General features: G+C 39.6%; 3 protein-coding genes across 3 annotated transcripts in view; all 3 read right to left on the bottom strand.

Annotated features, from left to right (window-relative positions):
- Positions 1 to 4,732: 4,732 nt before the first annotated feature.
- On the bottom strand, positions 4,733 to 24,959 carry HADH (hydroxyacyl-CoA dehydrogenase). Its single transcript, XM_086747187.1, has 8 exons — positions 24,777 to 24,959; positions 21,397 to 21,525; positions 20,401 to 20,558; positions 15,498 to 15,624; positions 10,992 to 11,081; positions 9,396 to 9,468; positions 6,250 to 6,366; positions 4,733 to 5,209 (listed from the first exon to the last, which is right to left on the bottom strand). Exons 1-8 carry the CDS (start codon positions 24,903 to 24,905, stop codon positions 5,091 to 5,093), a joined length of 942 nt encoding a protein of 313 aa, XP_086603313.1. The 5' UTR covers positions 24,906 to 24,959; the 3' UTR covers positions 4,733 to 5,090.
- Positions 24,960 to 26,007: 1,048 nt separating this feature from the next.
- On the bottom strand, positions 26,008 to 40,189 carry CYP2U1 (cytochrome P450 family 2 subfamily U member 1). The gene is made up of 5 exons (XM_086747290.1): positions 39,751 to 40,189; positions 34,703 to 35,335; positions 30,494 to 30,655; positions 29,509 to 29,676; positions 26,008 to 29,084 (listed from the first exon to the last, which is right to left on the bottom strand). Exons 1-5 carry the CDS (start codon positions 40,187 to 40,189, stop codon positions 28,906 to 28,908), a joined length of 1,581 nt encoding a protein of 526 aa, XP_086603416.1. The 3' UTR covers positions 26,008 to 28,905.
- A 9,027-nt stretch (positions 40,190 to 49,216) lies between these two features.
- The window catches only part of SGMS2 (sphingomyelin synthase 2), a 34,588-nt gene continuing 11,715 nt past the window's right edge, over positions 49,217 to 72,089 (bottom strand). Inside the window, exons 2-6 of the mRNA XM_086747506.1 lie at positions 59,128 to 59,789; positions 58,218 to 58,335; positions 56,227 to 56,380; positions 53,436 to 53,602; positions 49,217 to 52,301 (exon numbers count right to left, since the gene is read on the bottom strand). Coding sequence (XP_086603632.1) covers positions 52,098 to 52,301; positions 53,436 to 53,602; positions 56,227 to 56,380; positions 58,218 to 58,335; positions 59,128 to 59,582 — 1,098 coding nt within the window. The 5' untranslated portion in view covers positions 59,583 to 59,789 and the 3' untranslated portion in view covers positions 49,217 to 52,097. The remainder of the gene's footprint in view (positions 52,302 to 53,435; positions 53,603 to 56,226; positions 56,381 to 58,217; positions 58,336 to 59,127; positions 59,790 to 72,089) is intronic.

Below are 72,089 nucleotides of genomic sequence, written 5' to 3' on the forward strand. Positions count from 1 at the left end.
CTTCCCTCTGGCTATGAACAACAGAAAAAGCTACTAAAGGAACATACAATGTGAAGAGACCTAGCTCTCAGAAGAGTCATAGCATCTGCTTTTGCTCCTGGTCTCAGCTCTTCCAAAAACCACAGGCGAAAAGGCATCATTCAAGTCAGCTTTATAATTGCTCACACAGTTGCAAACTGTAGTGAATAAAAACACTGAGATGTGGGTTACTGCTATGGTACTAGCTAGAAAAGTAAAAATGTAGCACCACAGCTACAGGTGCAAGACAACTGCTGCCTCTCTTGAAAAAATTAACTTCAAGACTTGCAGCAGGAATTTTATAGAGAAAGTTGGTCACTACAAACTACCAAAACTGCTTCTGGTTTGCCCACATCTTTAAAGCCACTTCGTACTGTGAAGTGGCTTTCTCTAGATGCAAGAATAACAAGTACACATTAAACTTCGGCAATTATGTGTTGATAGCTTAGTAAAAATTATTAGTATGAACATTTCCAATAACCATCAGCTATCTATTTACCAAAATGGACACAGGCTTGAAGAGCAATACTCTGAGACATGGAAAACATTTTGTATTTCATGGTGCTACGCAGTGGAGGCTTACACAAAGAATCCACTGGAAAACAACAAGCATCTGTAGTTTCACACCAGTTCTCCCATCTCTCTGCAAGAAGAATTGTTCATGAAATTAAAAAAAGTCAAAAGTGCTTTCCCAAAGCAGCAGCAGAAACAGCACATACTTTCTCATGGCTGATCATACTCTTTTTTGTTTCCCCCTAAGGAACAATGCAATTTCATCACCTTTACGCTACCACACTACACACATCCAAACAACACCATGGTCGGGGATCTCTATACTGACTGCACTGCAATTAAAGTAACACAACAGACATCATTTGCTACCACCTCCATCCTGTAGCATCTACCTTTCTGACCACAAGAATATGTTACATTGAGTTAGCTTACACCCAACTCGTGTGCAGACTTTACTGACCAAAGCCTGGCACAAAGTCAGGAACACACAAGACCTTTTCAAACCAAGACAACCGTCTGGGTGGGCAAACTGGAAATCTCTCTTTTTCAGATGGCTGCCTCTTTCTAATAAAAAGTACAGATTTCACCAGACAATCACATCTTGCTACACTGAGCTATATACAGCAAGTTTCTTGTTTTTTTCTTCTCCAGCCTTATAAACATTCACTAATTTATAGTAAGTGGACCTACAGAAAAGATCAATTGATAAACCTCATAAGTTTCACAGATACTTAAAGTGTGACAAGAGCCATATCCACAGAACAAACATCAGGAGAAGAACAATCAAATATGGCACTGAGAAAACAAAACCAAACCAAAACTTTGAATCTAATTTTGAAGCCACTACCATGCTTTTCAGAAACCTGAATCGCTGCAGGAGCACTGGGCTGGTAGTACTGGGTCTCACAGGTCCGAAGAGCCCATGCTAGATGCTGGAGTTAACTCTGGTCTTGTCAATGGCCTGCCATTTTTAACAACTGGTTTTTGAAGGGCATTCACATAGTCACTTCAAATCCCTTGGGTCAGATGGTTTGGAAGAAAAATGCAAGTTGTCTAAGAAAGAAAAAAGATACTTTTTCAAGTTGCTTTATGCAGTTACTCAGTCAACCTTTCTTCCTACTGTGTAAAATAAGGCATAGGTTCACAAAACTCCCATCTAAACAGAGCTGGGCTATTCACTTCAAGGCAACCACTCATTTCCAGGGGCTGAACTTCATCAATAGATAATTAATACACATTAAATTATCTGGGAACGCCGTTTTCCCAGCTAAATTCCTACCAAGATGATGTTCTGCAAGACTCCCACAATGAGGGAGGAAGCAACAAACTCCATTTTCCATTCCAGATTTAAATCCATACTGCAAGTTGATATCTCTATCTTCTAAGAAAATTAATATTTCAGTAATATACTAAAAAAGCTCCGTGACTTTTGCAAACACAGATGTAGATTTAGAACTTCAGGACATCTGCACTCAACAAACAGGCAGCTGTTACTACAGACCCACATACAAGTATTATTATGCTCAGTGCCATTAGTGGAGAATATTTCACTTGTTAGACCAAAGCCAAATTTTAACTTCTACACACTTCTCTTTGGATCAAACTTTATTGCCGCCTCTTGCACTTTTTACTCCATAAGCTACTCACACAGAGCATCCTCCTCCAGTCCAATTAATAGTCTGCTTTCAACTCCCTCTGTAAAGTTTGCTGTGCTCCCATCTTCTCCCCAGCCGCGTCAGCAGCTCGGGTAACTATAGACAGAGCACATTTGGCACCTGAAATGACCCAGATGCTGAATCTGGAGCCATTTTCCCAGCTGCCGTAGCTGGGCTCACATCTGACTCCTCAGCTGTTGGCAGTCAAGCTGCCCCCAAGCTGTGCCAAGCATACATCTCAAAGCTTTGACCAAAGTGGGGCAAATGCTCTAAATCTGTGAGGCGTGCTGACAAAAAGGATAAAGAAGACTAAAGGTTTTAAAAATAGGCAGTGAGGGAAACCAAACACCTTTCCTCCTTTCTCTTCTATCCCTAATTTTTTTCCACAATCTCTTTTCCCCTATTAGTAAAAATTTAGGAAGAATTGACTGTTGAGAGCCAATCTAATGTACCACACCCTCGTCTGAGGTACTGACTAGCAGGCAATTCCTCTTCTTCACTCATCAACACTACATACAGTGGTGCCGCCACATCAAATCACAGGCATAGCAAGGGCTGGGAAATAATCTTTATTGAGGGAAAGGCGGAGACAGACAATTCCTTTATTTCATTACTCATTCTTTAAACCCCCTAAACATCTTGAAACTGTCAAAGTTGCAGAAATTCTTGTACCAATCAGGGGCGACTATTTAATATCTTACTTCTGACCAATTTCGTCATGATTTTGAACCCAAGAAGGGATTTCTACACCCCCCACACCTCCTCAATGAGGAGCAAAAGAAAAGGCTTACCTTGACTCAATGGCCTCAGTCATTCAATTACCAGTATGTGTTCCGATCTGGATTTAAGGGAGAGTATTTGAAGTTTTTGCCCTTTAACTCATCTCTGCTCGTCCTGGCACAGTGCTTCACATGCTGATAAAATAAACCATCCCCACCCACCAGCAAAGTACCTCCACATGAGCTATTTGCTACAGAGAAAAGCAGTCTCTTCTGAAATAGCAAGCCAAACTTACAAATGCCTCTTTCACATTTCTTGTATATATTATATATATGCATACCGTACCTATTAGAGCTCCTGAAAGCAAAATACTGTTATAGAGAAAGTTTGTTTTTCTAAAATATCACATTTAATAGTGAAAAAAAAATTAATATTTATTATGAAATAGCTTGCTATAAACCTAAGCTTTTCCAAATTAAAAATAAAGATGACCTTCCGAGTAAAAGGAACAGCATCAAGTTAATTCTTCCCAAATGTTTTTGTAAAAAACAAATAGCATTTTTAAAGACACAAGAGTAATACACAAGTTTCCATTTTTAATTGCTACTGAAAACAGTAGTTCTGAAGATAAATTCACCCTGCAGCACTTAAAAGTCACTAAACTGAATTACAGGCACTAAGAACCTTCAAGTGAAACAGACTTCAGGTGCAAGAAGTAGACTGCGTTTTAGGAAAACCAATTCAATTTAACAATATATCAGTACAGGAAAGAGACTGTCTACAGTACCATTTCTTTCCTTTAAGTCTCTTCTTTCAAGACAAGCATCTCAAAATCACAAAATCTGTAACAAGGAACCAGGATCCAATAAACTAACAGTTTTTATTCTCTACTGAGATTTCTTGTGAGATCGTGTGCAAGGAAGTTAACATCTGTCAGCCTCAGGTTCTTTATATGCAATCTGAATTAGATGTTGGGGGAGGGAGGAAGAGGCAACTTAAGAGTTAAATAATTATTCATCATCTCTTTAAAAATTATATGTAACTACTCAGTTTGCAGATCCAAAATACACAAAGTAAAAGAAGGCTACTACTCAGTTGAATTGGAACTCCATCCCTAATGCCCACTTGCTCTGCAGTATCTGGAGAAAAGGCAGGATTTGCACCACTCCTGCCATGAACAAAAATCAGGCTCTGCTAAGCACCAAGGAAATAAAGTTGCAAAACAGAAGGTGCCTCACACATCCAGACATATCTATTTGTTTACACAGCTCAGACTCCAATTTCAATCCCCCAAAGTATGCAACTACAGTAGTGCGTAGTGCATAAAAATGACACTAAAATTGAATAGCCAGCAAATAAAGCCAATTTACAGGACTCTAGAAAGCATACGGAAGCTTTCACCAGGTTCCTAGCCTAGTTAATAAAAAAGCAAATCTCTGTATCAGGCCCTTCAGAATAGAAGCCACCTCTTCATTATGTTTCTACAGCATCTACCAAAAGGAGGCCCTCAACTGGTAACTGAAAATGCCAGAAAATCCCAACACAAATCATGAGTTCTACTTTTAAATGCTGTACTGGGAACCTTCTGTCCAGGTGACAGCCTGCCACGGCAGGATTTTTATTTTTATTTTTAAACAATATGTAATTAAAAAAAAATATTGTTCAAGGCACTGTAATTTACACCTACAGATTAGCACTGCATTTAAGAAAAATCCTAACAAAACAACTTACTGCCTTTCCCTTGCTACCTCTGCCAGCGTGAAAGGAGACTGCCACCCAGTGGACTACAACCAGGTACATCAACTGCAAGCCACGACATTCAATACAGAATTGTTGATAATTTTATTTTTAAGAAAGTGCGGTTATTTTTTAAATTTTTCCTGTAAATATAATAATGTTTCAGATACATAAATTCACTTGTCATTCTGTCCTGCTCCTGAAAAATCAACATCTGCATGAAGGCACTGTACATATAGAGCTTTTCAGAACTACAAGAAAAAAAAATAATCTACCAAATCAAGCTTTTAGCAGAGAAACAGTTAACTAGTGCAACCACTGAGTTCAGAGGTGGGTTATGTTCTAAATGCAGCTTGTGCCATCCTTTAAACAGAATTCACCTGTAATATGACAACGCTGAATAGCATACACAGATAGTTTTAACACCTCTCAAGGTTTGGAGTTCGTTCATTTGTATTTGTAAAATCCTTCTCCAGTCTTCTTACCCAGCTTCTTCTCTTCTACCAGTTTATTCAGGAGTGGGCTGGGTGCAAAAAGAGGATTATCGGGCTCTAACAAATGCCATCCTGGTGGAAGAAAAGAAGTGGATGAATTAGTAGCAGTTCTTCTTATATGCAAAGATAATATTTTCCTAAGGAGATGCAAGTCTCTATTAAGACGTCAGAACTGAAGGAGGTTTGGAACTTATTCTAGACTCTTTAAGACCCTTCAATACAGCTTCATAAAGCACAGATCAGTTCTGATGGTTATGAGCAAATCTAGCAATTAGTCTTTTGGCATAGTCTACTCTGAACAGCTTATAATCTCGATAACTGAGGATTTCTAATACTTTAAAATATTAAGGAGAACTTTCAAAATATAGTTCAGAACAAGGAAATAAAACAAAGGCTATGCTGAAAAGAAATTGAAGTGGAAAAATAAAACAAGTTGAATTTATACCTGTGAAAGACATGGTCAGTTAGAACAATATAACACTACTCCACAGTACTGGCTAAAAGCAAAAGTGGTTTCACTGAAGATGCCATTTTGAAAGTGACATTCTGTCTTGGACAATGGTTAAGCTGCTCATTCAAAATAATACAACAACCATCAACAAGCCATCACTAATTATGTCTTTTTTTTTGTTATTGTACTGACATTCATCCACTGATCAACTGAAGTGAAAGGGAGATGGTATATCTGCGTCTTTAAAGCTGTTTACTGGGTTTCCTATTAATTAAGAAAGAAAACATGTCTGGCAGAAATAGGATAGGGAGTCTCAACGTATGTTGCTTTTCATCAGAATTTCTTACCTCCAGTACATGTCTCTCTTCCCACCAATTCTTTTTAGTTATATATTAGTTCCACTAATATGATCATTATTTTCCACTGGAACTTGATGAAGTCAGCAAAACCACTACTCTTCTGTCCCCATGTGCACAGGGTACAGGCGTATAGTACAAACATTGTACTCATACTGCATTCTGAGCTGAAGTCTCATTCCTTTCTCCTCAACAGCTAAGAAGCTATGCCATAAACATTCACTTTAAACTAAGAGTCATATTTTCACATTCATGTACAATTTAGCTAAAAAGGGGAAAAATAGAAGAAAATAAGCCTGCAGTACCATCTATAATGTATTTACTGGTATCCAACCCAACATAGTCCAGCAGTTCAAACGGACCCATGGGATAGCCAGCCCCAAGCTTCATAGCAACATCAATATCTTCCTTTGATGCATCTCCTAGAGAAAAGATTGACAGTTTGATGAACACAGAAGATTCTGCATCTACTTGACACTTCTTATAAATAATTAACAGGGTGCTATTTCACCCTGGTGCAGCTCTTCACAGAAATCTCTGCACGTTTCAGAACCACAAAAACTGGAGTCAGCATACACATGCTGAAGCATAAAGCTGAATTTCTCATTAAAAAAAAAAAGAAAAGAAAAGAAAAGTCCTACAGGTCTGCTTTCCATTTTTCTAGCTGGAAAGAATCAAAAACTTCTTTTAGAGGCAGCTGAATTGTATAGGTAAGGAAAGATCTCAGTTTCAGCTTCATGAGATCAGCAGCAGCTCTTTTGTGATGCACAAGACAGAGCTATCCTTACTCTACAACAGGAAAGTGATATCCAGCTGATGGACAACGCAGGCATGGCAGAGGGAGCAGCAGCAGCTGAGTAACATGCTCAGTTACAGCAACTTTCACCAGGGGATATCCATCAGCATCAGAGACGGCAGGTAGGAGTGACCTGAAGAGACTGTGCCAGTGCAGTCAAATTTGTGAATTCCAAAATTATTAAAAAACAAAAAAACCCCACCAAAACCAAAAATCAAAATTATTAGAAATTTATTACTTCTACTTCAATCTTTGCCTATAAAAATACAAATCCTGCATTGCCTCATTGTCGCAGTTAACATTCACCTCACTCTTTTGCTGGGAATGCATATTTTATACTGCCATGAGAGCAGATGCAACTCTATTGCTTATTTCCAACACATTTTGACACAGGCTTTTTCACAGATCCCATAAAAAGGACAAAGTTAAACAAACCCCAGAGGTACTTGTTAAGTCACCTCCATACTCAATGCGTCCAGGGATTGAGGGTGTCTAAAAGCTTGGCAGATATAGCGTACGCAATTTACACACCTAAGATCAGAGAATCTTAGAAATAAATCTCTTGTAAAGGCAACACCTTCAGTTAAAGTTCTGTATAAAGTAACAATTTTTATATATCTCCTTTTACTCTTTAAAACTGACTTTTTTTTTTTAAAAAAAAACATGGTTTATTTCTGAGAAACTGGGAAAATTAGTTGTACTTAATTCTAACATAATTTCAGTTCCCCAAATTCAAGCACACATAAATCCTCAACTCATTTGAAGTCGATGCAGATGTATACACTGCTTTTATCAACAGATTGTCCTGCTTTGTCAGACTTGGGACTTGGACATCTCACAGTATACAGTTGTGTTACAATACAATTAAAAATAGTAAAAGGGCAAACAAGGGTTGTACCCTTAGGTCATACTAGTCTCCTAGTATAAAGTAGACTACCACAGAAACTAGACTGACTGCTTTTTTTGTTTTCCATAAGAAATACAGCAGTACAGACCACCATACATTAACATTTATAATATGTCCCCTGTTCAAATCACTGTTAATATACTACAGGTATTTTGCCTGCGCAAAAGCGCACATTTAAGCCAAGGAGATTTTGTATAAATAAAGATTCAGGGACTGACCCAATAAAATAGTATTTCAGTGCTTGGGGTTCCCAGGAAAAGAGACCCAATTTCATACTAATGTGGATGACAATCTGACTCAAGTGTCTACTCTGAGAATTAACACAAAGGATATGATAAAAATTTAACCTGATTCAATTAAAAGTATGAATTAGAAGACAGCCATCAGGCTTTTTAAAACATTAACCAGATTTTAAATAGATTTCATTAAAGTTAAAAATTCATAAATTAACTTTAACAAGTTTGGAAATATCGTACTGATAAACAAAATACAAACAGAATAAAGATGAAATCAAAATATTGTTTTGCTTAGGCAGAAAACAGTCAGTTTTAACATATAATCTCAGTGACAGTTTTCGTCTACATTTAATTAAAAGTTCTATTGTCTCTTGAAATATACATAATGATACATGTCACTTAACAAAGGCACCTCTTTTACACCCTCTGGAACATCCATACACTTTATTTAAAATTGTGACTTTTTCCAAGAGAATAATGCCCCCTTTGCATCCATGCCTTTGCCTTTCAAGTCACTAAATTTGCTCTTTTCTCCCTTTGAGATGTCATTAGGTACATCTGTTGATGGATAAACAAGTAGTGTTGGTTTATATTTTTTTTTCTGGAGATCAAACCATCCCTTCCATGTGCTATACAAGAGATTTTTAATATTTAAAGCATATTTGGTGGAATCCTGATAATGGAGTGCTTTAATCTGTAAAAAAGCAGTGATTTCAAAAACAAAATCTTTCAAACTACATTCTTAGTAGCACAGAGCTATGAGCTGAGCACTTGAAGTAAAAGCAATTAAATTCCCTAATTTCCTCTTTATCCACTACATTTTTGGCTTGTTTCCTTTTCAAAACAATTATCAATCCTTTGAAAAATTTAGTGTTCTTTGGTGATTCATTATTATTTCTACCTACCCTCAGTATTAACGTAAAAGAGAAGAGCAGTGAGATGGGAGCTCCTAAAGAACAATGTCCTTTTTTTGACACAGGATGAGGAACAGGAGGTTTTATGGGGAAATAGGTGAGCCCAAATCACTTGTATGTCAGTATCGTAGTGTGACACTGAGTACTGTACTACTTACCTCACTTGAAAACTGGTGATTTATTTCACAAGCCCAAAATAAGTAAACTCAGGAGAACTTTGCCAATGGTCCCATTATGGGACTTTCAACCACTTTCATTAACATCTCTTGGGATGGAGAAAGGGAGGTTCCTGATTAGTTGGCAAAGGATATATTTACAATAGCACTACACTCACCTTGTAATCTCCAAACTAGAAACATTTTCCACTAACAGAAATTTCCCACACAAGTAACTAGTACCTTCCCACTCTGCATATACTGACATTTCAAAGTGAAGACAAGGCCTTTCCAACTGCACATATTGGCTCACATTTGATGTTCACTGTTCACTTTCAGCCTTTTAAGGTCTGAAAGATTTCAGGGAATTCCAAAGTTTTTCTGAAGGGATCTAACATTTAGCAGTGTTATATGTGAACATTCCTTGAAGTCCCACCAAGTACCTCTCTCAAAAAGTCGAACAGCTTCCATCATATATGGCACCAAGAGACGGTTTACAATAAACCCGGGAGTATCCTATGAAAAGAAAAAAAAAAAAAAGGATTTTAAACAAACATTCTTTACCACTGCTACACCAAAATGCTACAAGACAAATTAAACAAGTGCATGAAGACACTTATTGAATAATCAACTTCTGGTACTCTTTAAACTGTATTTTTCATCTATCTGTTCAGTATTAAAACACAAAAGATGAATTTCACAAACAAGGAATGGCACCTAAACATTCATCGTGACTGAGAACAATAAGACTACTACAAGTTCAACCCAATTAATCTTAAAACAATTTAATGTGGTCAGCTGGCAAATGCCTTTTCTTTAGCAAAATTCTGCTGACACAATTTCCTGAAGTATACAAAAAGATCAGTTCTTCCCTAACAGTGTTTTTGTGTGTTCACTACTAGAAATGCTCCTGGCTAAACAGCATACCTCTCCCCCACTGCTCACTGGAAAACCATGCCTTTGAAAGCTAGGATCACTTCAATAGCAAACACCAATGCTATCAATGAAAAGATAAATATATGCTGTCAAAAGAAGGTAACAAACTGATACAGAACTTCTTTTACACCAGCTTTAACCAAAATTAAAAATGCAAAGAAAAGAGAAAGAACTTTGCAAACATAGTATTATTTAATTTACTTATACTGTTTCAGATGCTTATTGTTCATTCCATCTTATCTCAGTATTTAATCCATAGAATTCCAAACTACTTTCCTTCTACAAAGGGGATTTTAAAGAAAAAAAAATTCGTTCAGACATGGAGACTGCATTACCCTCTACTCAAACTAATTTATAACAATAATTCATCATATATTCTGCACATTACATACTGCAAAACTGTGACAGAAACAGTAAAAAAAGTCAACTAAGGCCACAGAGCAATTTAGCAGTACAGCCAGAATTAGACTCCAGCATCCAGATACTGAATTACTGGTAACTACCAGATTGCAGGCCTTTCTTTTTATGACCAAATGTCTCCTGAGGGCTGTGAAACTTGAGGCAATAGCTTGCATGAAGCTACCCAGACCACAGCTTAATGGATCTGGAAAAAGCGTGCTTAGGAAGTAGAGTGTTCCTCTAGAGAAAAAACAAAGCTGAGAAGAACCGAAGATTAATATGGGTCTAGTTACTGCAGTCTTAAGAAAAACTTGCAATGAGCACACACCATGGAGGATCCATCCAACTGCCTCACAGTACAAGGGGTAGCAGTCTTGTCTTTAGCATGGCTAAAGATGAGCTCTTGCTTAAGCTCTCCAGTCCAGGCTTCTGCAGGACTGGAAGAGAAAAACCAAAACCTGTAAATCCTGATACTTGTAAGTTTTGCGGCTTCTCAGAAGATGTCTAGAGTCACTCTACTTTGAGGAATTTGTAGCAAATGTTGGCGTTTTCTTTGTCAAAACACTTTTAATAAGGAAGAAAAACTGGACAAAAAGCAGTCTGGAAATTCTTGAAGTGCTCCTGGATCTAGTAAAACCTACCACATTAAAATTAAGTTTTCAAGAACAGACCTTCTGAACCCTATATAATCAAAATGTACTCACCTTACAACTGACAGGACTCTTTCCTACTGCTTTACTGAAATCCAAAAGTGATTCAAAAGTCTTTTGGCTGGTCATTGGAGTCTTGATGACCTGGGCAGAGGGACATTGGGGAGAGCATAAGCACATTTAGGGGCAGAATCTCTCTCATTTCTCAGTACAGCAATGACTAAACTGTAATCCAGAACACTATTCCAGAAATTCACAAAACATTTGTTTTGCAAAAAACAGTTTCAGTGGGTATATATGTAACAGATAAAAAAAAAAATCTATTTTACAGACAGTTACAGCATTTCACACATTTTGAAATTATGCGTTTCTTTAAGTTACTTTCCCACTCAGCCAGTATAGATGGCAAAAGGGACAATCTTCTGGAATTCCACTTAGAGATTACAGCGTAACAGGACAACTTTAAAAGCTACATAGTCTCTGTTTCTTTAGGAAGCACCATGGCATCACTCTAGAGAGTGTTTATTAACAGACACAGTTCCAATCTAAATGGCTGTAACATCTAGCCTGTGCCCAATGTAAACACAGCACAGACACTTAATTCTAAAGAAAATTTAAAATCTATCTTTCAAATGTGTGACAGCCTCTTAGCTTTTGAGTACTACGTTTCCATATTGATTTTCTTCAAAACTGAGTCTTTTGTCATACTTTCTATACTTCACCTGAGTTGGGAAGCATTAAATCATTTATTAGAGACCTACCCCCGTCCAGGAAAAAAAAAAAAAAAGAAAAGAAAAAAAAAAAGAAAAAAGAATTGCAGAAGCTGAACTGGTTGTGATGTTTGTATCGAAATTGTCCTCCATGTGCAGGAACTGAAAAATGCTATACATAAGCAGCTAAGGCTGACCTCCTTGTTAAGTGACGCAAAGATTTCTCCCTATCCTAATGACTGATGTAAGGCCAACACAAAAAAAAAAACAACACTGTTAGGGCTGAGAAAAAGGCTTGTTTCTCAGCAGAAAAAAATACTATAATTTCACTTTGATGTTAGATAAAAATATCTGAGATAGTTACGTAAAACTGCAACAGTTTCAAGAATGAATTTTTAATACACATTTCAGAAATCTGAAATATTAGCACTAGTCTTTTGGATTATTAGAGAAAGAAATCCCCTCAAAGATATGCATTTCTGAGCATGAGATCAACAATCTATGAAAATAGCAGATAACACTCAAAGGCACTGCATACATGAAGGACAGCTTCTATGACAGATGACTGGCAATTTCAAGTAATATCTGTCATAGCTTGGGCAATTCTCTAGATGTTCTCCTGATTATTTAAAACTGAAATATTGATTTTACATTGAAAAATACTGTTTTATGGTGTTTTTCAAGGTCTAATCTAAGGAATTACACTAAAGTTTTCTGTTATCTTGGACAATACCTACACAACTCCTTCCTTTCCTTCTTACAACATTTCCCCAAGAGCATTTAGTCACAATATAAAGGATACAATATTAAACTACAAAAAAAAAAAAAAAAAAAAAAATCCACACAGGTACAGAAGTTAGTGAGAAAAGAATTTGCAAGTGTCCAAGCCCTCTGAATCAAATTTGTTAATTTCAGTCAAAAGGTTCAAACATTTCAAAAGGGGAAGGAAGAGAACGATACTTTCAAAGACACACAAGAAGCAACTGCATAATATATATTTTAATGGGAAACAAGCAAAAAATATAATAAAGTGAATCTCATGACTTCAAAAGGCAGGCAGAACATATTTGAGATGCTTGTCACCAAGCATCACCATCTAGAATCGAACTCAAGGGACAGAGATTTGCAGTAGATAAGGGCATGAAGTACATGAAACTTTGGAGCAGAGTCGCCAAAATGCAAAGTTTATTTTCACTTACTCAAGAGTGTCTAAGTTCTAGCTGATCTGAAGGGACCTTGACAGGCTGAAGAGGTAGGCCAATGCAAACCTCATGAAGTTCAACAAGGCCAAGTGCAAGGTCCTGCACCTGGGTTGGGTCAATCCCAGGCACAAATACAGGCTGGGCGGAGAATGGATCAAGAGCAGCCCTGAGGAGAAGGACTTGGGGGTACTGGTGGATGAGAAGCTCAACATGAGATGGCAATGTGCACTTGCATCCCAGAAGGCCAACCGCATCCTGGGCTGCATCAAAAGAAGTGTGACCAGCAGGTCGAGGGAGGTGATTCTGCCCCTCTACTCTGCTCTAGTGAGACCCCACCTGGAGTACTGCATCCAGCTCTGGAGTCTCCAACATCAGAAGGACATGGACCAGTTGGAACGAGTCCAGAGGAGGCCACGAAGATGATAAGAGGGCTCAAGCACCTTTCCTATGAGGACAGGCTGAGAGAGTTGGGGCTGTTCAGCCTGGAGAAGGGAAGGCTCTGGGGAGACCTTATAGTGGCCTTTCAGTACCTAAAGGGGGTTTATAAGAAAGATGGAGAGAAACTCTTCAGCAGGGCCTTTTGTGACAGGATGAGGAGTAATGGTTTTAAAATAGAGAGAGATAGATTTAGATTTGATATTAGGAAAAAAATTTTCTACAATGAGTTGTAGAACACTGGAACAGGTTGCCCCAGAGAGGTGGTGGATGCCCCATCCCTGGAAATGTTCAAGGCCAGGTTGGATGGGGCTCTCAGCAACCTAATCTAGTCAAAGATGTCCCTGCTCCTTGCAGGGGGGTGGACTAGATGACTTTTTGTTCTGGTTTTGTTAGTCAGGGGAGGCCTAAGGTGGTAGCTTCTGTACGAAACTGCTAGAAGTTGCTCCCCTTTGTTTAGTGGACTCGGCCGGGCCTAGGGCGGACCTGCTGCTGGCCAAGGCCAAGCCGATTGGTAGCAGAATGTCCCATGATAATGCCTCTGCGATAACGTATTTAAGAAGGGGAAAACAGAAAAGAAAGGAGGAGAAGATGTGAAGCAACTGAGTGGGGGGCAGAGAGGGGGAGGCGTGAGCCTCATGGGCCTTGCAGGCCTCACCCTCTGGCCTCCCGCCGGGCAGCCGACTGGGCCCAACTCAGCCTGGCCTGGCTGCAAGAAGTGGAGAGGAGATGAGAAGTGAATAAGATGTAAAAAGGATCCTGAGAGGCATCTGCCAGCCTGTTGTGAGGAACAGCTGCAGACACCAAGGTCAGTGAAGAAGGAGGGGGAGGAGTAACGTGGCTCCTGGCCAAGATTCCTCTGCAACTCGTGGTGAAGACCATGGTGGAGCAGGTTGTCCCCCTGCAGCCCATGGAGGTCCACGGAGGGGCAGAGATCCACCTGCAGCCCGTGGAGGACCCCACGCCGGAGCAGGTGGAGGCCTGAAGGAGGCTGTGGCCTGTGGAGGGCCCACTGGGACAGCTGTTCTAGAGGGACTGCACCCCGTGGAAGAGATGACCCACGCCGGAGCAGTTTCACGAAGGACTGTGGCCCGTGGGAGGGACCCCACGCTGGAGCAGAGGAGGAATGTGAGGAGTTCTTCCCCCGATGATGATACAGCGGCGTAAAACAACGCGTGATGAACTGACCGCAACCCCCATTCCCTTTTTCCCCCCCCCGTGCCGCTCGGGAGGGGAAGGTAGTAGAGATAATGTTAAGCCCGGGAAGAGGGAGGGGTGGGGGGAGGTTATCTTGTTACCTGTCTCATTCTCCTGCTAATTTTAGAAATAAATGAATAGTTTTCCCCAAGTCGAGTCTGTTTTGCCCATGACAGTAACTTTAAGGATTTCTCCCTGTCCTTATCTCAAACCTCGAGCCGTTTTTCATATATCATCTCCTCCTATTCTCTCGGAGGGTGGGGGGAGCGAGAGAGAGACTGCGTAGTCTGGTCCCGATCAGGGCTGAACTACACCACCTTTAAAGGTCCCTTCCAACCCTAGCCATTCTATGATTCTAAGGTCAGCCATAACAGGGGAAGGTGAGAAAAAACGGAAGAGACATCTGTTGTTTTTTTCTGCGATGTGATCTTTACTTTGGAGGCTCAGATAAACTCTAATATCAGACTATTTCTTATTCTGCTCTCAAAGAGAGTATCGTTAGAAACGATGTCTGAAGAGTTATGTAAAAACTTATTTTTACACTTCTTTAAAGGTTGGGATATACTGTAATACTTCCAGACAAATCATCCGGAACATTGAAACAAACATGACTGACTTTATTTCAAAAGTCACAAAAAGTCATCTACACATTGTTTTCTATCAATCTCTACACTGGTAACAATCAAATTCCTCTGTCAGTCATTGGATTATCTTGTTTAAGCTGTCAGTAGTTCTTATTAATCAGCTTGCCTCGGTGCCTGAAATGACCACTATAAATGGCACCTCTGTTCGCAGTTCAGTGGAGAACTTCAGAGCCTGAAGACTGAAGGAGTTACCTCTGATTGTTCAACTGGCCCCTCAACAGAGACTGCACCACTCTCTTATCACTGCAGGTAGTTTATTTCATATCAAAAGAGCTGCAAACTGAGATCTACTCTTTCATCTAACTGAATTCTTAGTGACAATTGCATTGCTGTACTACAGTGGTTATGATGATGGTGTTACAAAACACTTACCTCCACAAGCTTCATCATAGGCACAGGATTAAAGAAATGGAGACCACCAAATCGGTCCTGCCTGGTGGTTGAGTTAGCCAACTGCGTGATTTGCAAGGATGAGGTGTTGCTTGCAAATATTGTATGCCTGGGAAAAGAAACATACAGATTGCATAAATGACAGCTATTTTTCTCACAGTAGGACACTGGGGCACTAAATATAAATAGACATCCATTGGCTAACCATGCACAGAATTCTCAGAAACATCCCTGCAGATTATCATGGTCCTTTTGCTGAGATCTAATTACAGCAATGATGAAATAATCACTGGAACGCCCATGTGAGATTCTCACTCCTGAGTAAGCATGTTGAATACTTATATTAGGTGATGGGGAAAAAAAGGCTCTGTAAGTAGAAAATTTTTTTAACTCCCCAAATCTATTCCAGGTAATTCCTTCAGTGATGCCGGAAACATAATGGCATTTTTTATTGTTAATCCTTTACACACCTATGGAAATTCAATCATTCGCCATGTCAAAAATGCACTTTGGAGCCTTGACAAAAATTTGGAATCTATTTTTTTTTCATGATCAATGGTAGATGTGATGAGCAACCTAACACCAGAGCAAAGAACTGATGGAACAAAAACAGAAGAGAAAAACTGCTATGCATACGACACGACAAAGGATACATAGAATCACAAAAATTTTAAGATATATATGAAGTCCTTTTCCAGACATAAACCAGATTGACTACTGTAATTTATAATTTACGGGGGTTTTTTTTCAGAAATATCTCAGAATCTCAACAGCCCTGCTATACTGACATCACACCAAAACTTACAGAAAATTACTTTTTCTTCAAGGCACAAAATCAGAAACTAAATAAGAGATGAAACTCTATCTTCCATTCCTGGCTGTATCCTACTTATCGTTCAAAAAGTTATCCTACTAGACTCATCAAATGTTAATCTATATTGGTACTTTGTTTACATTTCACAAAGATACAACTGAGCTTCGCAACAGATCTTTCAGAAAAGTCCAAGTTGTGGGGACATCTTACAGTGCCATTAAAAGAAAACACTTTGGGAATAAAAAACCCCACACTGATTTCCGTTTTTAATTATGTTTTCTCAGTTTTTGAAAATTTGTTAAGGAGAAGGAAATAAAAAGTCCTGAAAAATCCTGTTCACACTTCTTACAAATATTCTTTTGTTATTTCCCCACCATAAAGTGAGCCTAATATTGTTCTGAGGTGAGGTACTAAGAAGAGTATTCTATATTTCATAGTTTTGATCATGCAAGGTCAATGCATCCAAAAGACATCTTCACTGAAAAATCTGCCACTGTATAAAGATAATTAAAATATTACTATACAAATTAAGCACATTGATTTGTGAGATGTAATAATTGCTAGGTTTATATCTGGGTTCACATAAAGTAAGAGATTTTACCTCAGCATCAGTTCTGTGGCTGAATACTGTAGCCTCACACAACACAAAGCCTTGGGGAAAAAAAAGCGTAAGTTTCTGTTGTGTACAAGGGCATTTTATTTAAACTTTCTGCTCTAACCAATCAATTGATTTAAATAGAGCTTAAAATAGAACTGACGTGCCTCTGTGACTTAGAATTACAGAATCCATGCTCCAGGTGACTACGTAGAGTTGAAAGGCTTTGGAGACAACAGTCCTAGGGAAGCCCAAGTGATGCTTTTCCAAGCACCAGTGTGCTTTCTCTTGGTGCCATCTAGTGGGTCAGAGGAAGGCATTAAAAACAGGGTCCAGTACAGGAGAAACATACGATTTCTACCAAACTGACTCTTACAGTTCAGCTCCGTTACACAGTGAACATGAACAACGCTTCTTTTGTAACAGTTTTATAACACACTAACACTGCAAACAGTTGAAAAACACTGGCCAGTTCCTAGCTGAGTTTCCACATCTAAAGATAAATCCTAGACCAAAAGAGGTTGACAGGCATTCCCATCACCCAGAAATCAACAAAAAGCAATTAGGCAAGAGCTCTTAAAGTGGATACCCAAAAATCCTTTTCTCATGTTCATCATCATCCTGTTTGGAAAAGTGCTGCAGTGTCTAAACACCTAAAAGCCACAAAGAACATGGGAGTATTCTACAAAAACCTTAGTCTGACCTTTTCAAAATGGAAGCATGAGACTGACTCAATTTAAGAAAACAGAACTGAAGAGTGGGTAGCAATGCTTTATCGCCTGCTCTGAAGATGATGACCATGTAACACAATAACAATTACCATATTAAGAGGATGATTATAACACTTCAGAGGAATATAAGACACACAAGCAATTTTGCAAAGCTCTAAGAACATAAACTAGTATGCTCTCAGACTGATACCATCCAAGTACCAGTGCTCATGGTTTCACCTGAGCAGTTATCCAGATGAGGAATATCCTGAGCTCCCAATGCTCTCTGGGGTTGCCAAACTCTCCCGGCCCGTTACATTTTCTCTGAAAACTTAAGAGAAATTCACTCCCCACCCCCAAATAAAACTTCTCTCAGTAAAGAATATCTTTCCCACTCCCATCCATTTATAGATCCACTTTCAGAGGAATTAAGTTCTTTTATAGGGAACAAGCAAGAGTAATTAAGTTAACCGTATTTTGCTTTTTTTTAACAAAAAATGCAAAGGTTTGGTTTTGTACTGTCCCCAGACTTATCTTCACTGGAGATATCATAATAGTGCAAAAATGGAAGACAAACATGTAGCTGTTGCAGCTGAGGAAACACACGAGACATGGGATACAGCACAAGAGAAAAAAAAATGCAAGGTTTCACACAGCTTATGTTCCAAAGGCATAACTCATCATCTTGTCTGAGCAACTGTAATACATAGCCCCTCATGTTTCAATCAGCTACCCCCATGGTAAGTCCTGAAATTTGAATTAAGACAAGTCCTCCCTCCTCAGAAGCCTGGTCTTTCATGATCTCTGCCTGTAACACACACTTCACAGCGCCATCAACACCCAGGGCCCCACAGAAGCAAAGCTTCTCCCAAGACTCAAAGCTATCTTTAAATAAATCTGGTCTTTGTTACCAATCAACCACAACTCCATCATTCCCATTAAGCTGATGAAACAGTTCATATAATGGTTTTAGAAATTTTGGAATGTTGAATCTTACTGAAGGCTGTAGTATGCCTGCACTGACAGGGAGAGCTTTCCATTCCACCGCAGTGCTGCATGGGTTGAATAAAGCCCACTGCTTCCTTCTAACACACAGAAAAACACTCACTGAACATTTCTGCCTCTCCCCATGTTACTCACACAACCTGCAACTCTATACACTTCACATAATTACAAATTACCCTTTGTACCTAATAACTAACATTTTAAACACTTGGCTACTAAGTTTCACTATTTCATTAGCTTTTCTTTCTTTTCATCTGGACTTTCTACAATGCAATCCATATTCTTCACTATTCACTTCCCTTTTCTTTATCCTACACGTAAGATATCTGTATGTTTATAATCATTTCCAATTCTCCTTTTAAACAGGAAGACTTCTTGTTTAATATCATTTTTCCCAACTCTGCAGAATCATGCCTCTTGCCACAGGAAGGAGCACATCTGAATAACTCCCAGTATCTTTTAACACTGCAATGTAAAATGTGATGTTTCAAGTATATAAACTGCTCAGTCTTAAGAAAAAGAGTCTCAGGTGTTCCAAATATAGGTATTATTAAATGAGGCTCCAAGTCCCTTTTACTTGTGCCCACTTTTACTTGCTGACTCTTTCTAGACAGTTTGCCATTTAGTACACTCTAATTTGCTCATTAGTTTTCTCTGCTGAACAAGGACAAAGACTCAGGCAACCAACGGTCTGTTTTCACAAAATAAGCACAATCTAATCACAGCAAGGTACCCTGATAATTGCCAAAGGCAGCTACTTTTATCTGTCAGATTAAGCCTAACAGCAGGTTATCCTGTGCTCAGTGCGCGGCTGTTTGTGATCATTTATTGTTTTCAGAAGTACCAGGTAATTTTGATTATCGACCATACGAGATAGCCTGAAAAATCTCATCAGGCTGAAGTCAACTAATGAGAACATCTTTGCTCCCTTGACATTATATTCAAGCCACAGCTTGCCTAGTAAGTCCACACCACCTCTTACCCAATACCCCAGATTTATCTGTACTAGTTAAAACTTCAAGCTGCAAGCAGTCAAGGTCTTGTGATCCTGAGTCATCCATTACAAGGATCAAGCTCCTGAGACTGCATGCTCAGCTTAACAGAATTCCTGGGTTTGGATACAATTCAATAGTAACTTCCAACAGTTATCAAATATAGTTCAAAGAAAGTTCCAGGGACTATAAGTAACAGAGCGAGTGCATGCTAAGAAATTATTTACACTTTTACCTCACAGACAATAACCACCAATGAGCTATTTCCAAACTCTTGTAATACAAAATAAACTTAGTTCACTTAAGCCACTGTTGATTGTGACTTATGGCTGAGACTTCTTAAAACTTGTTCATGCCAGCCGCGCTGAAAACAAGTACTTTCCCTACTTAAATATGGGAACATGTACATTAACCATACCCATGTGTACCCACAAGAAGCTTATTCTACTGTTGTACATTTGCATTTGGATTTAGGTTTGAAATTGCGGAGTAGATGGATAAATTTTATAACTAAATGTATCCAGAAGCACATCAAATGAAGCAATACAACAAGTGAACAAACCTGGTGAATATACCTGAAAGTGTTTGCAACACAGGCACCTGGCACAAAAACTATTCCGTACCACATGGTGGTCTGGAGTTAATCTAAGGGAGAAAAACTCCTGTTTTTTAAAAAAGCAGCTAAGAAAACGCAGAACTAACAGTGTAAGAATAAAAACAGAAGATACAAAGTCTAAGTTGCAAAATGTAACAGGAAAAATACACATACTCTGGAGCAAACTTATCCAGCCTCTTGAAGAGTTCATTTTTAATTTCCTGGTTCTCCACAATGGCTTCTATCACCAGATCTGTGCTGTGGACCACTGCTACTGCATCTGTGCTTGTTGTGATGTTCTTTAAGGTCTTCTCAATGAACTCAGCACCAGCCTGAAAAATTACAAGAAGCTGCAATGTCTATTTACAATTATTTAATTTATTTTTACATGAAAATCCGCTTATGTGCTCTGAACTGGTTTTGAGCCCTCAAAAATTCAGGCAGTCTGCCACATTTCCAAATCAGTGAGAAAGTTCTAAGGCTGTACAGATACAATGTTTTCACTGACAAAAGAAGAATTGAATCTGTTGTGGAATATAGAGACAAAAGCATAGCAACATATAACCCTTAGGATACAAATTTAGATGCATCAACTGCTCCACAGTGACTTGCTGCATGTAAGTCTTCCTCAGTAATGTAAATGCAAAGTATCTTACACATCTAATTCATGTTAATCCAAGATAGTTAAACTCGCACTCTCATTTCCTTTGCACTAACGCTGTGCCCAAGTCTTGGAGGCGGGGTGGGGTAGGGGGTGGCGCAGAGAGACTCCTTACTAAAGTATTAAGACAATTATGTAACTGTTTGCTTTTGGACAAAATTGGTGCATTCTCAGGTAAGCACTCAAAGATAGCTTGGTATTAAGTTAGGATTAATAGTTTGCCACTATTTCATATTTAGCATCTGTTTTAAATGGTCAACAAGTTGTTTTAAATACTTATCTCAAGGCTGAAGTCTACAAAAGAAAGAAAATACAGTAAGACATCTTTCAACCTCCCTGAATCAAAAAAAGAAAATCCAAGTTCCTCAGCACATTGGAAAACTATTTTTTTTTTAAGCCAGTATATAAACAAGCTCTATAACACATAACTGTAAACAACACCAGAACCTCAATATGGCAGTTTTTATTCTCCTAAGTCTGCCTAGAGGAATAAAGAAGAAGATGTCAACCTCAGGCTTATCCGTAAACTTCTTCTTTGTCACTCTCTTCAAACTCTCTTCAATTCCTTTTGTAGACTTTTTAAGGATTTCATCTGACTGGTCTACTAACACCACAGTGTGACCACTGGCTGCTGCAACCTAAAAGTTAAAAAAAAAAGAAAAGAAAAAAAAAAGATTCAACATTAATATCATAAAACAACCAACCACATCGATTTGTGTTGGTGCAAACAATACACTAGGCAATGAATTAGGCAAAAGAGAGCTACAGAACATTGAATTAAGACTTACGCGCTTTACCAGAAAAATCATTAAAACCTGCACATAGTTGGGGCAGAGGGGAAGGCATAAAGATCTCAAACAACTTAAGGAAAAAGAAATCCATTTTTCATGTGAGCCACCTGCAGAATGCTACCTGCACCTGGAGGCAGCTGAATTCTGTGGCTATGGCTAGAGAACAAACAGCTGTCTTGAAAAGAACAAGTGGCTTAGCTGTGATTCTTGGATCTTGTAAGGAAAAAGGGCTGTGGAGACCAAAACTGGAATGCTGGCAGGGTGAGTGGGTGGCAAAAGGGATGGCTAACTCTGTGTTCCCAGGATGTGGCGTAACACAACTCTACTGTTAGGTTGTGAGTATGTCGCTGCAACAACAGGAAGGTGACACTGGAGCTGGGAGTAGCAGTGAAATGCTTGCCAGTCCAGTACTCTGCACAGACCTGAATGGCCTGCAAACTCTCCTTACTATGTACTTGGTACAAACACTGGCTCAGCTACAGACGGCACTATTGGGTTGTCTTTTTCGTTGGTGTTCAACTAGTTTCAAACATATAAAGTCACTTTCTCACATTGCAATAGCCTATTAAAAATCAGCAGTCTGTCACCTGTTACTTCACTATTCATTAATTTATGCTTCTCTTGTTAGTTAGCAACAGCCTTTCTTCAGAATTCCTGAACTAACAGAGTTGTAATACAGTAATTGTGGAAAACAGATGTTAAAACATGGTTCCACTAACTGTTTTTAAAGTCACACAACTTAGGAGCTTACCTTCTGCAAACTTTTACTTTACATCTAATCTTTACCTGGAGACTAAAGATTCTGCTGTGCCCACAAGACCTACTCCAACAAAGCTAGCTGAAATGAAAAACACAGAGATATCTCCTGAAGAAAAAGTATGGCGCTATTCTCATCCGAGTTGCCTCACTAATCCTGCAAATAAAGAAATGCCAGACTACCTTTGGATAGCAGCAGTATAGATTTAACAAGGTGTCAGTCTGCAGCCGGACATTTCTCTATCCATCTTTTTTCTATTATGTTTTTTATTTTCACTATTATCATTTCATAAAAACAACTGAATCATAAAAATTGTTTAAACCAAGCTTAGACTTGCATTCCATCTCCTTGGAATTCAAACTCACACTTGCTCAGACTCTACCATCCAATGATCTTAAGAATACTAAATAAGAAACAGAAGAGTGCTGGGGAGTCCATTAATGCTTTTCTCATACAGAAGTGCTTTTCACGGGGCAGAATCAGAAATTATAAACTCCTGGCTTTCAGCCAAACATTTTAGCAGAGGTTAGCTTCTCCTGACAGTATGAGAAAGCAAGGAAAGAGGAGAGACAATTTCTTAAATGTTCTAAAAGGAGGAGAAGCTTTATTAACAGGGTGCAGAGGTGATTGTAACAAGGAGCTAGAATCACCTCTGCTTTGAGATAATTTTGGATTGATAACTCAGAGGCAGATGGTCAGCAAAACATTTTTGGTCCTTAACAGTGTTCAAAGACTGCAACCTCTGTTACTGCCAAATACCAGACATGCTTCTCTTGACAAGCTGCTCTCTGAAAGTGTGCAGTCTGACAGAATATGCAGATCAGTTTACCTTCCCTGCAGAATTATAACCTTTGCATAGTGTTCATCTCCCTCAAACAGGAGAACAACTTTCTTCAAAGTCGTTCTTTGATGGTTCCTCCAGTGGAAACCTCAAGCTCGAGTATCAAGGTACAGAGGAATGTTTATGCTACACAAGTTAATAAATAACCAGGTAATTCCTTAGCAAAAAAAAAAAAAAAAACATAGCCCCTGTATTCCTCCTGCTAGAGATTTGACAGGTATGTGAGAAATCTTCAGTTCTGAGAAGGAAACCTATTAATTCACTAAAATAGGAGAACTGCTATTTATGAACTCCACCCTCACTGTAAGTTTTCACTTGGGGATGCCTGCATACTCCAGTTACTCTTTGTGAAGATTGTGAACTACCCTGGTACCTTGGGCAACAGGCTCTTTCTGTAAATCAAGTAGATATCTAAATCTTAAATCACTGGCAGGACCGTTCAGTCTTCTGTACCATAGCTATCAAGTTAAAGATGAACTTGAAAGCCAAAGGCCTGAGATTAAACACCGGGAAAATAGGTCCTATTTAAATACTAACCACTTTGTAACTTTGCAGATGACTGACAGATAAATGTTCATTTTAGCTGCTGTATTCTACTTTAATAACTTGCAAAATGTCTCTTCATCTGGTCCCTTGGCAAGTTAGAAGCAGCATCTTGCTTGGACCAACATTTTCCAAATATTATTGCACACTGTCTGGTTTGCAAGTAGTCCACACATTGTCTTAAGACCCACCTCAAACAATTTCACACACTGACCTTGGTGGTTCTGGCCTACCCGCCTGACCTGAAGATATCTGGATTAGCAAGAGAACAAAGTCTGAAAGCTCAGCGACCGGGCAGCAGCGGTGCACCCGCGCTTTCTGCCCCTGTGCTGCAATACACCCAAAACCGGCCGAACTCTGCTAACACGGCAGCAGGGGTGCGTCCCTCCAGCCCCGCAGCAGCCCTCGCCCTCGGGGTGTGGGGAGCAGCGGCTGCCCACGCCCGCTCCCCGCACAGGGCCGGCCCGGCCGGCCTGACCCGCTCCGCTGCGGCGGGACGGGGCCTCCAGCCACCGCCTCTCCCGCAATCTCCTGCCCTGCAACTGGGAACACCCGCGCGGGGACTCGAGGCCTTTAGGCTGGCAGGGCCGGGACAGCCACCGGCACCAGCGCGGCACCGGAGCGCGGACCGGCTGCTGCGCCTTCCCCCCCGCGCAGCGCGCTCCCCCGCCACTCCCCCCGGCCTGGCCCGCAGCGCACCCTCGGAGCCGGGCCCAGCTTTAAGCACAACGCCTAAGCGGGAAGCGCGAAGCAAGGGGACGCCAGGGGCAGCAGCCGCCTCACCCGAGCCGCCCGCGACGAGGCGAGACCCGGGCTCCAACGAGAGGGGACGGGACGGGACGGGACGGGACGGGCCCTCCCGCTGCACGCGCCGAGCAACGGCCGCCATGGCGCCGCTGCCGCCTCCGCCTCCTCCGGCTCCCCTCACCCCCGCCCCGCCGCCGGGTCCGCGCTCACCTGGGCGATGCCGGCGCCCATGAGGCCGCCGCCGATGACCGTCACATGCTTGACGATCAGCTTCTTGGCGGCCGCCGTGGCGGCGGCGGAGGAGGCGGCGCGCACGAAGTGGCGGGTGGCGAAGGCCATGGCGGGCAGCGGGGAGCCAGAGGCGGCGGCGGGCCCGAGCCCAGCCGAGTCGAGTCGAGTCGAGCCGGGCGGGGCGAGCGCCGCGCTCCGCCCCGGGGAGCGGCGGCGGCCGCGCCCGGGCCCAGCTGCCCGTCGCGGGGACAGGCGTTTTGGCTGAATCTTATCAGATGCGGACCGCTGTCGTTTGCCAGCTAATACCTTTACCAACCGACCAGCATTTCGAGTCAGCAACAGCGGCAGCTGACAGCACGGCAATTACAGCCTGTTGTACTGGAGTCAGCATCGGGGTGAACATTAAGCTGCTTGTTTTCTTCCAACAAAAGCAGCCGAGTATTCTCATTATCTCTGCACTTCGTACCAAAAGCGCAGTCCAAAAAAGCATTCCCCCTTTCCTCACTCAGCCTCACCTGACGGCAGATTAGTAACTAATGAAATTCCCTAAAAAAAAAAAAAAAAAAAATAATAGCACCGTGACAAGTGACCTGCAGCCCAACTCCGGGGCGTGACACACGATCACCGCGTACACCCGTGGCTCCCGAGCGCCCAGCTCTCCCCCGCTCCTTCCCCACGGGCGCTTCGGGCGCCTCCGGCTCGGCCCTCCCCGTCCGCGTGCGAGCCTCTCCCCGGGCTCCCCCCGGGCCAGAGGCCCCGGCTCTCTGTCCCCCCACCCCAGGCTCTCCCTGGGCACCCCCTGCCCTCCCCTCTCGGACCCCCTCTATGCCAGGAGTCCAACAGAACCACACCTCCGCTCCGCCCGCGGTTTTCTTTCGCGCTTCGCTGCTCAGACCGCGCATCTCCTCCGGGTGGCGACTCACTCGCCCTGTATCCTCCTCATCGCTACTCTTCCCTCTCCTTTTATTCCGAGTAACTGGTTTTAAAACTGCACTGAGACAACGAGCAGACATACCACCCTCGCTATTATTTGAACATAACATGCCTGGCATCGTATTTTCCGAGTATCACTCTATTCCCCCACCTCCTTCACTCCGCATCTGAACCATTTTGTAACATCTCCTTACTCAAAAGCTTTCTTTGTAAGAGGTAGAACACCAAACACCACAACCTTAGTCAACAAGTGGAACTCATTAAAATTACTATGCAATGCTGTTACACAGTTATTTGGGAATTATTTTATTAAAAATAAAATTACACTGAAGCAAAGCTTGAAGTAATTTTTAGAAATAAAGACATTTTCAGCATTCAGAAATAGCCATCCACTTACATAAACGTACATTTTCAGTAAGGCATTTGAGATGCTTCCTCTGCTAAAAAAAGGGAGGGGAAGGACACATTTACCAACAAGGGGAAGGATATAAACTGAATCTGCTACCAGTTTACTTACAGTTTACCAAAGATGGCAACACATTTTTAAAACCACAAACATTTCAGTGCTTTTATGCTATTGTTTAGCTACTTTCATGGCATCCTGTGAAAATTTCAGTGCATCTGGAAGGCATGAAAGGCAGGTCTTTATACTGTCATTTCCAACAGCATCTTGCATTCTGTCAGACATTGATATGGTTGCACCTTCAAATCAATATTTTCAGCTTGTCACACTACGCAGCATTTGATTACAGGTATCATCAAAAACCACATCTCAAAGTACTATTTGTAGAAGGATAATTTTCAAAGGATAAGTTTTCAAAGGTGACATTTTAAACTAAACCCAGCAGGCAAAACGAGCAGAAATACGTACAATTTCACATACTAGGGGACTGTGTGAATTGTGTTGCCTTTGGGATCTGTAAGAAGAAAAATACTAAAGTGCTTTTCAAATGTGTCCTCATTGACTATAAGGACAGGTATTTTATATACACGATCAATTGCACACCAACATAATTATGTTGCTTAAAGAGACATTTCAACAGAAAGATAAATATTATCAGCACTTAATTTTAACTTTGCAATTAAGCATGCGCTATTTTAAGAATTTCCAGACAGAAATCCCAACTGTACAGAATCCATTCACTGGAAACTACAGTTAAGGAAGTAAGTGCTTATTAGTCCAATACTGTCAGCTTTTAGTGCAAGATTACTTGGATTGGTACCAAACTCAACTTTTTATTGTGCTACAGGGTTTTCAAAAATTTCATACAAAGAAAAAATTTCACACAAGCATGGGGCTAACCTATAAAGTCAAAGGTTAGCCTATATAAGAACTGGAAGTTCTCACATAAACAGTGGGGTACCTGACAAAGCCAATACATTTTTCAGAAATTAAGGCACTCTGTTAATCAAAATAGGTAACAGAAAACCTTAATTTAAATCCAAAATAACTATCTTACAGTCTTTGCTAGGCACTACCTGGCTTTTAAAACTTGAAGTCACAAAGTGACAAAACCAGAGGTTCATTTAAAGCTGAAGAAAAAAAAAAATCCCTCTTCTTTTGCAATTTAGGTTTAGTTTCTGCTATGGAATACCCAATTCCACTTTACAATTCATTTCGCATTCCAGTCTTGCAAACTTGACATCAGGAAGACTGGAGATCTAGACAATACCCGCAGTGGTAGGTGGGGGGAAGGAGGAGGAATTTCCTTAAAAGAGTACGTATGTACTTATTTAATGTAATACGACATTCTGCTAGATCAAAAGCTGTATAAAGAGATTTAAGGATGATTAAGAACAACTATTTAAAGGTTAACTGTTACACGTCCCCCAAAAAATCGCTTTCAATGTCTGTGAGATCTTTCAAATAAAAGGCAAGATTGAGTGCCCCCTCCTGAAACACCTAATACACCGAATACCTAATCCTTGACAATTGGTTTGCTAGTGGTAAACAGTACTAAAATTTTGCATGTGAAAAGAGTAAGGTACTGATATACTAATATTGTATGAACTGTAAATCTTTTTATAGATCTTTTGGCATGGAAGATACCAAAATACTCAAACCTCAAGTTTGTCAGATTCCTCATGTTCCATGCCTAAATGTGTAAAACCTACATCTGTAGTGCTGTATTGATGCCGTATTTGAAGTTAGACTCCAGTTCCCAAAGCCAAACAGGTTGTGGCAGTACTGTCCACACAGCCTGTAAATGAAAAACCTGAGTGCAAGCCCCAACTTCAGGATTATGCACGTAAGAGTTTTCCCTGATGAGGGGGCTGTTGATCTCGTCCAGACTGCAGCCACTGCTGACATGGGGAAAACGGTGAATGCAAAGTGGCAGCACAGATGTCGTCTTGAATATCTTCTTGGCACCACAGAGAACAGACTTCTGCTGTTTCTTGTTAGAGAAATCTGCTCTCATTTATATTCTGCGATAAAACATCTGCATCCAGATGCTGCACACTCCTTTCATGTTAAGAGCATGGTATATTCAAGGATTCATTTGGCCTCCAAGCCTGGGTTTTTAGAGTTGGTACCTGCTTGTTTATAGTGAGCCCTGATAGTCAAGAACATTTGGATCCAGGAATCCAGACTGATTCGATCCAATCTACACCCATTCAATCCAATCTACTTGCAAGAAGAAATCCTCCAAGGTTACAAGAAGCGTCATTTAGTCACTTACAAAAAGTATTTGTCATTATTTAAGCTCAGTTATAATGTTTCTTTACACAGAAAACGCTAATACCCTCTCATTCATTAGTCCTTTTGGTATTAGATTATGTCCTTCACTCATTTGGTAAATTAAATGTTTATGTACTGCTTTTACCAAAATAAGAATTACTATTTGCTCAAGCATTAACAGATGTTTTGGACCATTCTCCCATAATTAACATTTGACAAACTGACAGTAATAGCTTGTAGACAGAGGGGCTAAGCCCAGCAAGTTTTAATATCAAATTGCAAACTATGCTGTCAGTTCATTTCTGGAATGCAACAGCTAACCAAAAAAAAAAATCTTCTCTTTCCAGAAGTGTAAATGGATCATTCTCACTGAATATGAAAGCCTATGCAGTTGGTGTTTTTCTGGAAAGGAAGTAACAAAATAAGCTGGAAACAAAATTAAGCTGGATTTTGTAAGCGCAGTATTTCTTTGTGTAATCTTTTTTTGATGTTATATCATTTCTTCAAAGCTATTATACTGAATGGACATGGAGCTAAAGTTAGACCAAATCTTCCCTCCATGGATGGTTTTGCAGCATTTTCAGGGTACAGAAAGGTAAAACTTTGCATTAGACTTGCAAAAATTAAGAACAGCTCCATTTTTGCCAACTGCTCTCCCATGCACACACGTTTACCTAAAGAACAGTTAGAAGAGACACATTACTGTTTTTATAGTGTTGGTCCATTTGTTAACACACATGCAATTCCTATGCTAGGATAGTCCAAATACAGAAAGGCTCAAGCTACTATTGAGCTTTGAACTCTGAAGCTTTGGTCTCCCACATTTGAGTCTAAGCCTTGCTCAGCTGTACTGCTTCATATTAACAGCATTTACCTCCTTAGCAAAAGCATTATCAAAGGACAATTCATCATTTCTCATTTCTGCCTGGCAACTGGAGACTTCAGGAACCCAACTCATTTTGCAAGCCACCAAGGGTAAAAATAAACCAAGTTCTGTAGCTGGTCCTACATGCAACTTTTACATTTCACGTCTCCAAGGCTCTCCACTGGAAATACCACCACCACCCCAACCAGCTACTGACTGTACGTGGATCTTACCCATTCCAAAAGGAATGAATGCCTCTTTCTTAATTAGCTGGCCATTTTCATCCAGAAATCTTGACGGCTGAAATTCATCTGGTTTCTCCCAAATGTTAGGATCTCTGTGTACTGACCACAAGTTGGGCACGATCACACTGCCCTTCGGAATAGTATATCCCTGCAGCACTTTAAACAAAAGCATAGAGACAGAAGATCTGACAAGCTGCTAGAAGTAAACACGGGAGACTTATACTACTAAAAAGATGACTAGAAGATGTCTAGATGACTAGAAATGCACTCTGCTGCATGGAAGTGCTGTGACCCAGTTTCTTCTTGTTCCTGTGCTGTCACAGAGCTCCACCACAGTGAAGGTGGAGGTAAGGAAGAGGGATGGGTTTTGAACTATTATCACAGGGTTTTGAAGTGACTTGTCTAATTTCAGATTGTTGCACCTCACTGTCCTGCAAATCAAAACATTTTTAAAAGCAGGTCAATTCAGTATTGGGTTTGAAAGCCAAGTATTGCTACCTCCCACTCACTGTAGCCAGTGTTCAGCTATGTTTATGAAAACATAGAGCCGACAAGATGACAAGGGAAAGGATATTTATAATTGTTTTCTGTAGATGTGGAGCTCAATGGTATAACGCTTTCAAGCTTTAGCAAACCAATTGCTCCAAATTTATGTTTTCAGACCTCTGTGTCACACGGCCAAAATCAACTCTGCTGTTTCAGGTACAAAGGTGGAGTCTCAGCTGCCAGCTACCACTAAGTATACCAGTCAACACAAGCTGACCTCTAGAAATCACTCTAAATTAGAAAACTTCTGGATCTTAGGTCAGACATGCTGCTTAAACAGAGGAGCATGTCAAGCCCACCTACCCTCTAGAGCATTTTACACACTTGAGTTACATGTCTAATACATAAATGAGGTCTTTGTAAATTTTCACTATATATCCCATCAGATCTTCATCCACAAAAGAAATAAGTCTCTACAAATGCTTACCAGCAGTTTCTGAGGCCATTCGAGGAATAGAAAGGGGAACAACTGCAGTCATCCTCTGCACTTCCATAATGGTTGCCTCTGTGAAAGGCATTTGAGCCTTGTGGGTAAGAGAGGGAACTTTGTCACGTCCTAGAACTGCTTCAATTTCTGCATGAACCTTTTCTATTCAAAGGTAGTAAGAAAAAAAAAAAAAAAGCACATGTATGAGAAGACAAAATCTCAACTTCATTTGCCTATGCTGCATTGTTTACATAGTTCTGTCAAAAAATACTACAAGAGATGTGATCCCTAGCTAAAATAACTATGCCAACATAAGCCTTAAGAATGGACTCTGTTAAGAACAAAACAACTGAGCACAATCTTGACAACTGTCAAGAGTAAAGCTACTGTGATGACAGACATTGCTAGCATTTCTGTATTGGAAAAGTACATGAAAAGTTCTGTTCCAGTTACAAATGTATTCATAATCTTAGCTTAAGAGTTTAACTATACAGTAACTGAATGGTGAAAACATCAAGCTTCTGACCTGCATAAAAAAAAAAAAAAGAACAAAAAGAGACTGCAGGCAGTGCATGCCTGAGCTGGCCTCTGTCCCTGGGGACATCCAGTTCTCAGAACTGGGAAAGGTGGTGAAGAGGTGGGAAAGCTTTTCATGCAACCGTTTTAAATACTTCATTCTGGAGCAGGAATTCTAGTGATGCTACTGCAAGCATTGAAGCCATTTAAGTTGCTCTTGCTATTTCCTACATTGAAATCTAAACTCAGCTATTTCCCAGATCCCTCAAAAGGGAGCAGATGCTCCTTCCCCCACACAGCCCTTCTGCAAAGGAGAAACGGAAGTTAATGAGCTTATCTCCCCTCGCATTCATGTAGGGCACAAAGTGTTAAAATATTTGTTTGCCCCTTTCATCTCACTAAAGGCTCAGGATGTACAGGATGATGCACCTTTTCTTCCAGGTAAATTGGAATCTGGCTACACAACAAAGGACAATCTTGAAAGAGGAGACCTCAAAATTAACCTTTAATTAAAAATAATAAAAGTCAGCTTTCATTTTTTATGCTTGACAGTCTGAATATTTTGTGGTTGTCCTGCTTGCCTCTTCCAAGATTCAGAACCCAGGCTTCTGATACTCTGAGTTTTTGCTCTTTTCTCTCCTTCGCACTGACTCAAGATTAAATAAAAGCTCAATGCAAAAAAAAGTTTCTGTTTTCAGAGCAGCACTCAGAAATACCGCACCGTGTTCAACAAACAATTGCTGCCACCTACTGGGTTCGCTAGGAAAACAAGTTCTCATAGAAGGAACACAGTAAAAAATACCTTGACAGCAAGAGATTTGTTAATGCTGTGGCTCTTGAGTACCTGCTTTGTGGGGTTTTGCTACTTTTTAAAATGACACATTATAGCCCTGTATTCAGGTATGCCTATCCACAGTAATTTAAACGAGTAAAGTTTTCAATATTAAAAAAAAAAATTAATGAGAGTGTCTCATGCCAAGTGTCACACCAGTATCTCACCCTGAACAAGACTTCTTAGGCATTTGTGAAGATACACAGAAATATACAGAAAGCAGCCAACTGCTACTCACATTACCAACTGCAAAAACGTAGACTTCAAGAGTTCTCTGCTAACAGCATGTTTTTGAACTGCTCCACTACATTTCATGTATTTAAAAATCTCACAGATCTTCAGAAGCCAAGGACCAAAACCAAGCCAGGGAACAGACTAAACCAAATACTCCCCATTGCCTCCCTGTATGCACATGCATATATATGCATACCCACTCTTCTATTTTTCCATGTAAAAAGCAGAACTGGCTTCTACAAACAAATACATTCTTTATTATTTTATTTCCCCTGATAGCCCTTCATTTACCTTTGCAGAAAGTGTCTGCAACATTTGCTACTGCTAAAAGTTATACAATTCAGATATTTCCTTTAGGGGATAAGAGAAGTATTTTTACCACCAAAAAAAAAAAAAAAAAAAAAAAAAGAAAGGAGACCCACACACCCATACATGGCTCCCAGGCAATCAGGATACATAAGAAATGGGACACTAGAAGTTTAGAGAATTACATTACATAGCTAAGTGATACACTCTGGACTACTGAGCTTACTCATATTGTTTGACAACAGTCACAGCATAAGGAAAGGGGAAATCAGAGAGAGGCAATAAAGCTGTCAGAGATCAGCCGAAGAGAGAAAACTGACTAGCACATGCATGTACAGTACCAGGCAACAGGGAAAGGGGTTAAAAAAAATGAAACACAAAACTCTTCTAGGTCTCATTTGTGTAATTTAGAATATATCTAATTCATGTAACTGCATCTCAAGTCAAGCAGTGATAACACACAACCATTAAAAATAGAAGAACAAGAAGAATTTTATTTTAAATTTGTCCCCAGTAGACTCTCTCTCCCGTATAAAGAACTATTGCCCTATTTTGCAATCTTTGCTTAACAATTTAGTTGACTGTGCAATAAACTATGATCTTGACCTATTTAAAGAGATTATTCCAGACAGATAGGTGCTGTAAACAAGTATCTATTTGCTTACTTGCAAAGCAGCTGCAGCACATGAAAACCTCAAAATCTCAAATACTTGATAAAAGTATTCCAGGTTTATACCCTTTAGATAACTTGAGGTTTACCTTTCTTCACTCCAGGTTAGCCATAAGTCTGGGCAAAGCAGTGGTCAGTTGGGGAAGTGTTTCACTACCACAAACTGAGGTAGAATTACCTAAGTAGAATCCGCCCATCCTGCCAAGGCTTCCAGTCCGCATATACCTGACAATCTTTCTAGTGGAAATCAGTTGCTACATAGGACCTTAGGAGAAGCTGCTAATAAATTAATAAATCAATTGCTTTATTCTTCTTAAGAAGAATTCAACCTTAAATTCAATCAATGTAAATTTGCTAAATGGTACTAAAGAAAATGCTGTCTTTGCAGCCACATGTAGCTTAACAAGACTCAGAATGGAAAAATATTTAACCAAAATCAATTTTAAGTCTTTAGTGATGAAGATTTATCCTAAGTTCTGAAATATAATTCTAGCAAGTACTATTTCAACGTTGTCACCTCTTCAACACCACTGGTATTTTTTATATCCACAAAAACCTACCAGCCATTTTCTAGAACTCTGTCACAAACAGTAACCAGATAATTGCACCATCAAATAATTTGGGTTGCAAGGAACCTCTGGAGCTCATCTGATCTGAACTCTTACTCAAAGCAAAGTAATCTTCCAAGTTAGATCCAACTCTGAGGGTAGATCAGACTACTGGGGGTCGATTAGACTACTAGGTCATACCCCACTGAGTTTTGAATACTTCCAAAGTCAGAGATTCCATTAACCCTCTTATTAACAATCTGTTGCATTCCTTGCTATCTTCATAGGGCATTTTTTTTTTCCTAGTAACTGGTTAGAATTTTCTTCTGCTGCCTCTCCTCCCTCCACTGCACATCTCAGAGGAGACCACCTCAATCTTCCGATCAGGTAGTTGTAGACAGCGTAAGATCTCCCCTTAGTCATCTTTTCCTAACACTGAATAAACCCAATTCCTTCTGCCTCTCCTTTGGGACAAGGTGCTCCATGTGTCTTTGTTCCCCTCTGTCATCACTAACTTACCCAACCCCCATGACCACTCCAGACTGATGAGGAGAGGCCTTGCAATGACATTGAGCAGTCGGCACTATGGACTTGTGCAAGTCCAATTTGCTTAAGCTGTCTCTAATCTGATCTTCCTCTACAGTGAGTAGTGTTTCACTTCCCCAGACTCTGCTGCTAGGCTGAAGAACCTCCCTGCTCAGGGAAGCATAAAAGCAGACCTTACCACTAATATATCACATATCTTATACCACTACTACAGGCCTGGAATGCCACAATTGCCAAAGCTTTTGAAACATGCTAACGTTCCCTGGAATTTCTTGGGAAAGTTGTCCCAAAACAGAAGAAATGCATAGGCTAAAGGGCCATTTAGATACTTAATATATAGCACTAACCTTGGGATCATCATAGCAGACTAGGATAGATGTCTGATTACATATCAACCTTTCAAATCATACACTCATGTACTATTTGGAGTACACATTTGGAGTGTACTATTTGCACTCCAAATGACTTCTCTACTGTCACTGTTTGCTTCTGTTTCTGAACATCCATCTAGAGCTTTACAGTCTGGAACGAAACACCTAAAATGAAAATAGTCCTACCTTGTACTTCTGGGTAGAGGGACATGTAAAGCAGGCACCACAGTAATGTGTTTGAAGTAGTGTCTGTGCCTGCGATGAAGAGGTCACCAATGATAAAAAATAGGTAGTCTTCATTAAAACTGCTCTCCTTGTTGTTCTTTTCTTCTTCTGCATGGATGAAGTACATATCAATGAAGTCCCTGGGATTTGCTGCATCCAGTGTATCCTTGTGCTGTGCAATTATTTTCTTCAGAAAAGCAGTAATATCTAATTCTGTTTTCCTAAGTTCCCAGAAAGGCCCGAAGGGAAGGTAGTACAGCCAAGGGCAGATATTGACCAGGATCATATAGCTGTTCACGCTTAGCTCTAGTGCGCGGGCCATGTTCTTCAGCATCGTCTTGAACTCAACATCTTCATAGTTAAAACGCCTGCCAAAGGCCATGGAACAGATAACATTGGACACTGCATTGCGAATGATCGGAAAGGGATTAAATGAATCTTTTCCATGCTTCAGCATTTCCTCCTTAATAAACTTCAGCTCCTCAATGATTTTAGGCTCTAAGCTGTGTCTTCCTACTCCAAAATGACGCAGTGTTGACAGAGAGAACTTCCTCTGTTGCTTCCAGACAGGGCCGTAAGGTGCAAAAATAACACCTGGAAGAGAAAGGGAGAGTCTGAAATCAAAATGCTGTATTTCCAATAAGAAGTAATTAGATAGGCCTGCAACCCAAGGGCCAGAAGAGAGGGAAATGATACATGGCAAGTCTGTCCCAACCACTGGGCTAGGAGCTAAAGGAAGAACACAAGGTCCTTTATAATAGCTTTGGGAAATCCTGTCCCTCCTTTTCTCAATCAGTGAAACAAACTTAACAGTTACATCAACAGTTTTATTAGTCTTTGCAAGACATGAATAGCGTAGAAAAGGTACTGTAGATGCTTTGCTACAAATGTTAACAATTTTGTAGGAACTTTTACTCTGGGACATACATTAGCTATAGCCTTTTCTCCTCAATGTCCTGAGACACAAATTCCTTATCTGAGGCAGAACAGAAGACAGTAAAACACAAACTAGTTTGCATTTCTTTTCCCCTTCATGTTATACAAACTTCTCCATACTGGTTGTGTGTGTACATATTTCTATTACAAGCAAGGTTTTTCTTTAATTTATAATCCAAATACAGGATATGTATGCTGCAAATAAACTGGGAAGGTAAAGACAGGTTCAGAGCCACTTGGCAAAAATCTGCTTGATTTGCATCTCAAAAGTTTTGATGCCTCTAGGCATGTGTTCTGTATTATTGTGTCATTATGAAACACCACTTAAATCCCTTAGCTTCAAGTATAAATATTGCTCATCTACAAAGAGAAACATCTCTTTTGTTGAATTAACAGACCACACCAAAGATACTGCAGCGTAACAAAATACATAACCTGCTATTTCTAATGTACTCCATGGTTAACCTGAGAAAGTTTAAAGTCATCAAAACACGGGCTAGTTCTGCTTTCGTTATTCTAGTAAAGTCACACCACATCTGTTTTTTCTGGAAATAAAAAATTACTTTATAAAATCAATTCTTTTGTCAACTGCAAATCTTAATGTTAAATTTAAAAGAAAGAGAAATTACCACAAGAAAATAGTAACAGAAAGAGGTACCGTGTTTCAGTACTTAACATTACCTACATTTCTATTACAACTTAATGTTCATAGCCCCTAATGCAAGAAGGGGAAAAAACAAATAAGAAATCTATAGCTAGAAACAGGTACCTGTAGATATGTAAACAAGGTAACTGTACTGAGAAGGGTCTGCAATCCCAAAGGTATAGATAGTTCAGTGTAACATAAAGCTAGTAATCTTTCTAGACAGATTTTCTAATTACATTATCTACTCATAGCAGTAACAACAGACAAAAGAATAAAAACACATCACTTACTTAGTTTCAAAAGCCCTAAACAAAACGAGCAGAACATTATGAAGAGTCAGAACCAGCTGAGAATCAGCTGAACTTCATCTTCTTTGCATGAAAACATTCCTTAGGAAATCTATTCAAATGTCTACTCCCTGGCACTTTAAAAACTGAAACAAAAATGTTTCAGATTCTCTTTCTCAAGTAATGTTTCCTGGTAGCACCGGTGTCCTCAAGTAGGGTAGGTGAAAAAACAGGCTTACATGGGGCTGAATCTGGCAAAGAACCAATTCAGATTTTCAGGGTTTGTGGCTGGGGTGGGGAAGAAACATGGATTTCTTGGAACAAAACAGTATGTTATCACTATTGCTATCCCACAACGAATATCTCCAAAACAGACTACACAACCACAATCTCCTCTCCTTTCTGTCACCAGAAAAATTAGTTTTACGATGCAAATATCTTCATAAAAGAAAAAAAGACCTATTGTCTTGAATGTAAAGATGACTCTCCTCGTCACACAGGAAAGCTAACACCAGCAACAAACTTGCTGCACTCAAGAGAGTCTCTCCAGTAGTCCTGCACAGGGCACGGCTACACGGCATGATGTCTTCCGAAGTCCCGAAACCCCAAACTACTGCAGAATACTAATAATTGATTTGCAAACTGGTAAAGAATAACATAGGAGACAGGTTAATGATGAAGGAGAGCTTAAAGTTAGAATAATAAAGATTAGAGAAGAAAGAAAACTTCTAACAGGATTACTGCCAGGCAATAATAATGGAATAGTACTTCAGTGTTGTCAAAGAAAATCTCTGCATGACCTGAAAAGTCAAGGTACCCAGCACAGACAGCTGTATTCTTAACACCACCACCACAAAACCAAAAAGACCCTGAAGAAAATACAATAATAAATTCTGAAGCAACAAGAACCCAGAATAACCAGAACTTTGTGCTCTTTATAGACAGCTAATTTCTATGAACTGATAATGAATACCTTTCAATACAATCAACAAAGCAACAAACACAGAAAAACAGGAAGTTTATTCTCCCTTTTCACAGGAAAAATTAATCCTGATGAGAAGTAAGTTCTGGCAAAAGCTAATTCTCCACCCCTTCCCCTCCTCAGTTTCTCAGTGCTTGCTTTAGTGTTGCTGCAATATTGGGAACGATGACAAACACAGAACTCATGACATTTAACAACATTTAACTTCTGCATTGTTTGATGTTCACATCTGGATGTGCACAGGGCAGGACTATAAAGGCAGACAACCACTCAAGCTCCATCCACTCTAGAGCTTGAGTCTTTGCTACGTCTCATAGCTACAGAATACAAAAATGCTTTACATTTACACCAGAAGTTTGTTTACAGAACAAAGATGTAGGAATCTGAAATGGACACTTACTGCCTCCAAGTATTCCAGCATTGTAGCACTGAAGTCATGAGTGGTAGATCTGAAGCTACACGATCATCTCGCTTCTATAGTTTCTTTTTTTAGTACATATGAACACAACTGTAACTGCCCTGATCCGTAACAAAGTCTCACCCATGAACTCCCGAAACTATGTGCGAGAGGCTCCCATACCAAACTTAAGAGGCCTCCAGTTTGAGTCGTAACCCATCAAACTTCCTCCATGAACCTCACACATTAAGAAATACTTGTTAGCCCAGAGCTCTTATGGACAATATCTGAAAACTGAGGTTAGAGATTTACATTGCACCTGTAGCTTTAAAAAAAAAAAAGAAAACACAAAGCTTTCAGAAAACATGTATCGTTCATCTCGTACCCCACTGGTTCTGCAGCAGCTGCCTTCCCAGTAGCACAAATCCAGCATCACAGAGGTTCAGTCATCTCCTACATGCCACCACTAAACCCAAACCACCCCACTGAGAGCAGCTGTGACTTCCGGCGGCTCTTGGAGAACCTCCTCGTGCAGGGGCCAGGCAGGCCCACACTGTCCATATTCACTGACTTTCCCCTTGAGTCTTCAAAATACACTACCCCTGCAGTTCACTCTACAATATTCTCACATTTGTGGCAATTCAACTTGTTGCATCAACTAACATAAGCAATATGTAACAGCTTGGTACATTTTATGGGCAACTGGGCAATCCTTGCGTAACAGTCCTCGTGCCCGAGCGCACGCATATTTTAATAAATATGATCTAGGTCTCTCACTTTCCTCTTATTTTTACTGGGGTAATTCTGGTACAGTAAAAAACTGAAGAGAAAAAATTTCAGGCACTTAACCAATAGATTAATCTTGCCTCAGGAAAAAAAAAAATATAAACAAGTTTCATAATACAGTTAGCACATTAACAAGCCTACTGGGCTACCCTCTAAGCTGAAAAAGGAAGGGTAGTTTTCCACAAATACTGAGGTCTGTAATGGGCCTAAAGACTAAACATGAAGAAACTCCAGCTGTGATACTGCCATCGCGTGTTTAAACTCCCCATGCCCTTTTTTTTTTTGCAAAAGCTAGTAAACTCTCCTTTGACCTATTAAAAAAACCAAACCAAAACAAATATGCTCAGTAGGTTTTGACAAGCAGAACAACGCATCTGCAAACATCCCAGCAGCAGCAGCAGCTCGCACACAGGCTGCGCCACTCTGGGACCCCACAGAAGCCTGCCCTTAGCCATCGTTACCTTGGTGAGAACGGGGGAAGCGCGCAATTATTTCACGCCAAAGTATTCGAAATTTCTTCTCCTGATACAACGAAAATCAGAAAGCCCCTAGGTGACTGACCAGCTGTTGCTTAAATCCCTGCACGAAGACCATTCCCTTTGCTGCAAGCAGAGGTAACGAGATCGGGCCTTTCAGCCGCCGCCCGTTGCGCGGGCCACGGCGCAGGGAAGCCCACCGGGACGCCGCGCATTCACCCAGAGCCGGGCGAGTTTCTCTGCAGGCCCGCTGTCACCCGCATGGCAAGGGACACACGTGATGAGCCAAAAAGCAAGCAGACGGCTCAGTCTGTAATTCACAACAGTTATTTACAAATGTCACCGCAGCAGCCACCAAGCCGAATGGCTCCCGCCCAATATCCTCGGCCCGGCAGCTGAGGAAGCGTGCAGCCCGCCATCCCCGTCGGGGCGGGGGCTGCACCGCCGGGCCCGGCAGCCGCACCCCCCCCACCACCCCCCATTCCGGGGGGACCCTTACCCTTTTTGTGGGTGATCATGAGGACGATGGGGACGGAGGGGCGGTCGCTGAACACCTCCGCCTTCTGCACCAGCGCCTCCCGCACCGCCCCGAAGGTGTTGAGGACGATGAAGGGGCGGCTGCCCACAAAGAGGCGGAAGACGCTGCCGTACATCTTGGTGAGGCCGGTGAGGAAGACGTGGGGGGAGAAGGCGGGGGAGCCCCCGCCGCCGCCCCGCACCTCCACCGCCCACCTCCTCAGCAGCGGCGGCGGCAGCAGGGCGAAAGCGAAGTTGCCAACCAGCGGCCAGGGCGCCGGGCCCGGCGGCAGCCCCGGCGGCGTCCGCGGCCGCCGCAGCAGCCAGTAGCAGCCCAGCCAGCACAGGGCCGCCAGCAGCAGCTCGGTGGCGGTGGGGGCCCGCAGGAGCCACGACCAAGCGGCCGCGTCGGCCGCCGCCATCCCCTCAGGCGGCGTCGCACCCCACCGCCCTCCTCCTCCTCCTCCCGCCCCGCCTTCTCCCCTCGGGTAGCGGCTTAAGATGGCGGGGGCGGGCGGGAGGCGAGGCCTGCTGGCGCCCTGACCCCTGCGCCGCCGGGGGTGTGGGCGGGTAGCGGTCCGCCCCGGGGCCGGGCTCCGCTCCCGCCGCGGCTGGCTCGGGGTGATCGGGAGGAAAAGGGGCCTGGGCCGGACGGGGGATTTTCACAGGCCGGCCCTCTCCCAGCCTGAGAGGCGCGGCGGGGGTGCAAAGTCAGTTGGTCGTTTTAGGTTTGTGGGGTTTTGTGGTTTTAGTGTTTTGGGGTTTTTTTGTTTTTTTTTTTTTTGCGGGCGGGCGGGGGAGGGTCGTCTCAGAGGGTGACTGCACTTCAACTTAACCTAACCTTAAAAAAATGTGATAATGTGACTAAACATATATGTCCATCTAGTATTAAAAAAAAAGTTACTGTTCCTCCTTACTTTCTGATGTACCTTATGGAAACATTTAATTTTAGTAGGGCTCAGAAGGAAAGGAAATGCAGATGATCTTTCTTCCCCTTCCCAAATACAAAAGCTGTCACTTCTAGGTAATAGACCAAAATTTACTGTTTCATAACCAAAAATGAACCTGGAACACTGCCCCAGCTCTAGATTAAGTAACTGCTTGGCAAATGCAGAGAGGATCCTCAGAGATGGACCTAAGATTTAGGCTGGTTTACTTATCACTTTTAAGGGGAAAACCTTAAAAAAACAAATAAATAAATAAAACCAACCCCCCAAAGCTCCCAATTGATTTTCAGGGTAACTTCCTTCTCACTGTGAAATACACTTACTGCACTTTCTTCAGTTGATCAAGAAACCTACACTTTAAATTCCTAGAAAGTATTTAAGTGTTGAAAAATGCTACTGGATAGTCTTCAAAACCACTTACTGCCTCACTAAAAGAGAAATGCACTTGGAAAAAACAGAGACACCACCTTTGAAGTAACTTCCCCAAAAAATAAGGATGCAATGAACAAAGGATGCTTACCCATTAAAAAAAGATGCTTGTTTCAGGGTTTCGGGTTGTTTGTTTTTAAAATAGTTCAATAAAGACATAGTTCAATAAAAACATTCAATAAAGATAGTAGCAAGTGGCTCTTAAAATCATGGCTAGACTATATTAAAAAGGTTTTATTGCAATTATACAGAAATGACAAGTACTTTAGAAATACATAAAGCTTCAAATGGTCAAGGTCAGTTTTCCTCCAAGCAGTTAAGGCAACTGGATACAATCTCTCCAGTATAAACATGGATATTTTGCTAGCCATGGATGAAAAACTAGAAAAACTAAGATCACAGATTTAAATCAGCAGAACATAGTGCAACATTTTTTGTCCATATTTGGCAGAAATTGTGGTTAATTACAACGTACACCAATAAAATGCATCTATTAGAAAAATACAGAAAAAACAGATGAAAAATTATCTGAGCCAAAGACATTTTAAATCTGAGTCTCAAGGAAAGCTTAAGTTCTGCAGTCTGAAAATAAGAGGCTAGGCTATTCAGCACAGCTGAAACACATTACTGGTTTTGCCTATTTTCTTTATAGAAGAGTAATGTAGCCTCACTTCCTTCTCACTCAGTTGAGAAGTATCACTAAATAAAGAAATTCTCCCCTTGCCTCCATATGCAGTTCAAAGATTGGTTTCAGTGGCATATGGCCAATTCTAGGTTGCCCAGAGATTAAGTTTAATATTAATTTTGATAAAAATGAAACTATCATAGTTTTAAGTGAATTTATTGATCAAGTGTAAACTTTGCTCTGAAGTGTCATTAAATGGATGTTTCTACTTAAACATAATAGAAGTTGTTACAATAGTAAAGTCAGGGTTTTTTTTTCCAATGAAAATTAGAACAAAATAGCCTCTTTTTAAAGAATAAAATGAACAGCAAAAAATAACCAAGTACTTTGCTAATATTTTGCATACACCAAACAACTACATATACACGTTTTATCACTGTAACGCTTGCCTTGGAAATCACTCCTCCTCAGTCCTAGTACCAGTATAATAAAGACCACCGCCATTTCATTCTGCACTTAAGGAAAATCCATTCCTATTTTGCCATTTTGTGACTCTTAACAGGTAAAACAACCTCCATGTAACAGTAGACAAAAATGCACCACAGTAAAGACTGTCATTAAAGCTAGTTTGGTTTTTGATTGTTTTGTTTGGTTGTTTTTGTTGTTTTTTTTTTAAAAAAAGACTAGAATAGTTCAAATTAATTCATATTTTTTTTTAAATATAACCAAGTTACAGAGTTAGGGCCCCAAGTATAAACACTGGACATTTAATTAACACAGTAAACTCTCAAAAGTAATATAATATTCCTTTCTCAAACTTTATTTTAGCCTTTGAATTCTATCAATACTTAAAACTGTTGACCAATTATTCTATACAATTGCTGAGTTAGCTCCCATTCTCTTCAAGTATGGGCTGTGTTTTTATGTGTGTTATTTAAGCTTGGAGGCAACTTCTGGATTTTTATTTCCACAGGCACTTTATTGACAAAAACACTCTCCTTATCAAAATAATATTGAAAATACTTGAAAATTCTGAGTTAGACTACTGCACTGACTGTAACTTACAGCAGATGCTAATGCTAAAAATATGCTCTCAGTCAAGTGCATGTCATGTGCTTTCAAATGTTTCATTTTTGCAGGGCATTTAAACATGCAGCAATTTATCTCTTAATATTTCTGTAAATATTGCACTTTTTTGTAAATTAAAAAAAGACAACCAGTTTTCTCTGAAGCATCTAGTAATTAAAAGGAAAGATATTTCCATGTTGCTTAAACTGTTCTGGATGACTTTTTTCTATATTTGGCTCTTCCAAGTGTCCTACAATTAAAGCAAGCACTGAGACAAGTAGCAAGACACAGTACAGGCTGTTGTCACTAGACCATCCACCTTCACGCAATAAAAAACCCCAGACAGCCCTGCTTCTATACTAGATGGTGAGTTTGTTTCTTTTTTAAATGAAGTTACTCTAAGACCTGGAATATTCTTTGCACTGACAGAATTTCCATAAAAATAGAGAAGCTCATTTATTTCTTGAAGTACTAAGTGCAAGTGACTCAAGGTAACTTATTCCAGTATATGAAAGATAGCAGTTTAGTGACCAAAACCTCAAGGTGCTACTACTTTAGAGCAGAGAAAGTGTGCTGCAGTGTTCCAGACCATACCCTTGTATGCGCACCCTGCTCGCTCACTAGTGTGTACCTGGACATGGGACCCACTCTGCATGTTCACATGTCTGTATCAGTTAAGAGCACCATACTTATTTCAGAGTTTACTGCAGTAGGATTTCCAAATGTGTTACAGGCACTTTTAAACTGCAAGTTGAGATGTAAGGGGTCTTTAACAAGAACTAAAGGCTTTGTATTCTCCATAGAAAGTGTAGGTACTGCTGCCCAAAGATGCCTCTGGAAAGATTTGGAAGTGCATTGTCCTTCATTAGATGCAACAAAAATTATAACCAAGGGGTGGGGGGGGAGAAAGAAGTAAGAAACAATACCTTCTGCACCAGCAGGCACAAGATAGTTTTTCATCTTAAGAGAAAGTTGCTTGTGAAGCTTTAAAATAAAGCTAGATAATTACTTTGCTGTTCCCACAATCTAAACAACCCTAGTTTAAGGTTTCTTCATGTGTTTTTATGATGTCCTACTGTGAGTTGTCTATCTTGATAATTATGTCAAGTTCCACTTCTGTTCTTTAGATACAGGTACATGATCATGTTCCTTTACAAGTTTGGTTTTCAGAAGTTTCAGCAAAAGATAGATCTACACTGCATAATCAGTGTTCTCTTAATAGAGTTCTGTCCATTTCACATCCTCTCTCTCTGTCTCCAAGGCTTCAATGATGATAAAGCCAGAGAATTATTTTAACTATTAACCTATGCCTTAAATCCTACCCAATACAATTCTTATATTTAGGCCAAGTTTCAGAATATCAGCTATCCTAAGCATGTATGAAGGTTTAAACTTGGATGTGTAGTCTAGACCCATATACGTTCCTAACATTTTCCTGCATTAAAAATAATTACTGTAATATTCTGTAGGTTTTTTTTATAAAACACAAAGGTAATTTATATAAAAAGCATTTGGAACAGGCTTAAAATGTAGAGAAATTTTGCTTTATTGAAAAGGTGTCACAACAGCTTTCCTTAATGTTCATGGGTAAGAAGAGAATACCAGCTCTTGATAATTTTTACGAGATCATTAGCACCATAAATGGACAGAGGTTTTTGATTTTTGAAGATGTATGTGGTCATGTAAGTAGTCCAGCAAAGTATTGCAGTTGTTGGTACACACGCTGACTTGTAAAATGTTTAGACTTGTACATGCTGTGTAAACCACACAGGACAACTTCTTTAACATGTTTTTACCAAATTCATGGTCAACAGTGCAAGTGATCATGACAGATAGCACCTTTGGACATAAAAAGCTACAAGATGCTCCTATTATTGCTTTTTTTAAATTACAGCTAGTGCAATATTCTTTACACAGTGAACTTAGATTGCAACGTCTTCCAAATCACAGCTCTAATAACTCATAGTATAAAGCAAACATAACACTCAGTTGTCATCCACTTAACCAAGACAGCTAACCTGCTAGAAAGCATCATCCTGAACGTTTTGCAACATAAAAGCCAACTCTTGCTAAGTATGAGCAATTTCTGTAAAAGTGAGGCCATTTGCAAACATCAGTAGAAACTACAGCACAAAGGGTCTCTAAGTAGTCTCATTTGCTATAGTAGTGTTATGCTGTACAGCTTCTGCAGAACCAGACCCTAAAGCTCTTTAAAAAAGGCCATGTATTAGCTCCTTATCATGCAAGCATTACAGCATTCCTATATTACCATCTAGGGTTCCTCATCAACCAACAGCTTCTCTTGCCTAGTTTTTCCCAGGTTGGATATATAGCTTCAATTAACGTATAGAGCTAGAGTCAACCTAGGAGAAATCATGCCAGAAAAGCTGTCAGCTGATGAGAATGACACCATGTTGCAGTTAAGTGACATCCTGTGCTGTTTTTACAGAAGTCTTCAGAGTTCTCCTCAAAGTCACATGGAAAGCACAAGAACCACAAACCATCAAACCATTATTTCCTCTTTTACTTTCAGATTCCTTGGTGTGACCCTGACCTCACAAAACAGACAGCATTTATCTTTTTCAGATCTCACACATGCTCTCCTGAATCAGGAAAATAAACAGAAATGAATATACTAAACATTTAAAGAGCAAGAATTGATTCCTGAGATAAAAAAGTATGCCCTAGGATGTTAGGTTTTGTACTTGAAATAATTTCAAGTTTCAAATTGTGCAAAGATGTGTCTGACAAAAATACCTTTTGGCTTTAGTTCTAATTTTGGAGCCTTCTCAAATGTAAATCCTATTTAGAAGAGGCATTTAATAGAAGCAGATAAAGTAAGACAAGAGCCCAAAGCAGCCTAGGCTAATGCATAAGCAACATTTTAGTGGCAACAAACTATGAAAAAAGTGGAATGCAAAACCAGTTTTTACAGGAGTAAAAAAAGCACTGACAGTAAGTTACTCAAAATGGAAAAAGGGTTGGAGTTTAGTAATATTGTTTAAGGTCCATATACAAACACTTCACTGGTGGAGATAAAAGGAGGGAGATAAATTTCCTCTTGATACTCTCAGCACTTCTGCCATCTCTAATTAAATTAATAATAATAATTTAAAAAGCAAACAGACCCACTCATTTTAAATGCAATTCACATGCTTTAAGTAACACCAAATCATATACTCCACTGAAGTAAAACACAGCTCTCTGATGACTGGTTTTACAGTGGTCTGCCTTTTCCGACCCTCTCGTGGTCTTCTGGTCATCTTCACTACACTTTTTAGCTATTGCCACCTTTGGTGTTGTGCCCTCAGCCTGAAAGGAGCTCAAAAAAGACAAGCAAAGATGGCTCACAGCCTACTATGTAAGTACAACCTAGCGTGTCTTCCCAGAGAAGCCTCTGCGTACTGCATCCAATATCACATAATGCCACCCACAGACCCCGCTTTCCGCACACACATGCATGCATGGTGCCTGGGTCCCCAGCTACTCAAAATGCCTTTACTTCAGACTGGTTTCTGACCACTTTTTTTTTTTAGTTAAAAAAAAAAAAAGACAAAAGTCACCTTCAAACACATTTCAGCAAAGTTATTTTGTGAAAATTAATCTCAATTGGCACAAAGGAGATTCTTCTGTAGTAAGCCTTTGCAGTTTCACAATGCCTCCTAAAGATTGTGCAGAGGACAACTACAAGAGGTTAAATTAATATTATATAGGCATAGCTTGAAAGAAGAGCATTTCTCCTAGAAGAAACCTATACATAGAGACTTTAAAAACACCTTAGGCACTGTATACAATGGATCTACATTTTTTTCTATTGATATTTACCAGAACTAAAACCAGTTTTGACTAACCATACAGCATGTAAAGGACAAAAACACTCAACTCCTCATCTAGGGGAAGGACTGGGCCAACCAACACAGAATCATTTGAAAGAGAGTGAGCACTAAATGTAATAGTGTAATACAGCATCTTTTTTCCACTATGATATGGATGAGACAGCCTGTAGCATGCAGCCAGTATCATTTGCATTCAAAAGTCAAACTACTACTACTTCCAACAAGAGCTGGTTTGCCCTTTCCTCCTACCTGGGTTTCATCTTTAAATGTTAGCTGACAGCAAACAACCACAGAAAAACTTCTCATAGTATTTGCTGAACTTCAAGTCCTCTGAAATCAAAATATTTTCACTGAAAGCAAGTAAATTCCTGAGTTTTTAAGTATAATTTTCTCCAGGAGAGAAGGAATCCTCAAACCAGTATTTTAGATACACACTAGAGACTGCACAATATCATTACTTCATCTTAAAACATCATTCAGGCATTCTAAGTGTTTTGTTATGAAAGTATCTACCAAAATAAAAGATGAGTACTGAACTAGAACTTTTGCCTACAGTATTTAAGTTACCTGTATCTAACCTGAAATTCTTATGTGCTTTCTAGGTTGATAACATTTACTCAAATGATTAAATCCCCAGAAACTTGAGGCAGCTAGAAAAAGCTTCAGTATGTTTCAAGCATTGCAGCAGTTTGTTCTCTTAGAAGCTATTAGTGACAGCTTGGAGGAATAGCTCATGAAAATTGGCTAATCATATTTAAATATTTTAATATCTCCAAGCATATCTCACTGAGTTGGGTTTTATTTTTATATTTTAAGCTACGGATGGGAACCAGCACAGACACACATCTGTACTGTGGAATGAAGTGGTCAATATTGCCTGTTTTCTTAGGGTTTTTTTTGTAGCACTATTACACAAACAATTTAATTCTACATTATTTAGAAGTTAGGGGTAAGTTCTACGTAGCTCAATTTCGTGTAAAAAGCAATATATGATCATCTAATTCAATGTTTTAATTTTCCTTCCTTTTTCTTTGTAAATAGAATAAAAGCCTTTGCCTTCATTCTCAGTAATTTTTTTTTTTTTACACTGAAAAGCATCATTAAGTAGCATATGAAGGCTAACTCCTAAGAAAAGTTACTTCAGTGGCACACTAGGGTATTTTTCTCACGTGCACTTAAGCAGCAACACTCATTTGAATGGTGTCCACCAGAAGTATTTATTTTTAAGACCCTTTTGCAGTAACTGCATTTTAAGACATTGATTTTACAATGCCTGGTATAGAACACAAATTCAGAAGTGTTCAATCGTGAAGTACCACACTAATTTTATGTGCCTATATAGGACTTCTAAGTAAGTCGAAAACACATATATTAAAAAAAAAATCAAGATGACAATGCAGCTTTGCAGCTGTTAAGTCTGCCAGTAAGAAAAGATGGTTCCAGTACCTCTGATAGATGGGACATGTTTTCAAAATTACCCCAGGAATCTTTAAGACAGTTCTTTTAAGTTAAAAAAAACAGCTGTGGGAAAATTTATTTAAAGTGGAAAGACTTCACCTTGCACTGAAGTTAATGGATCTGATCTCTAGAACTGTAAACCATACTTCGTATCTACTGAAATGAGAAAAATAATTTGGGTTTAACCAAACGACTTAGGATAAATTGTTGAGCTAGATACCAACGATGGGAGAAAGCCAGAGTTTGAACAGATTCTGATTTAAGATACAGATAAGTGGATTTGCAATAATCCAATTAAAAGAATTCTCTCTCATCTCTTAAAATACATCCCAGTTCTGCCTCTGCTACTGAGCTTTATTTCTGTATTATGTGAAGGCAGTGTATCTTGACATATAAGTACAGTCTTGATCATTTTTTTACTCCTTCCTTCTCTTGCACTCCCTTTTTTAAAAAAGGAAGTAAATCCAGTACTAGAGTTCATAACAATGTTTAGCATAGCTTTCTGCTACTACTCCATCTGTAGCTATCTTTCAAAAAAACAGTAAATGTTTAACATTAGTACCATTTACGGCCACATGGGAGTGCTAAGCACATACCATAAAAATGTCAATTTACAAGTGGTTTCAAGTATATGTTAATGATTTCTAGCATTGGAATTGATCATCTGTAGCATCACCACATAGCAGTGCATTTCCTTAAATGCTTAAGTTAACCTTTTAAATCCAGGTTTAAATTTAAGTTAGGCATTTAAGAAAGCTTGTTTCATAAATGCAAAGCACCCAAAAGCATCTAACTCATACTGATATGCCAGGCGTACAAGTGTAGGGCCTATTTTATTTTTTTTTAAGTGTCTGGAAGTTCAACATGTAAATACTCTTCAGTAGAGCAAAGGAGCATTTTATTTATGGTCACAGTACAGGTGCAGTTCATGTCACATCTGTAAGAAAGATTATTATTTTAACTCCAGGAAAAAATAATTACAGTGACATACTGCAAAACATTGAGCACATACAGCCCAAGACTACAATCAAGTGATCAGTACCTTAAGTGAAGTTTAAGTTTCTCCTGTTCATTTCACCCACTGCAATCCATCCTTTTTCCTCCTAGGATGAAAGCATGTTTTCAGCTTCATAGTATTTTATATATAATGATCACTAAGTTCTTAAAATTAATAACTTTTATGTACCAGCTGTGCTTTGTATTGGATGAACTGCTACAGCAGTAGCATATACCATTACTTACCACATTACCTTGCATACAGGCCTAAAGAGTCTTCAAATACATCTATACCCTGCAAGCTTGCAAAAGCAATCTAAAGCTATCGAAAGAGTAAAGAAATGAGTTTTTCTGCTGGTTAAACACACACACCATTTTGAGGTCTTTGATACAAGGGAGAAAATTTAAGCACTTAAAGGAAGGCCAAGCCAGAACAGGAATAAACTATTTTGAGCTAGGGCTGCCATTTAAACTTTACTTTTGTATTACAATGTAAGTTTCTATCAAATTCAGCAGTAGAATGAAAGCTCACATTGCTCAACAAAAGCATAATCTTTACTTGGTTCTATTTGATCACTTTCATATTTTTTCCTTCTAGAAACAGGAGTAAGTGTAAAAACCCCAAACACCTCATCCTGCATGAAGAAATTCTACATTGCAGATATATTACAGAAATCCCACTGAGACATGGTGGTTGTTATGCAGACAATTAGCTATCTGGACTAACAAAGTACTTATTAAGCCACCAGATGAAAACCACTGTTTAAGCTCCTTACTGGAACACTTTTCATCATGTTATTTTCAAGTCCTGGTTACCACTAAATGAAATGCATTCACAATTTCTAAAAGATGGTGTTACTACAAGTGGCTTAACATGACCATATTTAAGGTATCACAAAGCTTAGAATTCAGCTCAAAAAAATATTATACTCTATGAAGTAGTATTGATATAACAAGTATCCTGGGAGATTTACAGACTGACATTGAACAGACTCATTTATATGATACAGAAAACGGACTTTCATAAATGTTTTGATACTGGCTTTTTAGCTGCTCAACATCTGCCAGGAGCAGGCAAATGAAGATGTCAGTATGCCCATACACAACTTCCAGGGGCATGTTGTTAAGAGTCTAAGAAGCTTATTTTAAATAACAAAACCAAACATCAGCAGAATGTCTGTCTTTCTCAGCTAAATTTTACCAAGGATGTATTGTAAGGAACATTGTTTATTGTATTACTTTGATAATGCACAAAAATATTTGAAATGCACATTAATAATATTCTCATGTACAACTCATAGCAATTGATCCTCTTAACTGAAAAAAATCATATTTGAATACTCTATTGCATTTTATAACTTTGACTTTTTAAAAACAAGCTGTCATTATTTAAACTGTTCACACTGGTCACTCAATTCAAGATATTCTTAAAATAAGCAGCATTTCCTTTATATTAGTATCACTTCAACAATTAACGATGTTTTATCTTTGCTATCAGGTTTTACTGAAGATTTGAAAATAAAATTGAGTTAACTGCAGAAATTAATACAGAACAAACGGTTAAGCACGGTATGCTGATTTTCTACTTTGCTTTCCCAACAATACAAAACAATGAAAATCAACAAGAACCAGGTAGCTGTTAATTCATGGTTTTGTTACATGTTTGCCACGGTGATTTCTCACATTCTCAGCCAACTTGCTTAAATTGCCATTTTACTTCGACTGAAACCCTGGAAAGAGAAAGAAAAAAAAAAAAGAATCTGCATACGAGTTCTACCACAGTGTCATTTAATATGAAATGGTTTTAGGTAGTAATTGAAGAAATGCTACTGTTGTAGGTATTCACCTTGGCACTTTAAAAGTTTAAATTATGTCCCAGAATCATGTGCCAATTGGTAAAAAAATTCAATGCAGAACTACAGCTCCCAAGCAAACCTGCTACACAGTTTCAAGAGATAGCTACTAACCTTAAAAGAGTTTATTGTAAGTATAGCCCCATTTTGGACCTGGCCTTGCACTCTTGAAGCAGGTAAGATCTGTAGGACTTTCGCCTGAATTAAGAACAGTATGATCACTCTTTCCAGTAAGTAGTTTTGTTTAATATGTGTTTAACTACACAGCAGGTGTGTGCTTTTGTGTGTATATGTATGTTCATACACCAATAGGCACTGTACAGCCATAAACAGAAGGCCAAACTGCAATTAAAGATTGACTTTGAAACTGTGTCCTTTTCTAAAAATAAAATTTTAAGCTCCTTGAGCTCTGTCTGATGTTAGCAGCTATTCCTAATTTGCAAAGTCATCAGTTAGCACAACAGTTTAAATATAAAATTACTAATAAAAATGTAAAAATTGGTATATAGTAGAATATATGGGAGATAATGGTGGCAAGTAGTATTTTAGGGTCATAATATATTCATACCCACAGAGCGTAGAAAAGTCAAGACTCGCTTCCAGCTGTACCAGTTCACACAAAGGCCTTACCTTCATTATCAAGAATAATGCAACAAACCACTTCCTACAATTATGTTATTTTTTTATATGCCTCAGTATGCCGGTATCATGCCTTTACATTTTAGCATCTCTTTGCCGTTGCGCACTCCAGAACTCTGAAAATGAGATTTTTTCTGGGTGCTTCTGTGGATGAGTGATAGTTAGTAATGAAAGTGTTAACGTGGTCTTTGGCACCTCAATCTCATTAGTAAAGCAAAGTCCTGCTCCATTTTTTCTTTAACAAAAAAATAAATCCCATCAGTGGTGCATTCTATTAGCACTGAAGAGTAGAATAGGTCTGTACAGTGTGATGATAGGAAAACACATGAAATGGCAATATGTTTGTCTACAATTGTCTTTCCAGTCAATTGCACAGAAGCTTGGTCCACTTCTTCAGTTACAGTGTAGTCCTCTTAAGAACTTTGGTTACAGCATTAATGTTTTGGTAAAAAATAGAGCAGATGCTTCCCTTCATTTCTTCAGGTAGATTTTTCATTGTCCTCTCCCATCTTCTGAACCCGTGAATACTTTTTGCATGAAGACTTGAAGCAGCTGGGAGGCCAAGATATCGGCCAGGAAAAGCTGCAAGGAACAGAGCCTTGCACATTCTTCTCAAAAAAATAAAATATTGGATACCACCATGCTCGAGAGAGAAAATTTGTCTGTGAAGAGACCTTTAAAGTCTGTACTGGCACAAGCAGGTAAAGAGAAAAAGGAAACAGGCAATCAGTTTAAAGCATTATAGTCAATGATGTTAAGACAACTACAAAAATGCAAAATATTTGCATGCATTTCTGCAAAGATGAGGTGCATTTAGTCTAGAAAAAAAATTAGTACTGAGAGAGTATATAAGTCATAGTCCAAATGTATATGACAAACTGAGCATTTTAACACAAAGGGATGCTTTGTTGCTCTACAAAATTTAGGGAGACAAAGCACTCAAGTCTTTTTGAATGTGAGTCTGTTTAGGTATATCATGTTTCCATTGATGATTAGTAGTTGAAAACTAGATTGAACTTGCTTGAGAGCTATGCTCCTACTTGAAAGGGTTCTTGAAACAACTGTGGTGGATACCTTCTGAACAATGTACTTTTAGTGACATTTACAGGAGAACTGTCACTAGAATTTTAGTACAGTCTAAGTAATTTAGGTTGGTCAGAAATTACTGAACTACTGTTTATTCACAAGCTTAGATAAACAAGAGCTATGCATAGAAACAAAATAGTTTGGGTTGGAAGGGACCTTTCAAAGGTCATCTAGTCCAACCCCCCCTGCAAGAAGCAGGGACATCTCCAACCAGATCAGGTTGCCCAGAGCCCCATCTAACCTGGACTTGAATGTTTCCGGGGATGGGGCTTCCACCACCTCTCTGGGCAACCTGTTCCAGTGTTCTACAACCCTCATTGTAAAAATTCTTTTCCTTATATCAAGTCTGAATCTGCCTCCTTCTATTTTAAAACCATTACCCCTTGTCCGACTGTAAGAGGCGCTGCTAAAGAGTTTCTCCTCAATTCTATACACTCACTACAGCAGTAAAACCTTGACATTCAAAAAATGTTTCTAAGCCAAAATATTAGGAATTTTAAAAATAACTTTTATAAAAGTAAATATTGAAATAACTTTATAACAGGCACAGATCAAAAAGGAACATCTTAATCCATTAAATATTTACTTAAACCACATTGAAACTCCTTACCCAATTTGTTTAAACTTCAATATGGAATCTCTTTTTATTTAAAAAATGAGCTAAATTTAACTTTTGAGCAATATTAAGAAAGGCAGGCTATATATTTATTCTAAAGGTATTTGCCACTCACCTTTTCGTTAGCCATTGAGTGGTACCACCAGAAAAGCCGTGTGGTGATATAGTAAGCAATGATGACATCTACAGTATAGTGTTCATGAGCAACAAGGATACAAATTATGCCAGCAGCACTCATTAGCCAGCAGATTAAGTGATACCACCAGAAATGACGCGGTGAATCTGTGAAATAGGGAGGTAATGGAAAAAACACACAAAAAGCCGTATACATTATTATAGCAATCCAAGGGGAAAGATAGAGATTAATTGAGGCTACTACATTAAAAAAATGTAACTCATTTATAACACACTGGTACAAGAATCCTGTTTTGACATGGGAAACAAGACTAAAGAATTATGCAAACTTACTGAAATGTTATTACTTTCTAAAATCAAAGATGAGTTTGCAGTTAGCACCATCACCCATGTTCTAGTCAGATTAAGTAAGTTTTCCAGTGAAATCACTTCTAGAGTATGAGATGCAGGGGAAGAGAAAAAATTGAGGCAAGACATACACTTTGATTATTTTACTTGGGTGCTTTGAATCTCTGCTCTTTTTACAGTCTGTGCTCAAGTAAACTTATACTCAAGTGTCTAGAATTGGCATAAACTGAGTAGAAATCATAGATTAAACAGGAAGACACTCCATTTAATTCCTAGGTTTTAATTATTTTATTTATTTCAGTTCTATGAAGCAGAATACACTGTACAGGGAAGTACAGTATGTGAATTTATACTCTTTCATTAAAGATTAACAGGTGGGAATGAAGCTGTTCTTCAAAATGCATTTAAACCACTTTAGTGGAAGAGTTCCTCTGCCCTTCTTTCCCCATTGAAAAATGTGTTGGGTGTCACAATGACCATTCATAACTTCTAACAGTCTAATGGGCTTCATTTCACTCTCAGTGGGAGGTTTTGGCACCCCTTGCCTTGTGAGGCAATGGTCAGCCTTTACTTTCACACAGTATCAGCAGAAAAGTTACTGACCTCAACAAGCCTACCCAGTAGTAGTTTGAGAGGCCTGTGCAAAGTAGCTACTGTAGGACGACTTAAATTTTGGTGCAAGTGTCAAAACAGTAAATTCTCTCAACTCTCCCTAGAACACTGCTGACAAATCTGTATCTACTAAATAAAAGGAGCCACATCATCTCAAGAAGTTGATGAAAACAGCCCCAAGCAAGAAAGACATACCAAGGCTAAAAATGTAAATAACTATTCTGGAAAAAGAGCTGAAGTGCAGGGGAGTAAATGAAGCAGCAAAGGACGAAAAGAAAAGCAGAGTAAAAAATCCACTCTGCTAGAAATAAAAACCTCAGAATGCATCTTGTACTGAAGACATCATATCAAAAGTGCAGAAAAGAATACTATAAGCAACCAATAATTCAAAGCAATTATAGGGCTTAAGCCCTTGCTCAGATAACATTTTGCTAATTATATGGGAGGCAGAAACAGGAAAGCTACGCATTTCTCATTCATAGAGCACAACTCCACTGAAACATAAGCCTAACAATTAGGCAGCAGTCGAAGGGCTTATTACCATAATTTTTATGATACAGTTCCTCCAGCCCCTTACGACAGAAGTACATAAATTGTACTAGCCCTGAAAATATTGGGTTATCTGCATCTTTCCTGATACTAAGATATTAAAGAGCATGTGACCAGCACTAAGCTGCAATAATATACACAAAACAAGGTAAATAACAGACCTGTCATTAGGCTATTTTCCTAATACTGCTCTGGTAATTTTGATTAGTTATACATTCCACTTCTCCAGTAACATTCACTTTACGAGACAGACCTAGACCTAAGAATCAGCAGACTAAAGAATCAGCATCTTAAATTGCTGCTTGAAGAATGCCTTGCATCCACAGATTTGAAGTCATATTAAACAGGCATTTTTATACCATGTTTTTTGTTTAAGGGAGAATACAGCACAGCAACATTTCCTCCCCTTAACATTAAAGGAAGGCTTTCAACTAATGCTGGCTAGTCTTATTTTTGTTTCAGTGAGAATTACACATTCCCATGAGCCAAGCTAGTATTTGCATAGTTTGGGACAGAACAGTAGGAGAGAAGATTCCAACCCCAAACATGTGAACTGCACAGGGAACTCCCCGCTACACATTCATGAGCAGCCAAGTTTCCAGGGTAGAAGCACTGCTTACGACACATCAGATTTAGAAGCCGATGCTCAATTCTCCAAAGCTTCAATTGATGCTGTGTGTACAGTACAGAGATTTTTCCCTCCATGCCTCATAGTAATGTAAAGCAAAGGGGGAAACCACAACCCCAACTATATCTTCTGTGTGCTTGCCAAATTTTTACCAACTCCAAGAGGCATAAGTAGGAGACTGTAGCAGAAGACATCCAAGGAGCATTAAAAATTGCTTCTGGATGTCGCATAAGTGTTCAATGGCACTGTGCTTAAGCCAAAAAAAATTCCTTAAAATCTAAGGTGTATCAGCCAACTTGCACTGAGGTGATTTGCATAATTAATTACAGTATGTTTTACCCAAAATTTGAAAAACAAAAAGCTAGCTTGCTTCAATCAACCAGTAAACACAGATAAAAGATAGAAGTGACATGTCTAGTCACATTAAGTCCTTAATTACAGCCCACACCACTTACTACACCAACGTTCCATTTTCACTCAAAGTCATTATTTGTATTTCAAACCCGTACACATACAGTCTGCGTACAGCTGACCAGTAACTTTTGGAGGGCAGTATTTTTACATGCACTTTTATAATGCATTTTCCCAGTACAACAGATTTGAACAAGAAGTGCATTGAAATGTTATCACTTACACTCTTTGATGAACAGGTAGATCAGCGTTAATACCACAGTGTGACCACTAAACAGGAAGTCTCCACACAGGATGTGTGATCCAGTTATGGATAGACCACCACCAGAAATCAGTCGCAGGATCCTCTGAACCTTTGCTTGAGAGTCTCCATTCAACTAGATAACCAGAAAAAAAAAAGAAGTAATACAAAAAAGTTTAAGACACACCATAAGTAACTTGAGTAAACTTCTTGCCCAGACATATGTGGAGTCAGAGACAGGGAGAAAAGGACATATCTTCATTTTCTTTGCCTTTCTTTCATGTATTCTTAAAGAAATAAGCATGCATATCAAAGCTGACAGGTGCTAAAAATCAGCTTGATAACACTACCATTCTGTCTATGCTTTCCAAGGCTATTTTAAAGAATGCATTGTTTGAGTATGAGATGCAGAACATACTGGAAAGGTAAACATTAAAAATTGGTAAGGTCAGGTTTCTCATGATAACCATTGACAGAACACATAAAACCCATTCAAAATGGGTTCCAATACAGTACAACCTTGCATACCACTTCTGTCATTCTGTTGAGAGCTAAGCAATGTTTCTGCAGGACAAAAACCTCAAACTTGTTTAATTTTAGATTTGGTTACAAACTCAGTCAGGACTTCCTCAGATTTAGAAGATTTACTTTTTATTTTTAAATATGCATTAGGATCAGCTTTTGATTTCTTATAGATATTAGGCAAACACTCAGTTTCACCTAGCTGTTTAAAGATTAACTCTGGAAAAAAACCCAAAAAACAATAAACAGATAATTGAGTTTTCCATAATCAGAAAAATATTTACATGGGACAAAAAAAAAACACCAGAAGAGCTATCATGTTTTTTTCTAGAGTTCAAGTAATTCATCCTGGTTTAATGCTAGCAAAATGTCTCTGCTTAAAGTGCACTTAAGTTTTCCTTTGCTTATCTCTTCCCACTCCTCAATACACAATTTACTACACAAAGTCATTCCCCAAGCTAGTAGAGGAAACAAAACAACTGAGTCCTTACAATAGTGGTATGTAAATGAAGCTTTTCCAAATAGATTGATTCATAAGAGCAGTTCATCCACTATATTCTTAAGTTGTCCCAATGTGACAAAGTAAGACTGAACAAACATGATGCTATATCTCAAGACCGATGAGATCCTACCCAAGAGGTGACAAATTTATCTGCCAAGCAAATTTGCACTATTTTTTGGTTTCAAAATGTGTATCTTCTCAGTGCACAACCAAACTGTTTCTTACTCTCTCAAGTGCACACTGCTCCTTCAGCAGAGCCAACATGATACAGTCTGTTCCAAGACAATTACACGTCTACAACTTTATTAGTAACGTAAAATGGCAGTAACAGAATTCCTTTGTGTCACCACTTAACTATACTGACAAATTTTTAAAAATATGCTTGTAGAAATATTAGCATGTATGTGTTTCTATATGTATCAGCTCACTTAAATAGCTGAACTTGTTTTAGTCACATTTATATATATTTTGCAGGTTGGAAGCATGGACAGATAGCTGCCTTCAGGTATTGTGATAGCTCTTGACAAAATAGTGAGAGAAACAGGACAAAGCATATGATAACATTGTGGGTTTTTAAAAGGATACTCCAACACAAGCTTGTATCAGCCTGTGAATTACAATATTGACCTTGGGTATCCCACAATGTAAGAAAAAAATATTGCTGCAGTATTATAGTGATTAGCTTGAGCCTCATAAGCTAGTTTATTAATTTGGTAGCAGCACTATTTCAGTTTAGGTACTCTCCCTTAATGCATCTTAACTGCAGTAATAGCATGAGGCTCTCCCTGTATCACACAACTTTTGGTTTATCAGCATATGTTTTTGAAGGCATTAAATAATAAATTACTTTCAGTTGATAACACCTGGAACGTTATCTTCTGTTTGCTGTACTGAGCCATAAGGACTCAGGCAGAGACTAAGGCAAGAATTAGGGAGCAAGGGCTCTTACCTTCGGCGCACACTGAAAATGCATTCCAGGCACAGGTAAGGTGGTAACGTACATAGTAATACAGCGGTACAGATACAAAGTTCCTATTATAAAAAAGAACCTGCGTCCCACTATTGATCTGAAAGTAAGGGAAGAGGGAGAAAAGACTGAGTACAAAGTTCACATGCAGGATATAAGTGTTAACAGTTCTGGAGCTCTAGCTCTATTATATAGCTAAATCCCTAGAATTAAAGAGCAGCTCCAAAGAGCAGCTCCACCTGCTGCTCTTCACCACACACTTTTCTAAATCAAATACTAAAAAGTCTTTCTTCAGGTTTTAGTCTTCCTAGCTCATAATAGTATGTAACTACCACAAAGCTCCCACCAAAGCTATATGATCAACTTAACAGAGTCTCAGTCTAACTTAGGTGTGCAGTCAGGCATAGTCTTCCTCAAATTAGCGACCTTCTCTTTTTAGTCCCATGTTATAACCATGTACTTGACTTAAATATGTCTAGTTTAAGCAAATGAAGACAAAGGAAAAATCTTCTAGGCCAGCTGTACAGGACAGTGGGTTCCTCCTCAAATTTGGATGAGATTTTTTTACATTATAGTTATTTCCCTTGTATAAACATGGCCACATTAGTAAACATCGCTTTGAAAAGCCCAATCCCAGAATAAGTTTGACTACAGTGCAGTATAGGTGTCAAATTCAGATTTAAAAAACATTATTCAATAATCAGGTGAAATCTGTGTTTCTGTATCCAACATGGACACTGCAATATTTTCTAAATAAGTCATCCCTTTGTCATTTCCCTGCCAGCCCTATTCTACAATAGATTCTACCATAAGATTTCTTCTACCCAAACTGAACAAGGGAAACCAACATTCTGAAAACATACAGCAGAGAAAAAAAAGTATAGATACTTACTTGTATCTAAGAAATAACCATTGGAATATCCATAATCCAACTAGTATCATTCCATTTATTTCTGATACAGAAAAAGCCCATTTCACACGATCAATGTAATCAAAAAATTTGTCAGGCAAGGGAGGGCTTAGCTCCTTTGGAGGTACTCTCTCATGGACCACAGTGATCATGACAGTTGTTAGAATCAAGTTGAAGAGAGCATAGACAAAGGCAATGCCTGTTTTCCACCATTCCAGAGGAAATTTGTTTCTAGACTCAGCAGGCATAGCAATCTGGATGTAATCAGGGTATTTCTTCGTTGTTTTGCGCAAGCCATTAGACAAGCCCTTTGGTTTGCTAGTGCCATTTTTGTTCTCTTCACTGACTGAGAGAGTAGGTCGGGAGTAGCCATTAGAAGTGTCATTGTTTTGACCCTCCATGTGCTCTTCAAGCTTTGCAGTCTCAATGGTATTCATCCCCAAGTTGTACGGTCAAATCTGGTTTATCAGTGACCAATTTCTGGGCTCTCTACAGCCTGTTATTCCTTGAAGTCCAACGTTCTTGTTCCTAGGTGTGTTTTGATTTCTATAAAACTCTAAAAAGCATCCATTGTGCTTTCACTATTCAGATACTGTAGAGCAAATTGTGAAGACAAATCTTTCTTTCCTCTAGAGTGGTATCATCTGTAAAAAAAAAAAACACCAAAACAGATACTGAGGACATTCAGAACTAGTAGTGAAATACCAAACAAGTATCTTAGAAACGCTTATTCTAAGTCCCATCCAAGCCTACTTACATACACAGTCAAAAGACAAACTAGAAAAATGGTTACTATGAAATAATTCAAGCCAGTTCCTACTGAGTAACTTGATAAATTTCTGCTCAGTTTAGGAACTAGTACTAATTTAGGCTTTTTTTTTTCTTTAACAAAAAAGATCCACAGACTAATGATCATGACAGCACAATCATCAGAATTACGACTAATCCATGTTTACAGTAATACTGAATTTTACTGCTTAGGTGCATTCCATACAAAATATCTCCTTTTTGACCCTAAGGCTGCTACAGATATTAACATGGTTTGTCCACAGATATCAGGCAATCTTGTTTGTCCAGGTGACAGGACAGAAAACAGAAGAGTACTACAGGATTTGATTTTGTAAGGCATATGGTAATTTAGATCCATCTAGGAAACCTACTCAGTGGATAGCTCCATTAAGTTTTCTTGGATCTAAATGAGTATTTGAACCAAAAAAAAAGTAAAAATTGTGTCTAGTTAGTTACTATAGTACCTACTAAATAACTTCTGAAATTTCAGAGAACTGAGAAACACACCTTTGGATTAGATTCTTTCTTATGGTAACCTACATGTACAACAGACTACAAATGGAATTGTGTTTGTCCTTTAGTTAGTTAAAAATATATCTGAAAATTTATTTTTTTTAAACAAGAACAAATAGTAAGATTCATTATTACACTGAATTTATTTCAGGCTGCATTTGTCAATTCAGTAAAATCTCATTAGATAAAATAATTAGATAAGTGCATATATTTTATAACACTTTCTACAAAGAGAAAAAGTGCAGTTCACTTCTACAGAACAGGCATCGCTCTAGTCAAAACAAAGGCCATTTCCCCTCTCTTTCTTTAAAGTTCTGTGAAGTCACTTATCACAGTTGCGATGTACCTATTTTTATAGGCATAGCACATATATATGTATATTTATATACATGTATATGTAAATTTATAGGTATAGTATATATTTTTATAGGTCCTATAGCAAAAGTAGTATTGTTACATACAAAATGTTCACTATCTACCAGCAAATTATAATCCTCTTTTTAATTGTTCTGGTAAGAGAGGTTTAATCCTACCACCATTTCAAGTCTCTGCAGGGCAAGAGAGGCTGCCACAGTTTGCCATGCTGTAGGTACAATTAAGTCATCACAACAGAAACTAGAGCTGCCAGTCTCCCTAATTGTCCACCACAGAACTTTGCTTAAGAGAAAACTACCTGCTTAGAAAGAACCTGTCCAGTAACTGATGTCTTGATTGCAAAGTCAACCTAAAACCAAACAGCCCAGAAAGCCGGGTGTGTGTGTTTTGGTCTCTCACTCCTCATCCCCCCAGAGAAGACATTTAACATGGTCAGCATGTAGATCCCACCAACTCCCTAGCTGCTGCTCTTACTGCTGAAAGAGAGGTAAAGGTTCAGATCCCAAATATGTGAGATTCATACAAATAATATTGAATAGTCAAGAAACATTTCTGAATTAACTTCTCAGCAGTGCTTCGAAAATCTACAGTCATTGATTGACCTTTGCTAAATACCTAATCAGCAGGCATATGAAAACTGAAACACAAAACCCGAACAATAACTCTCCACACACCCCTTCCCCTGCAAAACACCACCCAGGAAAACAAGTGGTGATTTCAGATGCTTTTTCTCCCTCTTACTAATCGTATTGCAATTTCTGCTTCAGTAAGAGAAGGGGATGTTTAACCCAGCAGCCAGGCAATCTCTGATACTTCCTACAACCAAGAATATTATTTTAGAGCAGCTGCAGAAGCAACAACCTTATCTGAAACTAAAGCAGAGCTGCATTTCAACTTTCACAAGTCCTGTTCTTACCACACAGGTTCTTCTAATCCCTCTGTCTACTAAAGATAATCATATAACAGAACACTTGAACAGTTAGGTTCAGATTTTTTTCTATACAGTCACTTAAGTTTTGGAACATAAGTCCACCTAGCATTCACCTAAGTCAAGACCCTTCTTCTCAACACAATGTTATACATAGTCACTGATGTATAGACCAGCAAAACTTGACACCTTTTATTTTCTGTGCAGTTGAAACATCGTTAGAATGATGTATTTACTGAAAAACAGAGAACAGTAAGTAGTAACCTTAGTTATGTCCTTCTCTTCCCCACAAATATCTAACACCACTGGTAACACATGCAAAAGGAAGACTATATTTTCAGATATTTAATGACATCCAATCAAGCCCCAAAGACCAAAGAGCACCTGAACTACAGATGAACAACCTAACAACCTAAAAGCCAAGTGGCACTCAGGTTTTTATATTAACTTATTAACCAAAGCAATTATACCTACAGCTTGCAGGAAAAAGTCGTGTTCCTTCCTGGCACTTTTAAATGGATTATATGGCATATTGATCTACCATTTCTGATGGCTCATCAAGATTATTTCAAGTAGAGCACATACTGTGGTCAAACTTTTGTTTACATTGAGAGTTCAAGGTGCTATATATCATCTGATCAGTGATCTGTAAGAACATAAAGGCTTTCCTTTATAGTACCTTTTCAAACCTTTTCTCCCATATTCTAAAAGAAAGCAGAAACACCACTGACAAAAACACAAACATTCTGCTTGAAGCTTTCAGTCTGTTGCTGCCAATCCCATCCGACTGACCAGAAAAGGGACAGATAGAGAACACCAACAGCCTCATCATCCTCTGCTGCAGGCTGTAAGAAGGAACCCCTCAGAAGTACAGTTTTTTCTGCAAGCTTCCTGTCCCCAAGTCCCCACGAGGCATGTGCTCCTCTTAGCTTCCATGTTGTCTTATGTTAATTCAGGTAAAATATCCTACTGCTTCTTTTGTCAAAACTGAAATACTCCCACATCAGAAATAGCAGATGCCCATAAACTGCCTAGTAGTAGGCCTTAAATTTCTTCACTAATGAGGCAGCAATGCTCAGACATGGCCACCTTGCCAACATCTACAGTATGAAAATCAAACTCAAGCTCTAAGCTATGGAACATCCACTGCGGGAAGTCTCAAAGACTCACAAAAGTGGCCAAGTAACACAAAAGGATAAATAAAGTTTCTGTAAGGGATACACCCAGGTTTTAGAAACAAGCTCATAGAATCATAGAATGGTTAGGGTTGGAAGGGACCTTCAAAGGTCACCTAGTCCAACCCCCCTGCAAGGAGCAGGGACATCCCCAACCAGATCAGGTTGCTCAGAGCCTCATCCAGCCTGGCCTTGAACGTTACCAGGGATGGGGCTTCCACCACCTCTCTGGGCAACCTGTTCCAGTGTTCTACAACCCTCATAGGAAAAAAATTTTTCCTAAGATCTAATCTAAATCTACCCCCCTCTATTTTAAAACCATTACTCCTTGTCCTATCGCAACAGGCCCTACTGAACAGCCTCTCCCCATCTTTCTTGTAGGCCCCCTTCAGGTACTGGAAGACCACTATCAGGTCTCCCTGGAGCCTCCTCTTCTCCAGGCTGAACAGCCCCAACTCTCTCAGCCTGTCCTCATAGGAGAGGTGCTCCAGCCCTCTGATCATCTTTGTGGCCCTCCTCTGGACCTTCTCCAACTGGTCCATGTCCTTCTTGTGCTGGGGGCTCCAGAACTGGACACAGTACTCCAGGTGGGGTCTCACCAGGGCAGAGTAGAGGGGCAGAATCACCTCCCTCGACCTGCTGGCCACGCTCCTCTTGATGCGGTCCAGGATGTGGCTGGCTTTCTGGGACGCAAGGGCACATTGCCTGCTCATGTTGAGCTTCTCATCCACCAGCACTCCCAAGTCCTTCTCCTCAGGGCTGCTCTCAATCCATTCCCCGCCCAGCCTGTCTTTGTGCCTGGGATTGCCACGACCCAGGTGCAGGACCTTGCACTTGGCCTGGTTGAACTTCATAAGGTTGGCATGGGCCCACCTCTTCAGCCTGTCAAGGTCCCTCTGGATGGCACCCCTCCCTTCCAGCATGTTGACAGCACCACGCAGCTTGGTGTCATCAGCGAACTTGCTGAGGGTGCACTCTATCCCACTGTCCATGTCGCCAAAGATGTTGAACAGAGCCGGGCCCAACACGGACCCTTGAGGGACGCCACTCGTGACTGGTCTCCACATGGACATTGAGCCGTTAACCACCACTCTGAGTGCGGCCATCCAGTCAACTCTTTATCCACCGAGTGGTCCATCCATCAAACCCATGTCTCTCTAGTTTAGAGAGAAGGATGTCATGCGGGACAGTGTCAAAAGCTTTGCACAAGTCCAGGTAGATTATATCCTTTGCTCATCCCTTGTCCACCGATGCTGTAACCCTGTCATAGAAGACCACGAAATTGATCAGGCACAATCTGCCCTTGGTGAAGCCATGTTGGCTGTCACCAACCACCTCCTTGCTCTCCATGTACCTTAGCATGGTTTCCAGGAGAATCTCCTCCATGACCTTGCCAGGCACAGAGGTGAGGCTGACTGGCCTGTAGTTACCCGGGTCTTCCTTATTTCCCTTTTTAAAAATTGGGATTATGTTCCCTCTCTTCCAGTCATCAGGGACCTCACCAGACTGCCACAATTTCTCAAATATGATGGCCAATGGCTTGGCAACTTCATCCACCACTTCCCTCAGGACCTGTGGATGGATCTCATCAGGTCCCATGGACTTGTGCACCTTTAAGTTCCTCAGATGATCCCAAATCTGCTCTTCAAGTACAGTGGGCGGTTCTTCATCCTTGCAGTCCTTGCTTGCGCCTTCTACAGCTTGGGTGGTGGGACAGGAACTCTTATTGGTGAAGACTGAGGCAAGAAATTCATTGAGTACCTCAGCCTTCTCCATGTCCTAGGTAACCAGGACACCAGTTCCCTTCTGGAGGGGGCCTACATTTTCCTTGGACTTTCTTTTGTCCCCTACATACCTATAGAAACTCTTCTTGTAGCATTTTATATCCCTGGCCAGATTCAGTTCTGTCAGGGCTTTGGCCTTCCTCACCTGATCCCTGGCCACAGCCCCTTTGTAGACCTCCCAGGCTACCTGTCTCCATTTCCACCCTCTACAGGCATCCTTTACTTTCAGTTGGTCCAGGAGCTCCTTGCTCATCCACGCGGGCCTCCTGGCCTTTTTGCCCAACTTGTTCTTCGTCGGGATGCACCTCTGCTGAGCTTGGAGGAGGTGCTCCTTGAATACAGACCTTGAATACAGACCAACTTTCCTGGGCCCCTCTTCCCTCCAGGGCTGCCTCCCATGGCACTTGGCCCATCAGGTCCCTGAAAAGGCCGAAGTCTGCCGAAGTTTTCTTTTCAGAACCACTTTAATACCTTCTGAAAATAGGCATGTACTTCTATCAATTAGCAGAGCTTTTTAACTAGCAGTACTATACAGCAGAAGTCGCAATTGCCATAAGCCATATACTTCAAGTAAAATCTTAAGAGTGAAGAAGATGCAAAAAGAGCAAAGATCTGTTTATCCTGAGCTTCTACTTGCTTCCATGCAAATAGCTCCTTTAGTTTTCTGCATCCCTGTTTGCCTGTTGTTCAAAAGAAAAGAGTTGACTGGGGGTACAGCTTTGAGACACGTATAAGAAAGCATATCTACATTTGGCTTTCTTAAGAATAACAAGCTTTTATTTAGCTTTTAGTCATTCGATTTTCACATAAAGGTCATTTTCACAAAGTTAGCTCACAATCCGTGTTTCTCATACAGTATTTGGCACTTCCGTAACACTCCTCAAAATATTTTAACTGCTACCATTTATCAATGACTGATCAATCAACCTGCACAGGTCTTACAAATAAGTAGTTCTTAATCTGCTGTTCAAAATATGAACAACACTACTGGAGTAAGAGCATCCAAAACAGTCAAGATTGATCTACAAGGCCATTAAGGAAAGCTACATACTTGTATACAAGATGGAAAAGGTTTCTAGGCAGTAGTATTTTTAAACCTCTTTCACTTTTGTAAAGGTTGGCTCAAACATTTGATACAGCTGTAATATATTCTTGTATTTGGCAGTTGCAGAAAAAAGGGTCTGTAAATAAATTACTGCAGAGAAAAATTACACAATTGTAGGTAACATGAAAGCTATACTATCATATGGTTATCTGTAACAATTAGTAGGAAACAACTGCTAGCCAGCTTCTATTTTCTCCAGTCAAATTTTTAGGACTACCCATGGGACCAGAACTAGACAAGATGCTGGGTAGACTCTGCTACCTTGACAGCATAGAATAAAACTGGTTTTTTAGGGTTTCTTATTTTTAAAAGCATTCTACGTCTCAGTTCATTTTTACAGTATCCCTTCTTCCATGCTATATGTAGGCCTCACAGCATGTTGACTACTGGAAAGAAAAAACACCCACCCAAAAAAACCTCAACTGCCAAACCTGATGTGAGCAAAGTATATTTAGGTATGCAGAAACAGGACTGAGTTTAATAGGTTTGCTTATAATTTCTGTTTCCCAACAGTAAAAATATTTTCAGACCTGTGCTTATCTTTCAGCCTACCATGTTTATGCTTATGATCTATAAATGCACATACAAAGTGAATTGCAGTTTACCTAAAAGTTACAAGTTTGTCTACATTCTCTAACAGGCTGCCAACACATTTTGCTCATGTGATGCTAAAGCAGTGCAAGTAAGACAAGGCTGTATTACAGAAGTACCGTCCATTCAAATGTTCTCAGAACTGAGATCATAATCATGACGTCATTAGCAATAAATTTTACTTTTTATAAAAAGCATTAGCTACTTACCCTATATAAAATTATTTTCAGTGGTAGAAATTCAGCAGATACTCCCTCTACATCTTGAGAGGGAGATTTTGCAATATTGTCATTCAGGATTACTACCGTACCAACAGAAGCTGTCTTTTAAGGACTAAATCCCTACACCTACCCTGACAGACAGGAAAAGCTTCAAGGTTACCAGTTGTCTATTTGTACAATCCAAGTTTCACCAGTTCTGTGGAATTCTGTTTCTTTTGAAGCCGAAAAAGCTAAAGTAAGAGAAACTTAATAGTCCATGTAACTATTAAGCAAGTATTCTTTATTACAGCGCCAGGCAGCACGGGGGGGTAGTCCTGCCAAAACCGTGCCCCCCTGACACGGCAACTCACTCTGAATTTATACAACCCGGTGTTACATACACATGAAGTTTCACAATACATCTACGCATATGCATGACCTACCCCCGCTTCGTATTAAAATTAGTCCCAAGGGGTCATTTCCATGAACTACTCCCATCTGCGCTTGCACAGTGCCCTGTGGTGGTGGTTGTCGGGGGTCATGGGGATGAAGATAGGTGACTCCTCTTCGTCACCACTAGTAACCTTTTGTTCTCGCACAGGCACAGTTATATCTTGGCTTTTATTCAGGCTGTAAGGTCGGTTTTAGCTGATTCTTGAAGGAGGGCCCCTAGTCCTTATCAGGAACTGTCTTTTCATGAAGAATTGCAAAAACTCCCCATGAAAGATTTAGCAAATCGTTAAGCAAGTGATTCAAGCACTACTTATCACATTGGTATTCACAGCAATAATTAATCAAGGCCATATCCACTAAAATTTCTTTCACCCCTTCTCTTACTTCACACCTCTTAAGCAGGATATTAGTTTAATTTTCCCGGCATTTAGTATTCAGTGTGTTTCACAGCAGTCACAGGTTTCTGAAACAGTGTCCCCAAAATGACAAAAAATATTAATACCCACATATTTTATTTATAATCAACATATTTACACATAAGTAATTTTTTCCTTAAGACCACTAATCAGGACCCCAGTGACTACCTAAGCAAGGGAAGGACAAAAAAAAAAAATATCTTTGACATCTTTTATCATTCTCAACACTGATGAGTAGGTTTGCCATAATCATGTGAAGTAGCATCTTCAAACCTTCAATTGTTTGGTCCACAGACTCCAAAGGATCATATTTGGTAACCAAGAGTTTAATGCCATTTAAAGGTGTTTTGTATCCTGACACCACGAGAGGCTTAGATTTTCTTCCTTGTTATTTACTCTTATCTTTTAAGAACCAAGGTCACAATTTCTGTTAAATGGCAATTACTTGTTATCTTTTAGTGCCAGAGTAACTCATTCTGTCAATAATCCACAGGTATACAGCATAAACAAAGACAGTCATACTTAGAGGTTAAAACCTTTGTTTTAGGAAAGACTGTTAAGATTGTTCGAGTTATATCCCTAGAATGAGAAGTGCTAACAGACTAATTCACATCAGAAGAAGCCTCAGGAAGTCTCTAGGCCTCTGGCCAGGATCAGCTATGGCATCAGATTAGGCTGCTCGGTGCTTCATCCAGCTGTACCTCCAAAGACACACCTCTAGCCTGTTCCACCGCATGGCTGTTCTTGCAGTGGAAGTTTGGCTTCGTTTGTTTTTTTGTTTGTTTGTTTGGGTTTTTTGTTTGTTTTAATTTACCTTTTTTGGTAGAGCCTGTCCCCAGTGTTCCTGAGGACCTTGTAGGTATGAAGGGGCTGCTGTTTGGTCCCCTGAGCTGCCTTTTCTTCAGCTGAAACAACCCAGTTCCCCCAGCCTCCCCTTACAGGGCCTGAGCTCCAGCCTTCTGACCACCCTGACAGTCCCTCCACTGGGCTTGCTTCCAGTTTATGTTTTTCCTGGATCACAGATCCAAACCAGACATAGTACTGTAGATACAGCTAAGTACTGAGCAGAGAGGAATCATCACTTCCCTACAAATATTGGCTGTGCTCCTATAGTGCAGGATAGTGTTGGCTGCCTTCACTGCCAGTGCACATTGCTAAATCCCTTTTCAACAGAGCCGAAAGAAATATTGACCTTTTTCTGACAGGCTAAAGACTCACGCACAACTACTTCGCTCCATTAAGAATAAGTCTTTTCCTGCTTAACTCATCCTCTCCAAGATGAGCCTGTTTCACTATTTCAGATCTGGATGGAAAAGTCTGCTAACCTGACTTGATGCTTAAGCTCTGAATCAGCTGCTTTTGAATAAAGGCAAAAAAGGTTCTCTGCCACTGCGTATTTTGTAACATCACAAAGAAGTGTTGGGCTTTATGCTTTTTTCCATTCGTTAAAAATTATAAACACTCTACAAAGAGTGGAAGTCACTGTACCACCTCAGTCTTATCAGGGGAAATAATTTCAAGAGAGTGCCAAAAGAAACCTCTGGATCATCAGGCTTCTTTTTAGTTTGCTGTCTGAGCATCTCAGGCTTCTAACTGCTAATTGCTTTTATTCCGCTATAGCTTCGCAGACACTGTTAAAGAACCGCTCTCCAAAGCAAGACTCTCCTCCAAGAGACAGCAAGGTTTAAAGCTTTGTTAGGAGCCTAGCAGCACATCTGATGCCTCGCATCCTTTCTAGCTCAAACAAGAAGCTGCAGATTACTGGCCGCGGGGTGGGAGGCCCGGCACAGAAGGCAAGAATGTTTTAAACTGTTTTGTAAAAACCTCCACCTAGTTACCGGGGGTAAAGGTTGCGCTTTATAATGGAAAGTCAAACCCAAAGATTAGTCACCACTTTCAGTACAGGGCGGTGAGGAATCACGGTGACTAATGTGTGCTTTAAAGTGACTCTGCTAGAGCTTATCAGCCATCGAGCAGCTAGAAGAGGAAGTCACATACTTAGGAGTAAATTTATCAGTGATACACCCTAAAAATATTTGGGGAATTATTAAGATAATGCCTGTCGATTTCTTTCCCCTGTACTACTCCTAAAAAGCAGCAGCGCCAACGTCAAAATAAGAGGTCACATTTAGGAAAACATTCTCAAGTGTTTTCTGCAGCAACATGAACCCTCTTCCTCAAAGCTTAAAGGGAGAGGACAATAACTGCTTCAATCTGCAGAGTATTTTACAGCATTAGCAGGTAATAAGCAAGGAATACATGCAGAAGTCATACAATCCAGACAAAAGCTATTTCAGCACTGAAGTATGCAGAGTTTCATACCTTGTAACTCACATTTAACAAAAGTTTAACACAAACATTAGTCCTTGCAAGGCACATGACATTAAAGAGACAACCACTTCATCTAGTGATAGCAAAAAGACATCACATGAGTTCTTCGGACATGGCATATTTAAAATTGGTTAGTATCATACTATAAACTAGTTTCACATATCCCTTAGTTCGACTGGCACATTATAAATTATGAATCTCTACACAGGAGCAACACTTGCTGTGTTCAGAGGCTCAATCAATGAAGATATCCTTTTTCAAAAACACCAGTATCTCCTCTGCCCTCCCCTTTTCTTAGCATATTCTGTATACACATCCTGATCAATGGTTTACCCTCTCTGTCAACACTAGAAATCCAGTACACTACACTGTCAAACAAATTAGGAAAGAGTCACTCTATTTTCTCCTCTCTCCGCCCTAAAAACTCCTAGATAGCTTTCAGCTTGCTCAGCCCTGATGTAGCTGCCTGGAAAGCTTCGTGAATATTAGTTAAGAGGGATGATACAGACAACACATCCCCGATCACTGACGGTAAACACACAGACTGGCTGAAACTGATCACAACACATGATCTACCTCACTATTTTGGTCTTCCCCTCTACCTCCTTGCCACAACCACCAGTTCCTAACCTCACCTACCACCAAGCAGCAACAGCATAAGGGTGTCGCATCACAACCAACACCCCCAGTAAAACAGAGATGGGAGTACTCAGACCTCTTTTTCAAGCCATTTAATCACAGGCTCAGACACTCAAATCTACATCCAGCTCACAAACTGAATATTTGTTCCCTACTTTTTTTTTCAGCTTTTCATGCCACACTTTCAGAAGTAAAACCAGGTAAATTTAATTCTAACACCAAGAAGTCAAGATTATTGAGCAATTTCAGCTAGTACCATGATTAACGCACACAGATGTTTATGTAGGGGATTAGAACAGCATAGAATTCTCTTATAACATTGAGATTCCAGTTTGCAATAACCAAAGTCACATCAAGTTTCCTGTATGTAATGGGTTTTTCACTGAAGTTCCACCCATCAAGTTCAAGTACTACACAGTTAAAACTGTTAAAGTCATCACATTCTAAGCTTCCAATGTAGTCCCATAGTCTTCCTTAAAACTTCAAGTGTTCCATTAGCTCAAGGTTTTCTATTAATAGAAGAAAATACTTTCCACATTATGCTGAGAAGAAAAAACATTTCCTTTTTATATTATTTAATTAGTCAGAGAAGATGACACTGTTTAGCTTTAAATACTAAACACTTAAGTACTTATGTACTTTAACACTTCCTTCTTCATTTTTGTTTCTGCCATAGATTGACAAACAGAACACACAATTCCTTAGAATTATCTCTTTGTATGCCTGGCACGCTATCTCCCCATGACACTGGGTATTATTAAATAAAGTTTCAAGGGGATGGTAACACCAGAACAGCAGTAGAACATAATTACAAATATCACCCACATTCTTTCTGCAACACCTTTGCCAGATATTTTGCTGTCTCCATTTAAGCCTCACCCTACAGCTCAAAAGATGCCAAGAAAACAATGTGTTTTACTGCACCTCACAGAGCTATTTACCTCAGTACCTAACTAAACATCTCCAAAATAATTCAAACATCTTTGATATTCCCTGCTAAACTGCAGCCTTTGGTAAGAAATATCTTCTGTCTTCTAGCATTTAACAACTCTGCATTGAACATCACTGCAACAACTACATCTTTTTATGCCAAACCTCTCATAAGGCTCAGTATAGAGGCTTTTACCATTGACAACAATCCTTTCATCTATTTTTCTTCTCACCTAACAGTCTGAGAAGTCTATTTTTTTTTCAAAGCTTTTAAAAAGGATTTAAAGAATCAAGTCAGTCAAAAAGGATTTAAAGAACAAAGTTAGTAAATGGGAATTTGGGATGAGCATCACTAAAACTGCAAGATCAAAACTGTTCCTGCAAGAAAACAGCTGAATATCAGCTCCAACATTGCTCCTAGAAAAGCCATCACTAGATTCTCATTGTAGCATTGGATGACTGCTTTGTAACATCTACATCTTGTCCATGCACACACAGCCTGATGAAAAAAGGTACAAATGAAATTAATTATCTAATCACTGGAGTTATAATGATCTTATCCTACCAATTGGTAAAGTCTGGTGTGAAAGTAGTGAGCTGAGCTTACTCTGAATCTACACAGAACGCTTTTATAATACACTGTACCACATACCTCAGGTAGCAGCTTACACTCACAGAGTGTAAGCTACCCATTATACCCAAGGGAGGCTTCCAG

The sequence above is a fragment of the Chlamydotis macqueenii genome, chromosome 4 (genome assembly GCF_036417535.1).
Source record: "Chlamydotis macqueenii isolate bChlMac1 chromosome 4, bChlMac1.mat, whole genome shotgun sequence".
NCBI classification, from domain to species: domain Eukaryota; kingdom Metazoa; phylum Chordata; class Aves; order Otidiformes; family Otididae; genus Chlamydotis; species Chlamydotis macqueenii.

What these genes read in the sequence shown, in the direction of transcription:
- CYP2U1 (XM_086747290.1), bottom strand. Translation starts at nt 40,189, where the DNA reads ATGGCGGCGGCCGACGCGGCCGCTTGGTCGTGGCTCCTGCGGGCCCCC. An exon ending in AATGGCCTCAGAAACTGCTG is followed by an intron (nt 29,677 to 30,493) that starts GTAAGCATTTGT and finishes TTTTGTTTAAAG; the next exon opens with TGCTGCAGGGATATACTATT. An exon ending in ATTCATTCCTTTTGGAATGG is followed by an intron (nt 29,085 to 29,508) that starts GTAAGATCCACG and finishes ACTGTTCTTTAG; the next exon opens with GTAAACGTGTGTGCATGGGA.
- HADH (XM_086747187.1), bottom strand. Translation starts at nt 24,905, where the DNA reads ATGGCCTTCGCCACCCGCCACTTCGTGCGCGCCGCCTCCTCCGCCGCC. An exon ending in CTGGATAAGTTTGCTCCAGA is followed by an intron (nt 15,625 to 20,400) that starts GTATGTGTATTT and finishes TTCTTTTCCCAG; the next exon opens with GCATACAATATTTGCAAGCA. An exon ending in CTATGATGAAGCTTGTGGAG is followed by an intron (nt 11,082 to 15,497) that starts GTAAGTGTTTTG and finishes CCCTCTGCCCAG; the next exon opens with GTCATCAAGACTCCAATGAC.